Genomic DNA, 72,089 nt, shown 5'->3' on the forward strand with positions numbered 1-72,089 from the left:
GTAAATTGAAGTTCTTATTTAACATACACTCTCAATTTTCTATGTTAAACAAAATTACATTCTACAAATATAGGTGCACACTGAATCACACCTGTCTTCACTCTATATTTGTTTACCAAATATTTTACAGCTATATTCTGTTTAACATTTATGCTGTTTTAGGTTTTACGATTTTTTTTTTTTTGTTTATGTAGTTTAATTGATGGTTTTAAAGCAGCAAATGATGCAGTTGATATTTTTAATCAAGTAAAATATCCTGTGTATCCAATTGTTTTCCCCTACAATCTTTATCTGATTGTGTATGGTATGTCTGGCATTGTAGATGAACTTATTGCACCAACTTAAATCTCCCCATAGTTTTATCTGTTCACTATCCCTTTGTTTCAGCTGAGTGCACATTGATATTTATTGCCCTGCTAGCCCCTCCCTACCCAGGTTCAACTGATATCCCAAATTCCTTGTTACTCCCATCAGTCCATCCATATTCAGGGCCCAAAGCACTTCTATTTAAACAACAGGCAAGGTCACATGCCCAGATTTCAAGTGTCAAATTATAAGTGTGATGGGAATTAATCCAGGAAATTGAAGCAGGAATTGGAACAGAATAGGACATTCAATTACACTCTGCAACTCCCATCTCTTGCATTTAAACTGATTCATCCACCTGGACTCCAACACACCTCTGCTGTTGCCATTCCGAACTGCTATCTCACCAAGCCATCCCTGTGACTGACTCGTCCTATCCCACTCGTGGAACTCAACAAGTTTATAAGCCTCACTGTAACCCATATTACAGGACCGGCTCTCATGGACTGTTTGCCACATTGTTTATTGTACTCATATGGTTCTCAATTATCTGTTAAAATGTATTATTCACCCGGAACTCTCTTTGCTGGCTCTTTTCCCTCTCCTCCCCAGTATGATAACTCATTGTCTCCTTCACTGCTCCTTTACTCTCCTGCTTTCTCTGTCTGTGCTCCTGCACCTTTTTATGGAATGCCAGATATGTTGGCAATAAATTAACCTCTAAACGCAACCTTCTCCTTTCTAAATCCCTGAACTTCCTGGCTCTCACTGAAACTTGGCTTTCCTCCTCAGACTTTGCCCCTCCTGCTGCTCTCTCCTATGGAGGCCTGCACTTTACACATACCCCTAGACCTGGCAACAGAGTAATGGATGGTGTGGGTTCTCTCAGCTAATTGTACATACAGAGTCCTTTTTTACCTTGCCCTCTCTCCTTTTCACCTCTTTTGATGTCCACTTCGTCCGTCTTTTCTGCCCCCTACCCCTCATAGTTGCTGTTGTCTACCCCCCAGTATCACAATTTTGGGATAACTTTTGCCTCTTGGCTCCCACACATTCTTTCCCATGACCTGCGCATCCTCATCCTTGGTGATTTTAATGTTGCAATGGATGAGCCCAACCATCCTTCCTCAGCCAAACTGCCCTCCATTACCTCTTTCTTTGGACTCACACAGAACCTAAATGGCCCCAACACACATCGCCGGACACACTTTAGACTTGGTATTTTCCCAACTCTGCAACCTCACCCTCCTAGACTACTTGCCATTTTCCATTTCAGATCACAACCTTATCACCTTCAACCTATCAAATGTTTGCCCCCACATCCCAGACCTGGTCAATGGCAGAGAGATATTCGTAACCTTGACCACAACCTATTCTCAAACTGCCTTACATCCCTAACCCCCTCCCTCTCTAAAATCACATCTCCAGATAAAGCTGCCACTCAGTTCAACCATACTCTTTCTCTGGCTCTGGATAAAGTTGCCCCTGCCACCTTCGGCAACCCCCGTCCTGCTAGCCCCGGACCCTGGCGCAACAATCACACCAAACATCTTCAAAAGACTGTTCGTGCAGCTGAGCTCAAGTGGAGGAAATCTGGCCTCGGCGCTGGCTTCATGGACTACAAAGCCAGACTACAACACTTTAACACTGAACTCACTGTCGCCAAGTAAAATTATTTCTCCATTGTCATTTCCTCTCAAGCTTCCAACCCATGCAGCCTCTTCTCAATAATTGACATCCTCCTAAATCTCACACCTGCTCACCTCACAACTACCTTCTCTGCCTAGGACATTGCCACCTACTTTAGAAATAAAATTGACAAAATCAGACATGATGTCTCTGCTCACCAGGCCACTCCAACCATATTAACCCCTTCCACCTGTAAATCATCACTGGCCTCCCTCAGCCCTGTTACTGTGGACGAAGTCTCTTCCCTTCTCTCATCATCTCTACTACCTATCCGCTTGACCCAATTCCATCTGATCTACTTTGTGCCCATTCCTTCACCCTGGCCCCGTCCTAACCGAACTACTAAACCTCTCCCTTTTTACTGATATCTACCCCTTGGGCTTTCAAACATGCCATTATCCTCCCTATCCTGAGGAAACCCTCACTAGTCCCCTCCCTACCTTCTAGCTACTATCCTATCTCCTTTCTACATATGTTTCCAAACTTCTTGAGCGCCTAATCTCTCCTCTACCCTCTCCAGTCTGGCTTTAAAGCTGCCCATCCCACTGAAACAACCCTTTCTAAAGTGGCCAATGATCACATCAGAGCTATGTCTCAAGCCAACTTTTCCCTCATACTGCTCCTTGATCTTTCCTCTGCTTTTGACACTGTTGATCATCCCCTTCTAATACAAATCATGCACTCCATTGGTATCTGTGACACTGCTCTCTCTTGGTTTGCTTCCTAGCTGTCTGACCGCTCCTTTCAAGTTTCTTTCAATGGTAACTCCTCCTCTCCCACTCTCCTCCCTGTTGGTGTTCCCCAAGGGTCAGTCCTTGGACCTGTTCTCTTTTCTCTTTACACCTCCTCTCTGGGTAGTCTCATATCTTCCTTTGGCTTACAGTACCATCTGTATGCTGATGACACTCAAATCTATCTGTCCACCCCTGACCTGTCTCCTTCAGTCCTGGATAAGGTCTCATGCTGCCTGTCAGTCATCTCATCATGGATGTCTGACCAATTTCTGAAACTCAACCTGGATAAAACAGAACTCATCATCATCCCCCCCTCAAATTCCAAATCCCCCCGACATTTTCCTAACTGATAACAACACTGGTATTGGTCCCTCCCTTCAGACACATTGTCTTGGTGTCACCTTTGATTCTGCCCTCTCATTTACCCCCCCGGAACATTTCTAGGCTCTGTCACATGCTCCCCTAGCTGCTCTCTCCGCTCCTCCAATGACCTACTACTGACTTCCTCACTCATAACCTCATAACACGCACGGCTCCAAGACTTTTTTAGACCTGCCCCAACTCTCTGGAATGGTCATCCTCGTGCTATTCGGCTTGCTCCTACTTTCTGTTCATTTAAAAGAGCACTCAAACTCAACTCATTTTTTTCAAACTTGCCTACCCGTCTTCTTTTGTCTTTTGAAACCATCACTACTTTCTACCAATGAATATCTACCCTCCTATTGTGTGGTACTTCTCCCACCTCCTAGATTGTAAGCTCTGTATTCGTCTGTCATTTGCAACCCCTATTAAAGGTATAGCTTTACATTGGCTGAACTTTGGCAGTGATGAAATGCAGTGTATTTTGTGTTTGAATTAACAGGGAACATTAACATACATCAGTATATTTAAAGTCCTGCCATCATCCTCCGTCATACCCTCTGCATGCCACTTTTTCTGTGCATACTTCCCGCTATCACACCTTTTGTTCTCTTCTGGAAATAATAACTGCTGTCCTACCCCTCAATACTACTTTCCTACATTTACTGACTGCTGTCATACCCTTCTCTCTCCAGTATTGTATGATGAGCCCATGTTGACATGGTGATGCAGCCCCAGCAGTGTGTCTATGATAGCCTTGACCCACAGGAAGCTCAATAATGCTGGATGTCCTGGAGGAGGACCAGAAGCGGTGTGGAGTTTCCATGCTAGACTGCGCTACAGATAAGGTGAGTTTTGCAAGAAATGTATTTTTTGTACTAAAAAAAGATGTGCTTAAAAAAAAAATCTTTAACAAATTGAACTTTCCATTAAAAAAAAAATAATTTTAGTTCTTTCTGACATGAATGTATTTTATCCACACTGTCTGTAATCTCCCTAACCTTACTCATTATGGATTGGGCATATACAAAAAATTTTTTATGTATACAGATTGTGTTGGGGCCCTCGTCATACCATACAAGCAATTTTGTGGAGAAAGTGAATGTGCTAATGTAACAGGTTCTTTATGCTACATACACACATCAAGTAATAGTCACCCAGGACAAACAGTCATGCTCATCTCAGGTGAAGATCTGACATGTGTACAGCGCTCCCCTCAATGTCATTAATCAATCTGCCACAGTGAATTGGTGAACAACCAATCAGGAATGATTTCTGGGCATTTCTATGCAGGGGACCATAGTGGGATGCAGATTGCTCATCCCTTCCCTCCCTTCTCCATTGAACAGAATGGTGCTGCTGTGTACACACTTGTTTGATCATCTGTCACTGGAAAGAAACGCAAAATTTTGTTTCCAGTCAAAATCATCTCACGTCAGTCGGACATCTGTATGAAGCATTAGCCTTGCGGTAAGTTGATAATTCAGTTTATTGGTACTGGACTTGGGAGGAACCAGCCAGGTGGTTTTAATAAATCGTCACCAAAAAAATATTTTAAAGTGGAGCTATCACTACAATCTTTACTTTATTTAGAAGGGTGAATAAACCCTTCCACATAAAGTAAAAATGTGTTTTTATTTTAACAAACGTTTTTTTTTTAAAAAAAGGCATAACGCTGTATCTCCCCTTCTGTCATTACCACCGCAGTGGTGAAGACTGAATGGGAGTGCAGAGCCTCATGAGATATACTCGTCATGAATCCCAGGGGGCTTGGGCTGCTTTTAATGACTTTTCTGTCAAAAAAGAAAGATGCCGATCTCAGCACTTTTATTTTTACACAAATATAGCAGCATATGTAGGCAGAAGAAGGACAATAAAGATGGCGGCGCTCCCTCCATACTGGAACGAAGCAGCAAGAAACCAGGACAACACGTGACCATATGGAAGACCGCTGCAGGGCGATCCATGGATCTGTTATAAGTAAAGGTGTCAGTTTTTTATTTTCACTTTAGTTCCACTTTTAAGGCTACTAAACTTTCAGGTGAAATCATTTAAGTGCACATTTTTAGTTTTAATTTGATATGAAGCAGTCATATTAATATTATCCAGTATTTATATAGTGCTAACATATTATGCAGCCCTGTGCAAAGTCCATAGTCATGTCACTAATTGTCTCTCAATAGGGCTCACAATCTAATGTTCCTACCATAGTCATATGTCATTATTACAGCTCAATTTCAACGGGAAGCTAGTTAACCTAATTGAATGTTTTTGGCATGTGGGAGGAAACCGGAGTACCTTGTGGAAACCTACGCAGATACGGGGAGAACCTGCAAACTCCATGCAGATAGTGCCCTGGCCGAGATTCAAACTTGGAACCTAGTGCTAACCACATAGAAGAGAAAAGCCTGTCCCCTATCAGCGTGCTAGTTTTTTGTGAGGAATCAGTGATCTCTCTGCTGTCATCCTTTTCCACCTCAGTCAGATGAACAGCTCTGCAAACAGTTTAACTTAGATTTCGGAGTGATCAGACAGGTAAGATGCAATATTGCAGTAAATGCATTGCCCGATCACAAAAAAATTAAAGAAGCGTTCTTCTAGATCAATGTTTTTCAACCATGGTTCCTTCAAGGGTTGTTAGGGGTTCTTTGAGCAATGAACAATCTGTGCCACTCAGGTCAGTTTGAAGCGGAGCTATCAACACCTTTCTTACTTTATATAAAGGGTGGCTTATCCTTTTATATAAATATAGATGGGACTATAAATTTGGATGAGACTGTGTAAGACTGAATGGACTAGGATCATAGAGAGATCAACCAAATTTTCTTTTTACTGTTCCACTTTAAAGAGGAACTAAACTAAAACTGCCAATATATATATATATATATATATATATATATATATATTTACTTACAATCAATCCCGCAAGGCAGTCCGATCCATCCGGGGGTGTCTTGCATTGGGTCCCGCATCCTCCCGGCATCTGTCTCTGAGCCAGCGATCTGGACGCCGACACCTTCGTCTCTTCATACAACGTCACCCAACCTAGGCACGAGATCAGGTGACATAAGATGGAAAAAAAATTTGCTGATCTCACTCCGCATGCATGAGATCGGCAAATTTTTTTTGTTCATCCTACGTCACCTGATTTAACGCCTGGGTCGGGTGACATTGGATGAAGAACCTGGAAGAGGAGACGAAGATGTCGGCTTCCAAAGCGCTGGCTCGGAGACAGTTGGAAGGACGCGGGACCAGATGTAAGACACCCCCTGGTTGGATCGGACCTTTTCCCCACGAAGAGGCATCTTCTGCACATGTCCGAGATACTTGGCCATGCGCAGAAGGAGCACCCAAGAGCCTCCCGGGATGCCAGACGTAGGTACCCTGGGAGGCTTTGCGCTCCCATTCATTCTCAATCACCTAGGGGGCGGTGCTGTACCTAAAAAAAAAACAAAAAAAGGGTGTTACCTTACATAAAAGGGTTCTCTACCTTTTTATGTAAAGTGAAATTTCTGAGTTTAGGTACGCTTTAAGTGGCCCCCAACTATAATTTGGCTAATAGGTGACATTCTTCCCACTGGCCGGTGGCAATGTAGGCGACATTGTTCCTACTGACCACCACACTAATGTACTGTGGATATAGTGGTTATAGAAGGGGTTCCCCTATGGTTGTAAAGTTATTTTCACAATATAAATGTCCAGTACCTCTGCTCTAGGTACTGATGAACACTATAATAGAATCCCACACAGTGCAGAACTCGTCACAGCTGCCACGCGCCTCTGAATACAGCATCCTGATTGGTGTAACCTGTGTGCGCGCGCACACGAGCCTGTGCCTACTCCAGGGCTGCGCGCTCCCGTGCATGTGGCGCCACGGGGAACACGGGGAGGAGGAAGAGCGGTCACGTGACGGAGCGTCTGTCTCCACGTCTGGTCCTCCTCAGGTTTAAACTGAAGAAAAAAAAGTGCAGCCGGCGGTCGGGCCTGTGTGTGGGCGAGCAGGTAGGTGACCCCTGGGAGCTCCACCTCTCACGGTTTATCATCTATTTTAACCCTTTCGTCTAGTGCGGGCGGGGGTAGAAAGGGTTAATGACGCGGTGGGTGGCGGACGGCTCCTCACACAGCCCGGCTTTCAGGGCAGGGTATAAGAGGCTTGGTGAGCCCGCCCGGACAGTACAGACTGACGCATTTTATCTGACAGGGGAGGGAAACATGGCGGGTGCTGGAGTAGTGCTGCGGGTTTGTCGGCCTGTGACAGGAAGAAGTAGACCGGGGCCGTATTGTCCTGTATCGGAGGTCCCCGGGACCTCCGGCCATTCACCGCCTCCTTCCATTCCGCCCGGCACCACAAAAGACGCCGCCAGCAATTATCGCCGGACAAAGGGTTCATTTTAGGTTTAGCTGTGACGGTTTTGTTTAGTCACATGACCCCACGCAGCCAATCCGAGACCGCGCTGGGAGAGAAGGGTAGAAATACCAGGCGGACGGGGAACCAGGCGGCCGCCATTGCTAGGTATTTGGGGAAGGTCTGGGCATGGGAAGTGAGTGGTGCTTGTGACCGGTGTCCTGTGATAGCCATCTCTGGGTGTCTTCTAGGCATGATTCCAGGCTGGGGCCCTGCCACAGGGGGTCTCTCACTTTAGATTGCGGCCTAGCTTGGCCTCCAGTGGCCATCCCAGCAGACAGGGTGGGGGAAGGGGTGGCTGCTTGTGTCTGCTATTCTTCATGGATGTTGGTAGCTTTGTATGATGTATTGGGCTGATAATCCATCTCATAAGGGCATCAATGGCTGAGCATGGCTTGATGGGCTGGAGCTTCAATGGCATATCATCCATGCAAGGCCCAGATTCCCCAGTCATTCTCCAGCTGAAGAATAAGGATTCCCCTGTTCTCTGCTCCATAAATTCCCAATCAGGAGTGTGATGGAAGCTTGTAATGGCTTTGGCAGGTGGGCAAACCTGTCACCATTGCAGTTGTAGGCCATGCAGCTGAGGTTTAAATGAGCAAAAAGCACCATACAATGAAAAGGATGGAGGGGGTGCAAGGTGAGCAGACCTGGCGGGAGCTGCTAGTGTTTTACTCCAATGCATTATTAGACATACACAATGCAAGCCCATTGATGGTAAAAACATGCTGATGGGCTGTGCAAACCTGGGAAGAATTTCTAGCCCTCAACACCTATAGAGGTGATGTTGCTTTGCAAGAAACACCTTACAAATCATGGCCATACCACACAAAAAGATGTAGTGCGGCAACAAACTTAGTGTACAGTGCTGTGTAATATGTTGGCGCTATATAAATCCTGTTTAATAATATTAATGGTAACAAACTGCACTGATGTGCAACACATAAGTGGAGACCTCAGACATTGTTGTCATTCCAATGTCTGCTTTCTTCATGCATTGCACCTTGTACATGTTGCTTAAAACCCCAACAGAAATGCATATAATTCCAGCAAGGCTGTAGACCTGCTGAGAATTATGGACATTTTACACCAATTCAGTTTTTTGACTCACCAAGGAATGTCAATCAATGCTAAATCACACAGATAATACGGGGACAGCCAGGGACTAAAATGATCTGGTATTTATATAGCACCAACATATTACTCAGAGCTGTACAAAGTTCATAGTCGTGTCACTAGCTGTCCCATGAAGGGGCTCACAATCTGGCATTGTTAATGGCATTTAAGTGCTATTTTCAATGTATTTATGATTGTTTTATTTTTGTCCTCCCTAGATGAACCCTTTTTACATTTCTTTGAACGTAGATCATGTTTTTCGTTGGATCTTTTTACATCTTTATAAATGGCCAATGTTGGTCAATGAGATATTGATGGTGACTTTGTCATAGTAAGAGTAAATGTTCACCAATGGGGCGTAAAGGCAGATCTTCACACACTGCCACCATTTGTTTTCATTCTTTAAAGATGATGATTTTCTATGTGTCTCTACCTTGTGTCAGGTGGGACGCAGAGATCTCCGTGCCAGGATTTTTGAGATGTTCGGTAGGTGATTCAGTCCGACATCCTCTTAGAGCGGTGACTTTTGGTGCACTGGCCGGTATTGATATGTCCTCCTTTGGTATAATCATGCTTAATACTAGAAGAAATTATTTTCCAATATTTGTCATTTAATCAGATGTCTTCATGTACAGCCTAGTTTTCAAGCAATGACAGACTAGTTCAGGCAGATATCGCATTTGTAGTGTATGTAAACCCTGCAGATAAAAGAAATTTGTAATATTTTAATCTTCAACATGTCCATTATGTGACACGAAGTGTGTAAAATACATTTAAACATTCTGGCACCACATTTCCTGTAGTGTAACAATACTACATTTGCTGATGGACTGTGAAACTGCAGCATTGCCATCCTTGTAGCCACATTCCTGTGGAAAAGTTCAAGGATTGTGTGTCCTGTCTGCTATAAATGACAACGATGTTAGCCCACCTTCAGATTACTTGCTAGCCTCTTTTTATATACAGGCCTTGGGTTTATTTATTTTAAACTTAATCTGCTGTTAGGTATGGCAGGGTGCGGGCCACGGCAGAAAAACTAGAAAATTACAGCGTTTGTGACTTTACTAGTACAGTGACAGAATTCTGGGGGTTGTGTAAGGGCCCATTCACACCTTTTTCATTTAGACTTTATTCACACTAGCCATGTTAGCATTTACCTCTGCTTCAGGGGAAATTCATTCATTCATTGAAAAGGAATATAAGTGCCATTACTTTCAAATGTGCAGATGCTGGTTCTTTAACAACCTGTGCTGCATTGTGACTAGGCCACACAGGCTCACTTGATCCCGAGGTAGGTCTAAATTTACCTTTGTGGGCTAGTCCCATTAGATCGCCACTGTATCACACATTTCAGAACCACATTGGTAATATAACGGGCTGCAACTCACAAGACATGCTTTTGTGTGCTATAAAGCCAATCAATTTTAATGGCCTCTTACATGCACCTTTGCCAACCTTGTGCTTGTAAAATCACAACTTTTCAAAAATGCAGCATGTTGTTTTAATGATAACAGGCCTTTGGTGTATTAGAACGCATTTACACAGCTCTGCCATTGTGTTTAATAGTGTTAGTTCATATCAATGGTCTTTGTCTACAAAAAAAAGTAATGTTTGTTTGTTGCGTCATTTTGTAGGTTGCAATAGCAACACATGAAAAAGCATGTAACCTGTTTTGTAGGATCTCTGGTAAATGGGGAAACTTAAAATGTCAACTTTTTTGGCCAACAAAAGTATTTAAACACTTGAAAATGCACACAAAGTATGTTGTGCAGAAGTAAAGATCTTTATTCTCAGCTGTGGCATTACATTGCATTGCTCTCCATGCAAAAATGTTTTAATTTTTTTTTTTTAATTGTGTTAGAAGATTCACATTCTGAATTGTTACCTGTATGTGTGTGTCCGGCACTATCAGCAACATACTTCTGATTCTAGGTTTAGTGTGAAGTGAACTTCATTTGTCACAACTTTGAGCTCTGGTCATTTAGAATGGAGGCAGAAAGTCAGTTTGACCTTTGAAGCTTCAAAGGTGTTTGCGGATCCTGGAGCTTTTTCAGGTTGTCCTGCACTTGTAGTAGGGATTTCTTCTGACTTCTTTTGGGCAGGCATGGAACTAGGATAATGGTAGAGCAATATTGACTCTCTTTCAATATGATAAGATTTTGCTCACTTACAAATGTTATTCTTTTCTTTTTGTTTTTGTCTATTTTTACATTTCATGATCCTGAATTCCAATTTTTGTAATAAGGATTACAAGCTTCTGTGTGTATCAATATCCCTAATAAAAATTGTGCCTTGCTCTGCCCTTGAATGTCTGTAGTCCGATTTAGTCATTTAAAATTGTGTTTGTACCCAAATTTGCACTTTTAAAATGCCATGATCTGCCAGTCATTATTGCAGCAAGGGACAGGTGAGGTCCTTTTATGCAGTAATTCCTCTTACCTGCCTGACCGTTCTGGGTATCTGTCAAAAAAGCCAAGATGTGCAGCTCAGCTTTTGTTGCCAGGATACCCAGCAATCCCCGCTTTCCCTGCGCATGCCGGGAATGATAGATCTGCGTATGAGTAATGTCATCCCAGTCTGGCCAATCAGATTGACAAAGGATGTCTCCAGGAAGAGAAGAAAGAAGATGGTGGCCAGGGGCAGGTGAATATAGTGTGTTCTGCTTTAAGCTCTATTTGCTCTCCTCAGCTGCGCTTTGTAAAATAAAATATTTGACTTTAACTACAGAATTTGTATTTTACTGATTTGCCACCTTGAGCGATGGCTTATCTGCAAGGCATGCTGGTAAAGTGGCCTATGTTTTGATTGAACTAAAGGTACACCTTAAGGAATCTACAGTTTGACATTGCTGTTAGTGCTTTAAACCTAGACTAGAAAATGTGTGTGAGCTGCAGTTTCTGACTTAAAGCTTGACTTGACACTTAATTTAATAAAGACGTAAGCAATCGTGGTGATTTAGTATACATTCAAAACCCCATTGTGTGTCTGTGCCTGGCTGTAGCAGCTCTCAACAGCGTAGCCATCTTGTATTTTAGTTTCCTGGTAACATATTAATGTCTTACAATTGCTTACTATTTACTTGCGACTAGCAGTGCTGCTTCTCATGTGGAGACATAGTTTTTATTGGCACTTATTGCATTTTTTCTCCTACTTTTAGTGTCACATCTGATTGACCCTCCCACCAGCTGAATTCTGAGATGAGAGGAAATCCAGTATTGCTGTGTGCAAATGACTTTGGCCCAATAAACAGATACTCTGTTTATTGATCCTACTGACATATTTGCTTGCTATGCTCAGTCCAGTATTTTGGGTTGCTAATCTAAAACAAGTATATAGATTTAAAATTCTAACTTTACTGTAAGCATTCTTTTCCCAGGTCAGTGATCTAAAAGTCATTGGAATAGCATGACGACCAAGAAAGCAGCAGTTGCAAGACCAACAATGGCAGCCTGCATATTTCTTTCAGCAAAGGTTTCCACTTATTAAATCACTAATTCAGAACAAGCAGACAATCTATGATTGCAGGAACATGTTGGTGAAGTAATGATTACAAACCAGAGACCAGAGAGACAATGGTAGCTTCCATATTCTGTTTTGCCACATTCTTTTTCAACAAATAACAGGACAAATGATTACATGAAAATGTGATATACAAATATGAACCAAAAAGATTGCAGTGCTCAACCCAGGAATTTTTTTGAGCCCGGTGGGAAGAAATTGTAGGCGGGTGGCATCCCCTGTATTGTGACCCAACTCTTCAGTAGCCACATAAAAACAGCCGGGTGGTTACTGAAAAGTGCAGGGTGGTGCGCCCAGCTAAAAGGGGCAGGGGAGAACACTGGATTGATTTTATGAATAACATCTTTATGGGAATGGGTGTACCATTTTCTTACCATGCTAGTGAGTTTGGCTTTAATATGTTGAGAGAAGTATAGACGTATGTTCTAGGTCAGGTACTTCGAAGTATTAGAGAGAGACTCTACCAATCAACCAGAATTATCAGAAAAAATGCCCTGTAATAGCTGCCTCCTTCACAAGAGCATTACTAGTAGGACAGAAATATTGTGAAAGTAGTGGATTTACATTGCAATATGTTGCAGGGTGTTAAGATATTTAAAGGATGGATAATGGATATGAGTGGGGGCTGCTCGATCACCTCCTGTAAATGCTTGTTTTGTGGATCAGGACCCTGTACATTACACTTACACTGAACTCAAGTCAGCTATTTGATGTGCATAATTGTTTCATCATCAGTATTGAAACTGCTAAATTGGCCTAAAGGTTAGTTATCAAGATTTTTTTGGAAGGAGAGGTTAGCAGTGGCCAAGGTCTTTCATTTTCATATTTTCAGCATCTGAAAATTTTCTTTGCCATTTCATAATGTTGGTCCTGACAATCATCCCTCTTCAAGTCTTCACTACTTTTTTCTTTTTTTTTCTTTCTATTGATCTGGCACAAGTAGGTCTATCTACTTAGAGGTCCTTATTTACTTAGTTCTTATGGGTTTGTAGTGCAGTGTTCTCCCCTAACCATTTAGCACTTTTCAGTAACCACCCAGCCGTTTTTGGATGGTTATTAAAAAGTTTTGTCACAATACACAAGCTGCCCACCCACCCACTGCTTTTTCCTACCCAGCTTAACACAATTCTGGGGAGAATACTTTAGTGTTCAAGCAGTGGGGCCATTTTACCAGAATGAGAACTTGGGAAGGCAGAGGATAGCAAAGGATTTAGATTTCCAGGAAAAATGTGCACCTTTTATACAAATGTGAACATGCTTTTTGAAATGTCATTACTGTCTGTCCATTCTCTTGTACAGCTGAAATACCTCATTACGCTTTTATTTCTTTGAATGGTAAATGTTTAATGGCAGAGCTGTATATGACCATTAAAGTTGACCTTTTATCAGCATGTAGAATAATCCTAATGGTGGAACTGTGAACTGTTTTCCAGTTTCAGCTGAACCCTGCTACTTCTATTACTTGTTCCAGCACTTCATCTCTATGAATTTCACACACTCATAGGACCATGGATGTCTTCCGTAGAAAGTGGTAATAAATTTGGCATCATTAGCAAATATTGCATAGTGACTTTGTTGAGGTAAACTTCAATCGACAACTCTGTGCGTTTAACATGGAAATGCACGTGGGAAATAGCCTGCCTGCCCTTAAGGAGGTTCCATTTATTTCCATCCCCTAGTTCCATATGCATTTGGCATGGCACTACACATGTGATCCATATGAGGGCTTAAAAAATTCAGTCAGAAGCTGGCTAAGGCCCATTGACAGGTTTTACAGTTCTCACCATAGAGAGAACAGTTGAAACTGAACCCTAATCCAATCCTCGCATTCTGCCCATTGCTCTCCTTACTTTGCATCTTTGCATACAAACCACTGCAAAGAAAAAGTAAATTCTTGCCTGTTTGTAGCCTTCGAAGACTAAAATTGCCCAACCAAAACTGGGAAAAAGTAAATCGTTAGTTTTTTTATCTGCTTTAAAGATGGGGATTTATTATGCAGGTGATGAGCCTGAGGGCTAAGATTACTTATTTGTGTTGCAGTATTGCGTACACTACTGCAGCGCACATATCATGCCGTGTAATGTGGTGCTTAAATATTCTGAATTGTGCAGCCCAATGAACCTTCTTCAGTAATCGGGGTTTGCAGAGCACAAAATAAAGTTCTGTAGACTTGAATAGTACATCATTCCTTCAGTATGGCCATGTCCCATGGACACCTGCACGGCCGACCATTGTGATGCCAACCACATTCATTACATTGCATGGGGCATTACACTTTCACAGAAATGTATACAGCAATGTGTTTTATCAACACATACTGCAATGCATATAGTGAAATTGTCAGACATTGCTTTGTATGCAGTATGTGATGTTCCTGTGTATAAAGAATGGACACTATGTGATCAGCAGTGTATTGTACCGCATATTGCGTGAATGAAAGGGGCTTGTAGACACGGGCAGATTAGATTGGATCTATATGAAAACCAGCAGGCAAAAAAAATCAGTGAAAGAGATGCAAGTTGTACTGTGTACATAATTATTATAGTGCAGCCAAGGTTCTACTTTTAGGTTTGCATGCTCATAGAGGTCATTATTGCATAAAGGAACAGGTGATGTCCTTTCTGCGATAATGCAACCTGCTGCCAACCCGATAAGAATGATGACGTGTATCTCATACACATATGTGCTGTATGTTGGGATTTTCTACTGATTGGAATATGAAATGGGTTGGTCGAGAGGAAAAGTGGCAGCAGATTTGCTTGTGTGCACTAGGCCCTAGGTTTACATTTTTGAGGCATCCAAAGTAACCCTTCTACTAAACGTTTATCAACAAAGCAATAATTCTATAACATTCTTGTGTTTCTATGGCAACTATATTATCCAAACAAGATTCACATTATGTTGCATGCATGCCTGTTATGTAGCAATACAAAGCTGACTTACACAGTGAGTACATCTTACACTCCATTTTCCACCATTTGCTTGTTTCTATTTCAGCAGTATACTGACCTTAAATGACTTGTACATACTAAATGGCCTCCTTTTTTCCTGCTGTATTGAAATTCAGGTCCTACAAATAATGTATTATAGGAAACGTCAGATTTTTAAATCTCTAGTTACTGCAAAATGATTGATTGTTCTGTTTTTGTAGTGAACTCAACCTCCAGAATGTATTGGGGTATATACCATTTAATATGCAGCAATACATTGCTTACAAGTAATGTATCTATAATAATAAATGAGAATAGATTTTAGTCCAGTGAAGATCTGTATGAACAACTTGGGGTCTATGTATAAAGCAGCCAGTCTGACATTCTCCAAATATTATCAGGTGGTGAATTTTTCAGGTCCATGTGTTTTAATGGGACTAATTGAGAATGTTAGGTGAATGTCAGATTCCCTGCTTTATAAATCAACCCCCTAGAGTTATCTGTATTTATCTATTTAAAGGAAAACTAAACCTGCTTTACTCACTTGTACCCATTCCCTCACAGGATGCCGCCATCGCCTTTCTTTGCTTTCTACTTTCAATCTTCTTTCATCTGGGCATCCACAGAGGAAGCCAGGAATGCCAGGTACCCTGGCAATCAAAGCTGATGCTGCATGTGCACAGAAACCCAGAGTGATCAGGGAGGTTGGAGGAATGATTGCAGAAGGGACATCGCCTGTCCTTTTCTGCATTTATGACCTGCCTGATCATATGTTCTTAAAAAAGTACAGCTTTAGTTCTGCTGTAAATTCTATGTGTACAACATGGCCTGACACAACAAACTAAGGATTTTCACAATTTAGGACACTGTGTTATCGTTGCAAACAGAAAGTTAGAAATATACTATATTTTGGCACATCAATATTTGATTTTTTTGTATAAATTATGTTAAGGAATGTGTTGCAGAGATGTATTGTTTTTTGTCTTGACATGCTTTTAAAGTTCATTTAACCCAGAAACTAAATGTCTCTAATTTTTTACCAATAAAAGCTTTTGTTTGTGTAACAAGTTAAAAAAAATACTTGTTGATCTTATCAAAATTTCAGAGCTATCCTTTGTCTTGTTCACATTGCTGTGGTATCTCAAGGTTCCCCTCTATGTGGTGGAGATGAGAGAATGGGATGGTCATAGCAAAAGAAAATGGGGCAGCCTTTCTGCTCTAATAGCTAGCATACAGATGGATATGTATCCCAAAGACTTAAACTTGTTCAGCACACAAGGAAACATTTCATTAATAATTCTTGCCATTTTAAAGCCCGATGAAGGGGCAACCCACAAAACACTTTGCCATTTTTTTCTGTGAACATTTTTTTTTGTGTGACAATAAAGACTAAAAACTGGACTTTCTCTGAATAATTGATGTGCTCTCTTCCTTCAATTGTTTTGCAGCTAAACTCTGAAGGTCTTTTTTGATGTCTTACCAAGGAATAGGTAGCTGTTTGATCTGGACCTTCATGCCCAAATTCTGCTAGGGCGAGCAGTTTAAATTATGTGAAAAGATATCCTGATTAGCCCAAATCTCACAAGAGTACAAAAATATAGAAGCCAAAAGTAAACAAGCATGTCTTGTACTCTACTTTGTCCCCAAATAGGGTAAAGTAAATAATGTGACCCCATACCAGGAGCACATGCTCCCCGCTATTTGGTTTAGTTGCTGAGAGTGACCAAAGAAAGCCTTGTTCAGGTAGTGGGTCTTACTGGGAGGGGGCAAGACACAGATTTGCTTTAATGAAATGACTTTTGACACCAAAAACTTTACACCACATTCCTTCACCCTTCCAGTCAAAATTTTAAAACTAGTACAGATGTAAATGTAGATAATGAAAGCCTAATTTTGTAACATGTACACATTCATATCAGTGTTCTCCCCAGAATTTTTTTTTCAGCTGGGTGGGGGTAAACTGTAGCTGGGTGGTAAAAAGTGCGTGGGGCTAGACATGGCAAACCTCCCAGACTTCCATCTCCATGGCATCAATACATAAAGTCTGTAGAGTTTTTTATGTTCTAATGATGCCGTTGTGATAAAACTTTAGGGGGTGTTATCCACAGACGTTCAACACACATTTTCAGTTTCCTACACCTCCCCATTCCAGAGAAATTGAGGTTCCAGTGTTGGAAGTGGGCAGTAAGGTGTAACAAGGCAGTGCGTTTTCCATAGTAATGAAATTTTAGTGTGGAGGGGTTATCAAAACAAAAACAAAAACTTTTCAAAAGACTTGGCACAGCTATGAGAGGTGGGAGGGACAGCCTGTGTCCCGATCTCTTCATAGGTGTGCTGCGCTCTTCTCACTCCGCTTGGCTGTAATCGGCAATCAGCTCTTATCAGCGGAGAACAGAGTGAGCAGAGCAGCCTCTCCGGTGTCCGTTCAGAGCTGCTGAAAATGTGCCGGGCGGAATAATCACATCAGGTGGGCGGCCCGCCCCCCAAAAACGGGCTGGGGAGAATTATGCATAATGCTTTTTCTGACATTGCATACATCTGATAGATGCTCTTTTTGACATGTACAAAATAGGCATAGAGGGCTCCAGGGCGATATAAACATTGCCTAGGCAGGGGTAACTGGACAATTATAACTTTCATTGTTTAAAAAAAAAAAAAAAAAACGGGTAGCAGGGTGAATAGAAGCTTGGATTAGGTCACTGTCTTTGTCATCTGTCCTGTGGAAAAAATAAGAAAGCACATGACCTTTTTTCCACTTTTACAAAAATCAAAACAAAAAAAGCTTCTGGTTCAGGTTTAGGCTTACAACAAATATAGTTACATAGTAAGCTAGGTTGAAAAAAGTTCAACTACTAGGGAATAAACATATCCCAGATATAAAACCCTATGAATATAGTTAATGCAGAGGAGGGCCCAAAAACAACCAGGTACAGTTTGCTCCAAGGGAAATAATAATTCCTTCCTGATTTCATGAGGCAATTGGATGTTCCCTGGATTAGCAGTCTCTGTTATCTTTACTTTAAAGCCTTAATACCCAGTTATATTCTTTATCACAAGAAACAGTAAATACAATATTCTTATTAATATTCTGGCAAACCCAAGGTGTGTATATTGTTTCTCTGTGCATAGTTTTCATGATCCTTGATGTAATGACCATTTAAACCTGGACACAGCTGGAATGTAAAAATTATATCAACTTTTTCATCTGCCAAAGAATCTGTAATTCTGATAAATCAGTCAGAGGATTCATGCAACCATTAGGCAAGCACAAGATATATATTTGGTTGTTGTCCGCAGGTATAGTCCAAAGAGGAGTATGAAAAGGCAGCAGCATACTGCCGAAACAATCACCTTCCTCTGTCAGGCTGTCCTGTTGGGCAGAGAGTTATATTATTCTGACTATCTGAGAATACCTTCCTCAGAAATGGGACACAAAGCATATCCTGTGATAATACAGCTCCTACTTCACTTTCCTAAATCTTGCAAATACAGCTTATAGCAGACAAAATTAAAACAGCATTAAAAGCAAAGGTCCCTGGCAACTTTTTTCCCAATGTATCTGAAAATGCATTGTCCACCTCCACTCACATTTTTTCCTACACTCTGTTCATATTTTAGAGCAAAGTGATAAACCTGCCACTGCTAGGTAAAAGGGCCCATGTAATACTCCTCTTTCTACAAGCCAGCTCTAGATGTCTGAGCAGTACTTGCCAGGCCAGAGGATCACTTCAGTAACAAAATGAGAAAAATTGCTACCTGCTGTTGGTACATTGGTTGCCAACTGACCTTCACACATGGATATTTAGCTAATGCCTGACACATCCCAGTACTTGTATGAAGTGTTTGCAGGCCAGAAGGAAAACTGGGCCCTGGTAAAGGACTTTAATGTAGTACTATTGGAACATGAATGAAGAAGTGGGTCACTGGGACTCCCTGGGTTCTGCAGTGGTACTGGGTGGATGAATCACTTTGGTCTGTGGTAAAGGTGGTGCTGGGGGGGAGGGTTTACAAACTGGCCTGACCCTAAAGCTTGTATACAAGGTGGGTGACAGTCCATACCTAGAGGTGCTCAGAACTCAAAGCATGTTCCTTTTCATTGATAGGGACAATGATGGCTGACAATGATGGCTTTTAAGCCATCATTCTTAAACACATGGCTTGCACCCCACAATCGGCTTGCTATACTTTACCTAGACATTGAGGTGTGAGCTTAGAATAAAGCCCATAGCAGACTTAGGTTGACCACAGCATTGCACCATATTCTCAACTGTCCTCCCAACCATACAGGGGCTCAGTAGTTAGGACTCTGGACTTTGAAGTGCTGGCTCCCAGGTTCGAATCTCGACCAGGACACTGTGCATGCAGTTCGCATCGGTTTCCTCCCACAATCCAAAGACATGCAGTTAGGTTAAACGGCTTCCCCCCAAAATTGACCTTAGACTGTGTTAATGACATATGTCTTTGGTTAAAGACATTAGATTGTGATCCCCTTTGAGAGACAGCTTGTGACATGACTATAGACTTTGTACAGCTCTGCTTAATATGTTGACGCTATATAAATACTGTGTAATAATAATAATAACCACTCCCATTCAGCCTAATGGGAATGGTTGGAAAACATTTTGCAGCAGAGTTCCTGGAAGTGACATGTTCCTTTTGGCTGAGCTTTTGCTTTTCTTTCTCTGGAAGAACTGCACTGCAAATACAAAGGCAGTGCGCATTGTTCAGCTGCATTAAAACTACAGTGCACTTCGTTGCTCCTGGGTGCATAGCACTAGTTGGCTATGGGCCTGGGAGCAGCTTCCTGCAATGCTTTTAACCACTAGTGTGGGAGGGTCCTTTATTTTTACACTGAAAATATTTATAAAAATGTAAAAAGTTTTGCTTTTCTTTTTTGCATTTTTGTAGGTTTTGTAGATTTTACATATTTTTAAAGAGGGCTAAGGTCATAAAGTTTTATTAAGTAGTCCTGGCTTTTCTGGACTTGTTGCTCCCCTGTCTTGTGCTACCTAATATGGTTGGGCTGCGATTTCTTTATATCAACAACTTTGAAATCAGAGACTTTGCAGTGTGCAGACACTTCTCATTGTATGCAGTGTGAAGTGTGTGGTAGTAAAGCTACTTTATTTCTTCTAACTTTCATACCTAATGAAATGGTAGAACTAAGAATATATACTTTGCTGAATGACTGTGTGTGTGTAGAGATATATATAGTTTTATATTGTGTGTATATTATGTACATTGTAGTGGGGGCAAGAAATATCAAGTATATGAGATGTAGGTGGCTTGGTTTGTGAATGGCCAGGTCCCCTCTAATTATTATGGATATTGTTGGTGTAGTTATAACAGACTTGGAATTATACACTGACCAACCTCTGTATTAGGTACACCTACCTACGAACAGATATGCTCTTGTGCATACCTCCGTTTTAATGAGTGGTATATTGAGTTTCTGTTGCTTTTCTATTAGCTCAAACCAGTCTGGCCATTCTCCTCTGGCATTATCAATGTATTTTCTTTGGACCATTGTGAGAGAAGGTTGTGAAAGTCCCAGCAGATCAGAAATTTCTGAAATACTCAGACCAATCCACCGGACACTTCTCCTAAATCACCTTTTCTTGATCTTGATTCTCAGGTTGAATTTTAGTATGTTGTTTTGACAATCTCAATGCACCATGTTGTAGCCCTGTGATAGCTGATTAGACATTTCCTTTAATAAGCAGTTGAACAGCAATACCTAGTAAAGTGGCCAGTGAGTATAGAAGGTTTACCATAAAACTTTGTGTAGACATAGCCCAATCTGTGGTTGAAGTTCAGATGTAATATTCTGCACAAAAATATAAATGTATGGCCATGTAATTAGGATATTTCAATTGTTAGGCTTTTTATTTAAAAATAATATTCATATCACAGGTATGTTTGGCCATGGGACTTCAAGGGCGTAACAGAAGGTATGTTACAGGACTGTGGAGCTTGTTCATAAAACTCTTGACAACGACTCCTATATTTATGGTACCTATAAGTCTTTTATTTTAACTAATATACTAATTATGCTTTTTCTGTATTGATTGCAAACAGGCAACATATAGCACATTGATCACAGCTAATGTTGATGACCTATGTTTAATGGCCTTTGCTGCAATTTTGCATCTACATGAAAGCGTTGTCAGCTTTTATGCAGTGCAACTTTCTCTATCCCTAAGGGGTAAAATTGTCTTCCATTCCTGTAGACACAACATGGTGATCTCTGTAATGTGAGAAAGTCAGTTGTCAGCTGAACACAGTTGTCATCAGATCAAGTCCCTCCATTTGAAGGTTTTCCTTCTAAGCCTGTTTTCATTGACAAGCTGAGATTTTTCCTTACTTTTAGTCCCAGAGACAACAGTGTAGATTTTGGGACACCAAGTATGACTTTAGTAATAACCTAAAGTTTGGTTGTAAAGTAACTTTCAGGTACAGCACTTAAAGTGGAACTTTCATGAAAAAAAAAAATCACCTTTTACAATTAAAAACCCCTCGATCCATGCACAAACTGCACACATTGAGTCCCTCACTTTCTCAGCTTCATTTTTCTTGGCTCGCCGTTCTGTCCAATGCCGACCTTTTCTTTCTTCCAGGTTCTTCCTGATGTCCTCTGATCTTACTTCCTAGGTGGAAGATTAGGTGACATTTCTTTCTCCAAACGTATAATAAAAAGAGTGCCAATCTCACTGTGCTAAGCTTTCTGCAGGAACAGCCCACAACCTCCAAGGCTGCGGGTTACCCATTCAATCTTTACTGCTGTGGCGGTAAAGACAAAATGGGAGAGGACCTCTTCAAGAAAGTTTTTAAAAAAACCTTTTACATAATGTTGAAAATGTGATAATTCTGGTTTATTATTACTTGTCAGAAATGTGTAGGATCAATGTTAAGCAGCTTAGAAGAGTGTGTGGAGTTGTCTTTTAGTTGGTGTCCCTCACTGGGACGAAGTTTCGCACCGTTACCAATAACGTAGGTGTTACCAGTACAGATAGACTCTGACAATATTAAAATCCTCAGATGTTCTATTGCTGATTGCTGCATATTTTAAAGATTGCAAGAATTGTTAAAGGTAACCATTTTCTTGTTCTTATTTGTATTTTTTCAGGTTCTGTAAAGGTCTTCCTGCATTTTCCCTGTTTTTTTTAGAGAACAAACTTGTAAGTAAAACATCTTTATTAACCTGGTATCTGTAATGTAAATTGTGCAGAAGTACAACATTCACCTTGTCTGTGTTTTGCCAGTTCTATGGTTCTATCATATATACTGCCTCTTAAAAGGGGTATCTAGTGGTGTGGCTTTAGTTTAGTTTAGTACTGTTAGAGTACTGACAGGTTTACTTGTAAGAAATATAGAAACTTCCATTTCTGACCTTTCTGGAAATGCTAGTTTCCTGGCTGTTATGCTGACAATTGACTTTAGTCCTATTATTAAACTGTAAGTGTGAAAAATAAATCATTACGGCCCTTTTCTGCATTCTTAGTCAACCCAGTGACTCATAGAATTGATACTTGAAGGGTTAGCATGACAGCCAAGAAACTACCATTTTGAACAGATTAGTAGTGGCTTATTTTTTTCACATTTTATGTAAGAAATGGCCTAATCATTGCCTCCATATCAAGACAAGTAGTTATGATTAGATGATTTCTGAAATCTTATTAGGCTATACAGTAATTTTGCTTCCACTTGTGATACAAGAAGCAAGTAAACTGATCTCTAGTGACCTCCAGTGGTGTACATGAATGCTGCACTTGTGTTTGCCATCAAGGTAAATACAGGCTGCAATTGAAGGAAGCTGGCATAAAGTGGTGTGACAAATATTCATACTTTTGTAGCATTTTGAATAAGCATTGCAGTGGGATGAATTTTAACTGAAAAAAAATTTAAATCCTATTTTTTACAAGGAACGTCAAATAATTTTTGGTGAAAACATGTAAAGCTACCACCAACAATTTCTCTATGGCTAATTTGATCCTTTACTTGGGGAGTTAGATTTCTGCTTCTGTGGCTGTGCATCCTATTGTGTTATTCTTTTGACGTTTTTCTGATTTACCAAGCCCTAGGTGAATGGACCAGGTCATATTGGGCTGCCAGTTATTGCACAGCACACTTTCATGGATCCCCATGATAAAAATCTGGAGAAACACTGATATAGTCTTTAGCCTTTACAGGGTTTAGTTACCGGTGGTTAATTACCAAAATGCTTCAGCTTGAGCTAAAATAATAATGCAATACAGTGTCATCAGTGTTTGGTGCAACTACATTTATTAAACTTAGGAAGCATATCTTTATTACCTCTGTAAATCAGTTTTTGCTATTTTTCTGGAAGTAATACAGAAAGGTTCCATGTAGGTTTATGGGTGTCTGGATACCATTCAGCTGCCAAATAGTAGCAGTAGGAATTTTTCATAAAAAACCTTTAAGAATTAATAAAGAAAGAAAACACATTTGTCTTTGGCAGGTTATCATAAAACTATTTTTATATTTATTAAACAGAAGTTATGTATTGAACTCACATTTGGTAGGATAATGCAGCTCTTTTATGCAACCTCGGCTTACATAGATAGCAGAATTCAGGTCCTTTCCAGAAACAGCCTGGATAGTGAGTGAACCTGTGTCTGCAAACTGGTGTGATCCAAGCTGGAGCTCTGTCCAGGTCTCTAGTTTTAGGATACTGTGGCGGATTGATGCACTTTTTGATGGAACTGCCCCCCTCTACCCTCAGTATGCTGGGTGCCAGACGAGGAAGCAAACAATACCATTGGCTGTGACCCACCTTGGGAACAAACCAAAAAACTCTAACCCAGAAATGGGCACCCTTAGAGAGGTGGGAATCCATTCCTATTACACTGAGATCTACTATATAAATGTTTAATATCAGATTTTAAACTCTGCATATACTTGTTATTAAACATTATTTATATAGCGCCAACTTATTAGGCAGAGCTGTACATTAAATAGGGGTTGCAAATGACAGACACAGATAGTGACACAGGAGGAGGAGAAGACCCTGCCCAGAAGAGCTTACAATCTAGGGGTGTTTTTTTTATTGCAACAACAAAGTGATCATGTGTCTGTGTACTCCCATCCATTTCTGATGGTCTTAAGGCAAATATTGAATATTTCAATACAAACATACATGATTGTTTTTTCCCATCACTTCTATTCAGGAGCCTTCACATGTATGCTTTAAAGTACGTTTGTGTCATGTGCATTGCTTAGGCTGGGAATTTAAACCCACACTATTACATTGTGTTTTTTTTTTTTTTTTTAAAGTACAGCAAACTTTTTAAAACTTAAAACATGAAAACATTAATGTTATATTGTTTGTTTATCCAATAAGCTATAAAGTAACGGTAAACAAAAGAGAAACTATAGAAGAAAATTGTTACATCTTTGCAAGTTCAAAGTACATCCCTTTGATCCTGGATTAAAGTTATGATTGAACAAAATGCATAAGAGTTTAACTGCATTATATTCTATTAAAACTACAACAGATTCACTCTGCTAGTAAACAGCGTAAAATAAAAAGCGTTTCTATTAGCTGGTGGTTGTCAGGGCTAGTTCCCGCTGTTTACCATAACAACAAGCTTACTGCTTTTGATTACATTGCTTACTAAAGGAGACAAATCTGTTATGTATATAGCTGGCTCACAGTTGAAACTTGAGCAACCCTCTTTATAATAAAGAATAGCGTAATTTGGTAGTAATCGAAATGTACACTATACGGATGTATCTCCACTGGTAAATGTAACTTTAAATTTGAGCAGTAATAAGCAGAAACTTGTTAGCAGATTTAATGAGCGTTGAATCACAGCTAGAGGAAACTGCTAGTCATTTGCAACTGCAAAAATGTATTGATTTGGTAAGATAGTTGTGATAAAAAAAAATGCATACTAATGTTTTGGCTTCAGTACAAATGTTCGTTTTTCAAAACCTTTTTTTCCTGCGAAAATACCATGGATAGTTTATAATTTTATGATGTATTTTAGGCTATAAAGGAACACTACATATTTGTATTACTTAAAATGTAAAATTACATTATGTATTTTTTAAGATGAATTGATAGTGATGAGGGCTTGGCATATCTGGATCCAAGACCAGGACCTGCCATCCCCTGTCCAATAAAAGAACCCTGTTGGCAACTACCACACATTGGATGGTGAAAGGGAGCAGATGAAACTATGCCTTAGGCTGGGTACACACATTCAATAATTGTCATTGGAAAGGATCTTTCAAGATCCTTTCCAACGACAAAAGACTGCACAATGCATGAATGAGCGCTGTACATAAAGTGCTGTTCTGCTCTGTGTAACAGGGAGAACGACGGAGTAGCACCCCGCTGTTCTCTCTCCCCTTTACTTACATTATAATCTTACCTCATTCAATGTCCATAGATCTGCCAGAACGGACAGCGAGCCCTGTACACATGCCAGATTCCCATCAGAAAAATAAGATGATTCACCAGAGAATCATCTGACATGTGTATACTTAGCCTTATTCCTAAAGTTCAGAGAAGTCAAACTTTGATGGATAACATAATGCATTTATACTTTTTAGGATTGCAGTTCTGCTCATTATGTAGCATGTGCATTTTCAGTACTCCACAATTCTATTATTTACTGCTTGCTTTACCAGAAGTCTGAGGCATCTGACTCACTAAAAACAATTCGCTCCCTTGCATGCAGATTGGCTTTGTTCAATTTACCAAGGTGTGCACCTTAAAGCAAAGGATTTCATACCCACAATAGTTTCTATCCCTACAAGTTTACACTAACATTGCTTGTACTGTATGGATGACAACCTGTTAGTGTTGTAAATTTCTGCTGAGGCATAAATATATCTGGTGTTAGTAAATATCTAGTTTTTGCAGCCTTCAGTAAAGTGGACACTCCTCTTAAGAGGTTAAGCTAATGCTGAAGTGGTCCTAACTGCTTCCTTTAAAAGAATTATAGAATAATTATGCTAATATGCAATTATCACCTTGTTTCTTTTGTGGTAACCTCATGATAGAGAGTACAGGGGTGTTATATCAAGTGCTGATAGTTTGCAAAAATACTGATTTAGAAAATCTTGTGCAGTAGCATTGCTTGGGGCGATAAGTAATTTGTCACATTTTAGGAAGCGTTTGACCTTTGTTGTTTTGACCTTTTTGTTGCTTTTTCTAAATACTTAATTTTTGCGTTTAAGATGTAGATAAACTGCATACTTCATTCTAGCATTATCTTAGCAGGAAACCCTTGCAAATACGGGGAGAACATACAAACTCCTTGCAAGTGGTGTCCTGGCTGAGATTCAAACCTGGGACCTAGCCCATGAGGGTCCTGTGTGCTTTCAGACTTCTTCCCTGTGCCTTCTATGCAAGTACTTTTCCAGATCCCAAGCCACAGTCCATGTATGTCTGTCATCGCTGCCTTCTCCCTGGTGTCTCCCATTTGCTAAGGGTAAGCTGGTGCAACCAATAAATCTTTCCCTATCTGGGGTCTTTTAAAAGGAGCACACATGGAAAAGTCTGTCATTGGGAAAATACTTCTTTAGAAAACAGCTGTTTGTGACTCCTGGTTCCTGTGCTGTTAAAGGGGGGCTGAGTCACTGGAAGCTTTCCTACCTGTGATATCTTTGGCACCCATCCCAGACTTGCACTTTGGTTGGTAGTTGTGGCTGCTTCCTCTTTCTTTTGAAGCTCCGTTTCCTTGCAGGCTACAAGTGACTTGTTTAAAGCTTCTCTAGTTTGCCAACAGACACAGGATGTTTGTCTAGGAAACTGGTTGATTAGTTCTAGATTTTTTAGTTCTAGAGATTCTAGATTAGTTTTAGATTTTAGGGTTTCTCCTTTTAGAAATGCTGGTAAACTGAGCTTTCACTCAGTTTGCACTGACCATACAAGTGCCATACAAGTGTCAATTCAAGTGAATAAATTTAGATTTTTCATCAAAATTGCAAAGCAGTGAATGGTGTAGAATAATTTCTATTTGGTGCAAGGAGATTGTAATATTTCCCTGTGTGAACTCATGAGCAAAATCTGATTTTCTTTAGACAATATTGCTGTAGTTTCTTCTCCATTTCTTTATTTTAACTCTTAGTCTTAACTGTACTGAAGCTGTCAGTTGCAATAATAATCTTTAAAACTAATAATTCAGACTGTAAATATCTAGAATCTTGCATGTTTTTGGAAAGCTATTCTGTTTGAAACGTGATTAGATCATGGTTGAGGAAAGGTTATTGAGGAAAAATATAAAAATAATCTTTATCCACGTATTTACAAAATTCTTCCAAAGAAAGACTGTACTGACAAACCATATTGTTAACAGCATCACAAAAAAAATCAAACCAGCTCTTCTATCATAAACCTGAGTAATTTGAGGGAAAATACTAGTAATTGTAACATATTTAGGCTTTACAGCAAAAATAATCCTAAATATATTGTTATCAGTAGCTATGCAGAATTGTGTTTTCCAAGATAACTCAGTATTACTATAGTTTGTCACCCTGCTGTTCGGGGGCCCCAGTAAACTTGTTTTAAATGGGGAGCGTCTGTTCTTTGGTGAAACCTCTAACACTAGAGCAGATGGATGAAGCATGTAAGGTTTTACCTCTGAGGTGGTAACAGTGAAGCCACTCATTAACACTGAATTTACCACTTCGTTAGCAACATTGCTTCCTGTTGAGAAACGCTAATATATAATCTCAAATGGAGTGAGTATACATTTGTCTACCTCTGGTTTGTAATCAGTGGCAACATAGACTTGATAGTTTCATTTTACAGAATTTGCAATTTTTCTTTTCTGTTTTTGCCCAAAGAACTTACTTTCCTGTAACCCTTTTTACCTTTGCTGTCCTAAACTTTATTCTAATGTGAACCCTTCTCTGTCAGCCTCTGCTAGATACTTGTTTAGCACCATTTTGGGGTGTTAAAACTTTACCTTTTTCTTGCATTGTGCAAATATGCTCTAGTAAATGGAAGTCTCAGAATTTTTAGGGTGACTTTTCGGATGTATGCCGAGTATGTTTCAGTACGGCTAGAATAAACCTATTCCCTGAATGTTTTTATTGACATTTTTACTACAAATTACTCTTGAAAATATTTAGGCCCGTTGCAGAAAACCTAATGTAAATGGGATGAGCCAACGGTTTGCGTTGGCTAGATCTGTTATTTTAAAATGTATTTTGATCTAACTGATACCATATTAGGATGCATGTTTTTATTTCATTTTGTTTAAAAGTTACCTATTAGCTTGGAAAAAAATGTCAAGTTTTTATTGCTTTCTGTGTCCCCGCTGAGGAGTTTCCCCCCCTTTACATGTCCTGGTGACCACTGTCACTAACAATGAAGAAAATCCACAATTATGAGTTGTCATTTGATCGTTAGGTTATGGAAAATCCTCCAGTGGGAAAACATGTTCCAGGGACAACTCTCTAGGATGAAATTTTGTTCACATTGAAGATTTTTTGTAGTAGCTTTAGGACAGGAAATTAAGGGAAATCTGGTGCGTGTTAACCCTTTATTTACCAGCTCTCCGTCTGGTAGTTCCCAGATCCGCAGTACAATCCAACTAACAACTTCAGGACCTCAATATGTGGTTTCATGATGCTGGCATGACATAATGTGTGTCCTGTGCTATCACCTACCCCAACAATTCTCTATAGCTGCAGACACTACGAAACAATTTACAAATTCCAGTGAGTCATTTCAGGGTGAATCTTTGTCTTCTGCTCTCGTCCCTCTTTTTGTGCATTTGTAGTACAGAACTATTTACAGATGAAAAAAAAATGAAAATAGGATGAATTGCTCCATGGTGCCTGCAGGTTGGAGGTCAATGTGAGTTTTTTTTTTTTCTTTCACTTTGTGCAAGATCCACTTTGTAAGTACTCTGTACCCCACCCCTAACTGAAATGCAGCATACACGGGGGGTCCTTCAGTTTCTGTTGTATATGAAGTGATAACATCCTTCTGCCGATGACATACTGTGAAATGGTAAGTGATCCAAATCTCCTGATAAATTGCTGCATCACAATGCTAGGTGCAGTAGCAGCAATTGAAGTACTCTACATTCAGACCTCACTGGAACAATAACATTTATTTCCAATTCTGGTCATTGGGGGAGAAAGCCTGTGGAAAAGGTAAGTAAACTAACTTTTCCTCAACAGAGTTTTTTATTTTTTTTTATTCTAAATGTACCCAAAACATGGAGCTTTCATTTATGCTGCAAGCTCAGTGTTCTCTCTGACCCCTTTTAGCCGGGCGCACACATTTCAGTAACCTCTCGGCTGTTACCGGATGGTTACAGAAAAGTCACAATACAAGGTCCAGCACCTGCCCACAGCTTTTTCCCACTCAGCTTAAACACATTTCTTGGGGTAATACTGAAGCTGGTTGCAGGTAGACTGATCATTTAGACCAGGTTTGTTTTCAAAATTTTTGTCATGTTGAATATAATGTTTTGTAGATAAGCCACTAGAGGGGGCACTGGTACAATTTGAATCACTCTGCTCCTCTTCAGTTGAAGTATGATATTGGCCACACACTGAGCGCATTGTTACAAAATTGTCCACCAATAAATAGTTGGACATTTATCAAGCAAATTACAGGCACAGTTAATCAATTAAGACTGCTTCTGTTTTAGTAAAGTCTTTTTGACATATTTACAGTACATTTGAGATCACTACTCCTGGAATCCTGGGCATCTATGTGGGGTAGTTTCAAAGCTCTGAGACTGATTTATCACTAAAGATAACACAGATTTCACACTAAACAGATACTTAAAAACAATAAAACCTGTCCCTGACAACTTCCTAATTAGGTGCGCAGATTAGCTAAGGGAGGAATTCATGACTCAAATATATTGTTGTAATAAACTTGTTGCAAATTGTGTCATTTCTTAGTCCAGCTCTCTCTTGATCATTGGAAAAGAATGATGGTTAACCAGCATTTCCCAAAGATCAGCAGTTGCAGATCTTCTGTGTTTCTGAATAAGGTGTTTCATTTGCCATGCAGATGTGTGGTAAAATACCAAAAACAATGCAAAACTGATCCATTAGCTAAATGGCAAGTTGCACACCCCAGATTCAACCTTCCTAGTTTTCCCCTTTACCTACATTTTAATAACATGTATGCATGTACTCATTATTATACATCCTTTAATACATACCTAACCTGTGATTTAGGAGAGGTTGTGTTCTATCTCCTGCTGCTCTGCTCATTGCTATAACACAGCTCATTGCTAAATTAGTAAATAGCTACTAATACCTACTTTTTTCATACGTTTTAGTATTTAATTACTTTAGTAGGGCAAAGAGAATATCTGTCATTGTGCTGGGAGGGTTTGTAATAAAGGAGGTAATGGAAATTTTTTCCAACAGGGTCACACTGGATGTATCGGAGGAAAAGGTTACATGCTCTGCCATACCTGAACCTACTGGGTATTTTATGGTGGCCAAGATAGAGAAAGGGGCTGCAGGGGAATCCTGTGATTTGTACTTATATCTCTTAGTTGGGAGTGGACTTTTAAGAGAACCAGTCACATTTCCCTACATGGGCACCTAAATAAGCTTGTAGGATGAATGTAAAAACACACCTAAACAGCATGAGTATTCTTCATTGCTCAATTAGCATAGGGGGTTTACACAACTTTTTTTCTAAAAAACAAAAAAGCCTTTACCTGCCCAGTGTTATCATGCATGGTCACCACAGATTCTGCTTCAACTGAAGGTCTGTCATCAATAGCAAAGAGGTAAGCAGAAGTAAAAGGGTGTGTAGTACTAGACAGACTTCATTTTATAGATCTCTTCTCTAGCACCCAAAGCACTTGGTGGGTCTTTCAACTGACCTCCGCATTACTACAAAACAATGTGGAATGAAACACAACACGCTGCGTGGGGTGCAAAATAAAAGAGGAAATACTTTTATTTGTGTTCGTGGGCCCGGCAGGAGAGAAAGCACACACTTTTTACAGTGACTTCATCTGTTAAAGGATGCTTGTAGTAGTACATCTTATGGCAAACCCCATGTTATTTGTGGAGGGAGGCCAATGGCTAAAGAAACCAGATGGGGGTTATAATAATTATTTTTATTATTTTTGTGTATTTCTATAGCGATAACATAATAAACCGCACCTTGAAAAGTTTATAGTTATGTCACTAACTGCCCCTCAGTGAACCTCACAATCTAACGTTCTAGCAATTTACTATTCTTTCCAGAACAAAATAGGGTTTTATTGTAGTTGGGCTTTAATGAATTATTAGTATTAGTAGTTTTCTACCTTTCTGGAAAATCAGTTTATGGTGCTATAGGTAAATAGTTTATGAAAACAGTTTTAAGTTGACTTGCTTACATGTCCTGGCTCCTTACAGCATTGATTATCCTTAGTGCCTGTTTGCACTGAATCCATTAAATAGGTATAATCTACTGTGAGTCCTATTGAGAGCTCAGAATCAGATTTGACACCTGACTTGCACTATGCTGTTGCCAGAACTGATACACGCATAGGGGACATTGTTTTTAAATACTGAAAAGGGTGATTGCAAGTTTCTTAGTTAACAATTTTTGCTTTATCACTATTATTGCAAATATGTTTTGGCTTGGTTTGTTTTGAGATATTAAATATACTTCAGCCTTTTCTCTCTATTTTAGAGATTGTTTAATGGGAAGAAAACAGTATGGAGGAGTCCCAAATAAGTGCTGAAAGTACTGATGCTAATGAACACCTCAAAGAGGACACCAATTTCAACTCTCTTGAGGAAAATGTATATACGAAAGTACAAGCCTGTGAATCCCCTGTTAAGAAAATTAGTTCATTGACTGTGCCTGAAGAACTATCAAGGGACAGGTCCGAGAAAGCCTTAAGCAAAGTTCAGGGTTCTCAATTAGTACAAGAAGGTGCTACTACTGTCTCTAGTGAAAATCCGGTCTTGCCTAAAGAAACAATTAATGGGCCAGTTTCATACACCTCAAATAAAACTTCCATCCTGAATACAGACAGTATTTCCTTTTCCACAGACCACCCTGTAGATCTGCAAACAAATTTGTGTTCATCTTCAAAGGTGGTTTATGATCTTCAACCTACAAAGAACTCTGTACAGATGTCAAGTCAGCAAGTTTTATTCTTGCTACCTGATGTAGCACATGCCAAGAAAGAAACCCATTCCAACCTTAAACATCCTACCTCCTCTTTAATTGGTTGTGAAACATCTAATGGGGATAGCGTAACATCAGATAGCACATTAGTAGGGCTGATAGATGAATATGGAGATATGAAAACTTTTTCTGTGAATGAGATGCAAAATCAGATGCAAAGTTGCTCTAGTGGCGTTGATTCTGTGGAAGCAAACAATGCTAATTTCAATACCGACAGGGACTCGGTAAATAATGAAAAAACAGAGGAGACGGAAAAGAACTGTGTTGTAAGGGTACAGAAAAAGCGTAAGCGAAAAATGGATGGTAGTAAAATAACTCGTTGCTATTCGGAAGATGCTTATAGTGATGTAAATATGTCGAAGAAGTCAAAGCTATTAAACATACATATAATGGAAAACAGTGATGAAGAGCAAGTGATAGCTCCGCACAAGTATGAATTAATAAAGATCAAGTCTGAATCTTCTCTTGATGACACAGAAGAACATCTTCCAAAAGAAGCTATAGAGGCATTCAATCATTATGTGTATAGCCCTGTTTGTGACTATTCCGGGGAGACTTCACCAGTTCATGTAGATCCATTTTTTTCCAGTGACATACAAAGTTGTGAGTCACAGTCACCACCAACATGCACTAGTGATCAAGAGCCATCCTTTTACCCTTGCACAAAGTGCAATGTGAATTTTAGGGAGAAGAAACACCTTCATAGACACATGATGTATCACTTAGATGGGAATAATCACTTTCGACACCTTAATGTTCCACGGCCATATGCTTGTAGGGAGTGTGGGAGAACTTTTAGAGACCGAAATTCACTTCTTAAACATATGATTATTCATCAGGAACGACGGCAGAAACTGATGGAGGAGATTCGTGAACTGAAAGAGCTCCAAGATGAAGGCAGAAGTGCCCGTCTGCAGTGCCCACAGTGTGTGTTTGGAACCAACTGCCCAAAGACTTTTGTGCAGCATGCCAAAACCCATGAGAAAGACAAGCGATATTACTGCTGTGAGGAGTGCAACTTTATGGCTGTTACTGAAAATGAATTGGAGTGTCATAGAGGTATTGCTCATGGAGCTGTGGTAAAATGTTCCGTTTTAACTTCTGATCTACCCCAAAGGAAGTATCAGAAAAAGACCTTAAAAAATTCATATTTTCTTTCTTCTAAAAAGCCCACACCTTTTAACTGTAAGATATGTCCATTTACTGCACCAACCCGCTATATTTTAAAAAAGCACATGGAATATGTACATCCATCATCTTCCTTGGACCAGTTTAATGGTCCCATTGTTATTAAACAAGAACCATTTTCAGATAATGAACTTGAATCTGAGAATAAAGAGTTTGCAAACCCCCCTTCTTTTCCAAAGAATTCTGTCTTAAAGCAGGATGCGAAGAGACCGTATGGGTCCATTGGTCAAAGTAACAGTTTTACAAAGTTGTATAGAAAACACAAGATACAGAAAGCTCGAAAAAGTGCTGCTCAGTCTGTTGTCAGTGGTCCTTCAATATCCCCAAATAAATCTCTGCTTTTCACTAGCAATGACCAAAAAAAGAGGTACTATAAAACTAAAAAGCATTCAAGGATGAATCATACCTATATATACAATCAAAAGTGGGATGGCTACAAACCCTTAAAAAAATCACACATTTTCCCACTGAACTTAAAGAAGGAAGAGGGTAATTCTTCACATCAGCTTTCCAGTTCACCTGATCTTCAGGAAGAATGCTTAATTATGGATCCTCATAACCGACACCCAGGTAGACTAGTTGGCTTCAAAGACAGGGTAGCAGTTAAAAGGGTGCGGAGATCAGACCTTGAAACGCCAGTCACGGAAGAAGATATGGATAGTTACCCTGACTTCCTTCAAAAAATGACTTATGTTGTACTAAAAAAACTTGACTCGTCTGATAAAAAGGACGACTATGATTCATGGGACAATAATGAGCTTTGCAGTTACAACACAGAATCACCAGAGGATGCATATAATAGTCCAACAAAAAAAGCAGTTTACCCAATTTTTAAAGACCAAACAACAGAACATCAGCTCAGTGAAGACAATGGTTTACATTACAGTAATAGTGATGGGTTTTACTTTGAGTATTACGAAGATGGTGAGGGAGATGGTTACATGCATGAAATATGTGATGCCGACATGGAGAATGCAGAATCTGCATTACCAGGGCATAGTTCTTTATTCCACTGGAGTGATTTAGCTCTTGAAAAAAAGTCTTGCCCATACTGTCCTGCTACTTTTGAAACAGGTGTTGGATTATCGAATCATGTTCGTGGACATTTACACAGAGCCGGATTAACTTACGAAGCTCGCCATGTGGTGTCCCCAGAGCAGATTGCCACAAGTGATAAAATGCAGCACTTTAGGAGGACAGGAACGCCTACTAAGCGTGTAAGGAAAGGTGGGTTCCCTTTTTTTTTTAATATATTTTTAATATCTTTTTTTTTTTTTTTTATAGATATTTTATATCTTTTCATAAAGTTTAATTAGAGCATAACTATGTAAAAGTTGACTAATACATTTGAGAAGCATTTACACAGGTCTAAAAAGGATTTAAGGGCTTGAACCTGCTATTATGTATTTATTCCTATTGTTGTGCTCATTGGACTTTTAACTAATTTTTAGGTAATATTGTGATATTGCCCCAGGTGTGCCCTATTTATTATAAATAAGAAGAAGTATATGAATATGATGTGCTAAAATAAAACTCCACCCATGCAGAAGATGTCTTCAATAAAACGTAGGCTATGTACACACGTCAGATGATTCTCAGCTGATATGAGCCGCAGGGCTCGTTTCAGACGAGAATCTGACGTTTACAGAGGCCATCTGACATCGTTCATGAATCCGTCCTGGCTGATCTATGAATGTCAGAAGACGAATGACGTCACTGTAAGTGAAGGTAGAAAAGAGCAGCAGGGCGCTGTCCACTCGTTCTATCCTACTGAGCAGAATGGCGCTTTTATTTTTATTTTATTTAGGTATCTCATATTTGTCTTGTTAGCTCACACTTTTAATTTTTTTTTTTTTTTGATTATGATTTTTTTATTGGAGTAAAGCTTGCTTTTGGCATTAAATGTTGACTAGACTCTAGGAAGTTTTCTGACCTCAAAATGTCTCTGCCATGTCACAGGTATTTATACATTCTCATCACTAGTGAGGTTTCCAATTTTTTATTATCTAAATGTGAAATTTAGGCAATACTTCACCCCGCCCGTCTGCCCCCTCAGGATCCACTCACTATACCTGCAATGTTTCACCCATAAACAAGAGGCCTCACTGCATTCTAGTTAACATTCCTTCATTTAGTCTTGAAAAGGAAGTAAACCCAAAAAAATACACTTACCTTCAATCTTGCAGAGCAGTCGATCAGTCCGAGATTTTTTCCATCGGGTCCCGTGTTGTCCCAATATCCGTCTTTGGGCCGGCGCGCTAGGCGCCACGATTTTCTTTCTGTTCTTCTGGGTTCTTTTTCCTGCGTCACCCGGCGCAGGCGCGAGATCGGTTTAAGTAGATGGAGAAAAAAAAACTTGCCAATCTCACTGCACATCCTTTTGGCGAAAGGAGCAGCCAAGAGCTTCCTGTGATGCGTGATGTAGGTACCCGGGGAGGCTTTACGCTTCCATTCACTCTTGATGCTACACCCCCCCCCCCCCTTTTTTTTTGCCATTAAAAAAACACAACCAAAATTTTACCTTACATAAAAGGGGTTTTCTACCCTTTTATGTAAAGTGAAATATCAGAGTTTAGGTACGCTTTAAGGAGAATTGTGCAGGGGGTGGAAGTTCAGGCTTCAGCTGACAGACTGTAAACTCTACCCAGTTTTGGACAGTCTATGCCAGTGAAAATGTGAAGCTAATTTTTATGGTTTCAGATTTGATCGGGGATTGAACTTGGAGTCTAACTGCAGGATCTGCCAAAACATTTTTTGGGACTCACACTACACATGTGGTTTATATACTCATTTATAAGTAGACATTTGTTAAGAGAATGATTACTTCCGCCCTCTCCATGCAATCGTTACTCCAAACCATCCTCCATGAAAATCCAGTAATACTTCCCTTACAATGCAGAAACAATAGCCCTACATAGACGATGCTGACAGCCTTCCCTCAGTCTGGAAACAGATGTAAGTAGCACTGAGAAAACAAGAGGTAAGATAGGTAAATGTGCCCTTTACATCCCCTAGACATAAACCATCATTTTTCTCTTGCAGTGCTGGGGTAGCCCCACTGAAAGGAACTTTTTTTTGGCAGATCCTGGAGTTCATCTTTAACCATTTTTTGTCAGTATTGTATAAAGATAAGTGCTCAAAATCTGACATTTTTCTCTTTATGCCAATAGTAATCGAGAAGTCGGAGAGCCCTTCTGAGCACACGTGTGCACTGTGTGGAGGCTGGTTTGATACGAAAATTGGATTATCAAACCATGTTCGAGGTCACCTGAAAAGACTTGGAAAAAATAAATGGGATGCACACAAATCACCCATATGTGTTCTGAATGAAATGCTGCAATGTGAAGAAAAGTATGAACAACTCCTAAAGATTCTTAACAATAGGCGCCCATTTCAAAGACCAGCTCACAGAACCTTCTCAGCACACAGGCCTTCCAGAAATGACTCCTCTAAAACCAATGCTGCATCTACCGAAGAACACTGCAATGGCTTACAAAATGATGCTGGATCTGAGCAGGTATTTGAGGAAGGGCTGTGCCCAAATGAATGTGATGAAACTTGTCAACCTGGGGATAAAACATTTTTGTTCCCTGAATTTGTTAAAGTAAAAAAATCAGGTGAAAATAAAAACTCAGAATCTTCTCAAAAGGTCAATCAAACTGCAAGAAAGAGGATGACACAAAAATGCCTTCATTCTTTAAATGAAGATTGTTCATTGATGTGCAGTTCGCAGAAGAACTTTGATTTTGCCTTGCATCCAGGTAAGAAGACTTTATTATTTTACCAAGATCTAGAATACCCATTTAAATCATTTACTACTTGTACAATATATGTACATCATAATGACCCTGAGCTTATATGATGTTGTAGCTAAAGTAATAAAATCAGCATTTAGGGAGTTTAGGGTTGATTAAAACCCTTTAAGACAGAAAGTCAAATGTTGTGTGAACCATAACTTGAAATATAACTAATATTACATTAAATTATTATCCTTTATGACTATTGCAGCGATTTTCTCTCATCTTTTATTTCCCCCAAGACATAGAATGACATAAATCTGTCTAGCAGTGGTATACCATTTTAACAATCCAAATGAGAAAATATGAAAATGTTCTCTGACCTAATACAGTTGTCAGCAGTGTCAACAGAATGTGAGAATACTAGTAGTGAATAAAAGGCAGATATGCTGCTCAACATAAAAGAAAAAGCAAATGTAGTAAATTCAAAAACAATTTTTAAAATCAAATGCTAAAATACGCTCCCTGTGGAGCATAAAGGTCTGGATAGTAAGCCAACAAACATCACCTATACTCTTTCTGCCTTGGCCACTAGCAGGAACAAGCAGGAACACCCATCAGCGGTGGATACCCAATTGGAATTGATAAAACGAGAAGTATCTCACTCTTCAAAGGCCCAACTTTTTTCTGCATACAATTTCAAGGTTACAGAAGTTTGTTTTGAGGAAATCTAGTTCATTAAAATAATTGAACCTTGATGGAAAAGTTATCAAATGTATGGTATGGGCAATACATTTGAAGGGGGACAGAGAGGAACCAGATCATCCAGTACTACAGTTATCAAAATAGAAATGTGATTGCCAGCCCCTTAGTATTAGTATAAAGGAAAGGGAAAAAAGAAAGAGCAGAAGGGTTTTTTGGGCATATTTGTATTGATAAATAGTGTCAGCATCATTGCAGCCAGAGTGATGCTGACACTCTGAATGCCTTCTTCAAATCCTTAAGCAAGAATCCAAATGGCATGACCAACAATGTACTGGCATATACTTCAGCACCAAGTCAACTAATATGAACATTTCCCACGGGTCAGAATTTAAAACTGTCCTCAAATAGTCGTTAAGTACTCTTGATACCTTTTCCACCTTGTCATCTACTCCTTACCGCTTATTCCTTATAAGTTGCTCAATAGATCGCAATATCCCCTGAAGAAGCGGAGTAGGGCGAAACATGTTGGGCTCTGAGACTCGATATTTCTCCTCAAACGCTGTCCAGTATGGTATTCCTTATGGTTATATGGACTATTATATCCCTTATACTACTAAGTATCAAGTAAGCTCCACAGAGTTTGTCCTGGAGCTGAGACTTATATCTTATGTACTCTCAATGGTATTGTGCTTCTTTATGTTTGATGTATATTCAGTATTTATCAATACAAAATTTGCCCAAAAATCACTTTTGCTCTTTCTTTTTTCCTTTTCTTTATGTTATGGGTAAACTGCCTTTTTTACTGTAATGCAGAGGTCAGTTAGAGAGGTTTCCCTTCACTCTCTCGCCTGCTTACGAAGGTTCCACCAGATGGGAAGTGAGGGAAAATCTGCATCAGTACAGATATCTCCTTACCCTGATATGGAAAAAAAACAGCAGAAAGGAAGTAAAGGGGCATATTTAATGGTGTATTGGACAATAGTAAAAAAAAAAAAAAAAAACCCAACCAGGGTTTTCTTTGTTGCCTTTAAACCTAGGAGAAAAACAATTGGCTGAACATACCCTTTGACCAGAAATCAGTGGTTTTGTGAAAGATAAAATTGGTTGCAAAAACCTCAGTGCTGTAGATTAGCGTAGCTTTCTTTTGTGACACACTGAATCTGGTTTGTTGATCATTTGCTTAGCACAAAGAATTTTGCAAGAAACTTCAAATCATTAACTTTCATTATTGGTTTCGCATTCAGAGTAATAAACATAAGGCACTGAATAAAATGTTTTGTCTAACAGCTGTTTGGTTGTGTGTTTTACCACCTTTTCTCCCAGCCCTCATCAGTAAACTAATTTAGTACTGTGCCTTTTTACAGTCTTGTGGGTAAAACATTTTAATTACCACTTTGTCAACCGGAATCTAATTCTGTACTGAACGCTTACATTCTTTCTTTTCCTTCCATTGAAAGACACAGGAAGTCTTTCACCTTCTGGTTATACTACCGCATACAAGTAAATTGGATACTGGGGAAAGAAAAACTATGGGCCATCTTGGAAAAGACTTCCAATTACCATCATGTATTTATTTATTTGCTAGTACACTGGAAAGACTTTTCTGCAGCTTCATTATTCAAAAGATTTGCCTTTTTTAATTTTTCCTTTTTTCAATTTTAAATTAATAAGAAAATTAGAAATCCTACAGAGGTGTCAGTTCCTCTGAACTGGGTGCTTCTAGCTCACACTCTCCTAAGGACTCCAGGACTGCCTGCAGTATGCCTTTTGATTGTGTTGGTATGTGCAGCCTGGGATGTTCTCTGATATTAGAGTATGTGTTGTCCTCCTAGGCTCCGTCAGCTATTTCCTCTGCTCTCAGTGTATTTTTGCAATCTCCTTTTAGTGGTTTAGATCATCCCTTTAATTAAGGATTCTGACAATTCCTCATCTGGAGTATCTGGAGCTACGGTAGTTTTAGACACAGCTCAGGCAAGATAGGTTCTTTAGGAGAACACGTCAATGTCAGGATTCTAGTCAAGGCATGAAAGTCCAGGGTTTGATGGTGGACTATTTTACAACAGTCCAATGTGCACAGTGTTACTCCAGACTTTTGCAACACAATATTCTGACATCATGACAAGTAGAGTCTCTGGACAGACTAATACATTAGGTTCCCAAGAACCAAGTTAGTCCTTTATTCATGTTTTTCAGAAAATCCTTATGACAGATGCCAGGCTTAGCGCCCAGGATGGGGTCCTGTGCACCCTGTCATTGCAGGGAACCTGCAGTCAGTCAGCACTGGGGACTTGGTCATTGTGGAAATCTTGTCTCCCGATCAACATCTCAGAACTTCAGATGATTTGGCTGTTCTCTCAGTCCTAGGCAATCCATCTGGAAGGTTGTCCAATCTTAATTTTGTCAGTTAGAGAAACTCTATAAATATCATGTGGAAGGCAAACTTCATTTGGTGCTAGTCCCAGGATTTCACTTTGGGATTGGACCAGTGTTTAGCTCTCGGTATTATCAAAGGCCAGATCTCTGCTCTTGCTATGTTATTTCAGAGACCTCAAGCTCCTTTAAAAGACCTTTGTTCAAAGGGATTTTCTTGTAGCTCCCTGTTTGTTCCTCTGACCTTTATCCAGTTCTCTCTGCGATTCAGGAATTCCCCTTTAAAATTCTTTGTATTCCTTCTTGCCATCACTTCTACAAAGAGAGTATCTGAACTGGGAAATGGTAAAGGGCCCTCTTTGTATTAAATAAGGACAAGGTTGTGCTGATGCCAAGGGCTTCCTTCTTACCTAGTAAAATAGTTTCTACCTTTTACCTCATCCAGGGTATAGTCCTTCCACACCTCTGTCTTCAGTTAAGCACAAAGATATCTCCCCTCTGCTGCCTGGATGTGGTTCAGGCTGAGAGAAATCTCCTGGGTGTAACTTGTAAGAGTTGCTTCAGCCTTTATCTAGTTCAGGCAGAGCATCATTTTAGCTTATGGGCTTAAATTGAATGTGTCAAAGCACAATTTACCAATTGTGCCTTTTTTCTGCGTTTTTTTGGCACTGTCCATTTGTTTGCCAGATTGTAAAGCTGCCTGGTCTTTTATGTGAATCTTCTGCCAGGGGACTGATGCATCCTCTGCTGATGCCAGCTTCAGACATAAGGACATTAGGTGGCTCTTTGAGCTGTTCCCAGTTCTCTGTTTTCTTGAGCCAGGTAGGGGTTGTTGTCTATGTTGCCCTCCTCTCAGTTGGACTGCTTTGGAATATCCTAAAGATGGAAGTTCATTGGATTCATCAATTCATTAAAACAAAGAAGATGGGAATTCAGAACTCACTGTAAACTCAATTTTTAAAATTCACTGAATGACAATGAATGACACTAAGGAAGTGGAGTTGGAGTTCATTTAGGAATGGATGCACCACCTCTCTGAGTTTATAATCATACTGTCAAAACTAATTTGTTACAAAACAGAGACATGCTGGTAGCAAGATGGATTATCCTGGGCGTGGTCTGTATATTTGGTTTGCCAGTGTACAACCTTCTTGTAAGCTGCAGAAAAACCTGAAGCTGAAGGGCTTCGAAACTGTGTCCATTCTTGTACTTCGATTTTATGAGTGCAAAAAATCCATTTTAGCATTCTCATTCACTGCAGTATATCTTTAGAGAAACAATATTGTAACCCTAGTGACATGAACTATCAATGCTTCTCTTTATAATCTCTATTACATGGAGGAGCAGTTAAGTTCACAGTAAGTTGTGGGCACACAATATTTACTAGGACTGACCGGTATTTTTACAGAAAATATACTTGGATGTAAACTAATCTAAAGCTGATCACTACATATAGACCTGAGTTGAAAATGTTACATTGTGGAAATATGTATATATTAACAGGTAATAAATCTAAAAGGCTATTATAGATGTTTTGGGGGTTAGATTTGTGTTTTAAATTATTATGTATATTTGTAAACTTTAGGTATGTCAGCAAAGATCAAAACCTGTATAAACTGCAATACGACCTTTACAAGTGCAGTTAGTCTATCTAACCATATGCGTGCATATTCCCGGAAGAAGAGTGCTGGTCTCCTAACTGGAACAGGTATGCCAGGTATTTGGCAATTTTTTCTTCATATTTTTATTATCTTCTGACATAGATGGAAATTTGCAACTAATAACCTCTGCTAATTGTAAGACAGCAGTGCTGCCTGCAAAGATCTGGTTTTCCAATGTACCAGGAAGAAGATTAGTAAATAATATGCGTTTAAAAATTCTCATACCCAAACAACATATGTCCATGTGTTTCAATGGTAGTAATTGATATCCTCGTAGGAATGGATGGGGGAATTTCACATTGCCTTTCTTTATAACAAAGTGAATCTAAAGCTAACGATTTTTGTTTTGTTTTGGCTAGGATGGTAAAGGGTATAAAACCCATATTAGGATGAGCCACATCTAGTTCATGTAACCATTGTTACCCAGACTAAAAGTAAGGGAAAATCCACAATTTTTACTTCTTGCAACATATATTGAGGAGTCTCCCAAAGGGGAAAATATTTTCCCATAATATGAGGTTATTTCACATATTTTCAGTTGTTACACCTTCCTGCCTTAGCTGGAAAGGGAAAAATTGTCTTTCACTTTTGGGAGAGTTTAGGCATGGGGGACTGTTTCTAGTCCTCTGGTAAAGAGGATTGAATACCAGGTTCCCTATTTATAAACAAGCAGGGATTTCTAAGACAGCCGTGACTACCAATTACTGTAGGGTACTCCAGGAAAGTGTAGTCCTGAACACAGTGCCATAACTAAGGAGTATGACTGTATTATTCCACAGAGTTACAGCAGAGCTTTGATATCTTCTATCAAGTAATTTGCAATAATATCCCCTTCAAAGTGGCTTTTATGCTGGTTAATTTCCAAATGTTAACACACAAAATAGCATTAAAAGAGGTATTATTGAGAAGATAAGAACTGGCATTAAATACTAAACGTGTTTAACTGTTCTTGCTACCACAGAAGTGGAGCCAATTGTTGATAGAAATCAACTTGGAAGGAAGATAGATTTTAACACCTAAATTAGAATGTAAACAGCTATGCAGAATGATACAGATTGTAAACCTGTATGATCATTAGCTCACCTTAATGTTTATTATAATGTATATATATATTTATGTGGGTTTGATAATATTGTGGAGAATTGTTCTCATTCTGAATGTTGCATTTTGTTTATTAGTTGTGGACTGCAGGCAAAAGAAGTCAAGATCACGGTCTGGAAGCAAGAAGAAAATGCTCTCTTTGCCACACAGTGCAGATGAAGTTTATGTTTTGAGATGCAGGTATGTAAAGATCTGTACAGTATTCCTAGGTTGCTTAGTTTGTCCTGATGGAGAAAATAGATCTTATCAGTGGAGACAGGCAATACCCGTTGACAATATTCTTGCCTGATGTAACCAAAACTAACAAAATATCTTGCCTGGAGCAAAGCTTTAGGCTTTGGATCGCACAATTATAATGTAAAGGACTTAAAGCACACAATATATTTTGTTTTATACAGGTTCTGTGGGCTAGTCTTTCGTGGACCTCTATCTGTACAAGAAGATTGGATAAAGCATCTGCAACGCCACATTGTCAATGCAAACCTTCCACGGACTGGAGCTGGAATGGTTGAAGTGGAACCGCTTTTAAAGAAACCCCCTTCAATTACTGAAACAAATGTCCCTTCTTTATTAATAGCTGAAGCTGCCACATAAAACCAATTATACAAGACAATGCAGTTACCATGGATGTATATTAGGACTTTTTTTTTCCCTTTTCTACAGTTGTTTATAGGACAAAGAGATACTGATGTGCCGCATCCTCAAACCGAACTATTACAGACCTAACAGTCCACACTTCTCTTCCTACATCATGCTGTAAGCTAAACACCACCCTTGAATTCAAAGCCTTTTCAAATAGTTTCAACCCATTGTCAAATTCTAAGTAGCCTCCAACCATGGAAACCCACCTGCTTTAAATTTAAAAAAAAAATAAAAAATTCTAATTGTGTTTATACAATATATTTTCTATAAGATCACAGTCAGTACCTGAAACTTGGTTTGTATAGGGCATTAGGTATTACCATATACTTCAGAGTTCAAGACTGTTCATTTGACTATGGCAATCAGTGCTATTCTGTACATATACCTGTGTTGAATTTTTTTTATTATTATTACACAAGGCTTTTGTACTAAAAAGTGGAGGGTGGATTGTTTAACCTATTTCTGAAAAAAAATGTAAATAGTACTGGAATTTATTTGTTGTAAGAAAATACACTCTATTTCAGTTGTATTTCTCACTAACTTACTGGTGCATCCATGCTACCTCCTACTTTGTCAACAAAGATGTATTTACCCGTGACATTTCTTCTTTTATGTAGGTTTTGAGCAAGCTTATTTTGCTTTGCAAGAAATTCACCTGTTTTGTTACTTGTTTTTCTTTTTAATGAATGTTCTTAGGCATTTTGTCTACTTAGTATTTTATTAAACCCCATTTCTGTACTAGTAGATTTTGTTCACCACACAGTTTTTCGGTTTCGCTCCACTCTTGAGCATTTTAGCAAAACGTTTAATATTTCAACATATGAGAATGTTTACAATTGCAATTTTAGAACTCTTTTGGATGTGATTGTGTATGACAATTGTGTAACACTATGCTCGTGCTAAGGGCCTACTTACAGAACTATTGAAATAAATGTGTTGTGAGGATGGAATTTTGTCATTCTAATGCCTTGCTGGGTAAGAAGTCATTCTTGGATTTAAGCTTTCATATTTTTTTCAGTTTTGCAGTAAAAATTGTACATTATACTTCACCGACAACCTTACTCATTTGTTTTCATTTCAGTGGCATATTTTCTTTGTTGATATAACATGATCTACCTAATAGATAATGAACTGCTTAGAAATAGGCTTCTCTTGAGTGGTGGGTTTCTTTTCAGAAGTCTTCCTAACATCTTTAGGTGTCCCCCACACATAATAATATTGCAGCTCCCTGAAATCCTGTTTTACCTGTATTATATACATACACACACTGTACTGTGCAGCAGTTTAGGAGGCGATTCACACTCATGCAGCTTTTTTGAGGTAATGCTGTACATTCATTTGAGCCTACCTAACACATGATTGGCACCACACCAAAAAACTTGACAGGTCAGCCAACTGCTACTTTTTCCAAAGGTAAAAAGGTTTGCCACACAGTTGCCAATGATCGATTACACAGGTCAAAATGTTATTTTCATCAGATATCAGTTTTTCTCTAGCACGTCTACTTTTTGTGATGGAGCTAAATATATATTGTGTGAAATTCGGTATCAATAGCATTAACATATTACACCATTCAACAACAGTTTTCTTTTTTTTAAGGTTAGAGACCGCATTAACTGGGATTGATTTCTGATTTTGATTGATTAACTGCAAATTTAGCCATATATTGGTAGAGCCACTTATTCCAAAATGCTTCCAGCTGTTTCAGGCTCATTAGCTCAGTTTATGTGAGCATGGATCAACAAGACAGTATAACCATACAGGTTATGTTTTTAATGCCTACTTCCCCTACCTTCCCAACCTGTATAATTTTACTGTCTCATTGGTACCAACCCCTACCTCTTGATTTTTATACACCATACTGGTGATGGCCAAAACATCTGTATGCATTTTGGTATACATGTTTTTTTAATATCACTCTCTGCTTATGCAATTTGCTTATGGAGAAAAAAAAGCTTCACCCATTATCCAGTAAATACCTTCTGTTTTTGAAAAGGCTTTAATATTCTTTGCACTGATTCAGTTACTTAGTTTTTAATTGCTTCTTAACATAACTTCTCCAGTTAAGTAGAACAACAAATAACTTCGGAAGAGGTTGGTAAGTAGTGGTAGTTATCCTAATCTTGAATCTTCCTTTTTCTCTCCCCTTTTCTCTTTTTCTAAGTACTCATTCGTTCCCTTGTACTACCGTCTCTTGCCCCTCTCTGTCTGATCCTCTCCAATACCTCTGTCAGTTTTCCTTCTCTGTCATTATCATTGTGCCCTTTTAGTTATATCTTCCACTCCTTTTTAGTAACAAAATGCTTGTGCAGGTAGTCCCCGAGTTAAGGACATCCGACATACGGACAACTCCTAGATACAAAGGGGATTCCCTGCTTGCTTGTGTGCAGGATGGAGGCTGGATATGGGGGCAGTTTGCATGACTTGCAGAATAAATCATTTGCTAAACACAGCTGAGGTTGTGGGTGATTTTAAGAGCCGAGCTGATCTGAAGCATCTTGTAACTCTTTAATGACCAAGACAAACTGCAGCTGTTTCATTTTGCATTTCAAAGCACAGCTTGCTCCAGATGTCTAGGTTCCATAAAACTTTTTTTTCTTTGTTAGCTCACAGTGAGGATTTTATACAGTAACTGACACCACACTGCCTTATAATATGTTGAGACAAACATCTGTCCTAATTGCATTTATTAAAATAATAATGTACCTGTTCTGACTTGCATACAAATTCACCTTAAGAACAAACCTACAGTCCTTATCTTTTATGTAACCCGGGGACTACCTGTACTTCTAATATGCATCAATGATTTTTCAGCCAAAAAAATGTACAGTCTTGAATTACAGAAAAGGTTTGTGGAAAGTATTTATATCAGAATCCTCTTGTTACTTTTCCTGTTAGTATTTTAGAAGCCTGCAGAGAGTTTTAGGTAAAAACATGCCAGCTTTTATAATGTCCCTAAAGCAGAAATTATTGTAAAAAATAGAAAACTGACCAAGCAGGGCCCTTGTTTAAACGGTGTCGATGTCCCTTTTGCAATCACAAAAAACATACCTACATGAGTAATAATTTTTTTTTTTACACTAACGAGTCCTCACCCCGTTGTGGGTGCCATCATTTTCCTCCCCTCCTTTTCCAGGTGTCAGATCTTTAGCCATCTTGATTGGCCATCCTAGGATGATATACCAGTCCTGCTTGTACAGAAAGGAAGATTGAAAACTGTCAGGTAAGTATGTTTTTTGCAGAAGGGATATCACCTATACTGTTTGCAATAAAAAGCCTGCCTGCTTGCAATTTTGGAATGCAGATGTCCTAAACTGTAAATGCTATCTACAGCTTTGGAGACTGAATAATGGAAACTTCTGTTTAGCACTCACATTGAAAGCAGTGGCTCATTATTTCTTGCTAGGATTACCCAAAAGTATTTTACATAATATACAATCATGATCTGATGTCTGACCACCTAAGGCTGCATTCTATTTAAGGGAATGGGAAAGACTATGGAGTGAAGTAAACACTGTATTGGTTCTAGGCAAGGTGTCAGGACACGCACACACACAATTAACATTATGGACTGCAATAGGTACAGAGAAGCTGCATCATTTGGCTTTCTCCTACTTGCATTACCAACCTTATTAAATCCTATGTACATCTTTTTTTGTGACTAGCAGTGGCAAGACTTTTGCCAGTGGTACCATTTCCTGATTTGTTGCAAAAGCATAAAGGTTCAAGCTGGGGCCCCTGAACATCCACTGGTTCTGGGTTCTTCCCAAGGCTCCTTTGTGGATTATTCTGCCCTGCAACAGTGTCAGAGTTTGCATTTTTGGTAATTTATGATAGGTCATCTCTTGAGGCCCTAAGGTTCTGTGACCAAATCATCTGTGTCAGGGAATATGGGCACTTTATTATAACATTTTTAAAACAATGACCAAAAAATGTTCACTGCAAGAATCTCCTATCCTATTCCTGTAATACGCTTATCATAGGAGTCTTCAGAAAATAGGAATAGTAAAAAAAAATTCTGTAAAACACTTTCTGGCTTGGGACAAATGTCGCCAATAGTCCTGAATTGTAGCTTTTTAGATACCTTATGTCATTCTGATGATGGTGAAGGAAATAGGAGGGGAGAATCTGCAAACTGGAGGGCACTGCACAGCACCATAAATTACGTCTGGCAGCCTCCGTGTCTTCTATACCTCCGCTCATGTCAGTGTTGTCATCACGAATCCTTGTCCTTGCAATAGGACTTGTAAGGCTTTGCTATTATGAATTGAAATTTGAGCATTTCAACATTGAAGTAAAAACAGCCATGAAATAAAACATGAAACTGGAAATAGAATAATATGTCATTTTATTGTAAACAGCTTGGGAAGTTTCCTATTTTTTATTTTAGCAAAAAAATGTGTGCATGGACCAGTACATACAGTATTATACAGCAGGGATTAAATAACCATCTTTTTCCCTTGTGAGAAACCCCTAAAAGTGGAGCTGAACTAAAAAAGTGAAGGCTTGCTTTGTAAATACCATATTATTTTCTTTTATATTTGAACAGGCACTTAAAATAGATTTTGTACCACTATAAAATGGTAACATTCTGTAACCAGGTTGTCTGTCTTAATGTCTGCAATATTGCATACAACCATAAGGAAAAGAAAGTGCACCTACTTTTAATTTTAGGGTTTGTGTATCAGGTCATATTAAAGAAACTGGTCCTTAGCAGGTCTTCAAATTAGGTAACTACAACCTCAGATGAACAACACATAGCATATTACATTATGTATTTATTTGTTCAACAAGAAATAAGTTTAAATGCAGAAGCTGTACATGAAAAATTAAATTTCCATGATTAACCGGTCATCAGCAAATTTGAACACCTCTGTAGAAGCAGAGGTTTGGAGAATTTCCTGGTCTGGAGTAATCAGGTGTTTTCACAATGCCAAGGAGAAAAGACATCAGCAATGATCTTAGAGAAGAAATTGTTGCTACCCATCCATCTGGGAACGGTTATGAGGCCATTTTCAAACAATTTGAAATCCATAATTCCACAGTGAGAAAGATTTATTCCCAGAAAACATTCAAGACAATTGCCTTTCTTTCCAGGAGTCAGACCATGCAGTGTTTAGAGAATTATCAAAAAACCCAACAGCTACATCTGTACCCTGCAGGCCTGCAGCATGTTAAATTTAAAGTTCATGACAGTACAATTAGACAAAGTAGAGATATCACAAATCTGCCTGTTTTCAGGTAATTTGTGTTGGTGCTGCACATCCTCCAGTCATCCAATGCCTGGGTAAGACTTGGAAATAAGAACTAATATTTCAGCAACTACCAAGTTCATACTATAAGCCAGGAAATATTAGCGCATCAGGTGTCTAATGCAGAAGTCTGCCATATAGTTGGGCCCTTTGTTACTCATGAGTTTGGTTGGAATTTAGGGTCAGCCACAAGTTACCTTGGGCATCCACCGGGCATCAGCAACCCTTGTCCTGCATGACCTAGGCAGAGTAGGTTAAATGCAACATCTTTTTTGTTTTCTTAGGCAGTGCAGTAGCCTCTGTGGGCCATATTAGATTCAGGAGATGCTGTCACTGACTTAGTACACATAAGATGGCAGGTTTGACCACCAGTCTATGGCCCTGATTTTCTCCAAGGCTGGAGAGAATACACTTTCATCAGTGAAGCTGGGTGATCCAGCAAACCTGGGATATATCTGGTCCAGGATTGAAAACATTTGCTAACAAATAGCTAATGAATCCATTCCAGGTTTGCTGGATTACCCAGCTTCACTGATGAAAGTGTATTCTCTCCAGCCTCCGAGACCTTTAGTAAATCCGGGTCTATATGGCAGCAATGTCAGTACCAGAAGTGCAATACTTAGTTGAGGTGATAGGTGGGGGTTTGGGTCACTCAGGCCAGCAGCTGCTGGATGGAATACTGGCTGCTTTACCAGAACAGTAAAATCTGGAGTGGAATTCAATGTTGAAGAGGTAACGACATTTCTACTTCAAGCCTCTGCTTGCTGCTTTTGGCTTAGCCACTGCACCCTTCATCACTCCTGGAGGAAAATAATGTGCAGTAGAGGAGAAAGAATCAGCAGCAGTGGCTGGAACAGCTGGACAGCCAGTTGATGTTTTACTTAGCCTTTCATGGAACCTGGGTGGTTCATCTCCATACTGTTAATTATGCAGGAAGTACCAAAGCTGTTAGCGTTCTTACACTGTAAGATAGTATTACTATTATTTTTTAATACAGAAAGAGAACAAGTTGTGGTATGCATTGATTCACTGATTTACGATAGAAAACAGTAATCCTAACATTACAAAAATGTAGTACTTACTGCTTTAGGATTAGGTCTGAATTAGCAGAATTTGCTGGATCTTCAGGGAATTACATGGATTTCTCCCACATGGTCCTCGTAAATAATACTTCAGAGAATCTGTTGAGGTTATGAATGAAATACAAACATACAATCCATGGATGGATGGAGTGGATTGACTCCTATTGGTCTTATGGACTCTTGTCCAGACGGAGGCATATTGGTGAAACATTTGATGACTAATAAAATCTCAGTGTGGGCATTCACACACTATTCACAACTGCAGAACAATTATGGTGTACCTGGAAGTCCAAAAGGCTTTTACTACATCACCCAGGTTTAATGGCTGTATTTGAAATGACCATTCTAGGAATTCCAATAACATTGTACTTATTCCAGTACTGTGCTTCTATAGTGCCCTGGGAATTCCCAACAGCATATAATTTATAAACTAAAAAAACTCTATAAAACCCAAAACTAGGGAACACTTTTTGAGTTGTGTTCAATGTGGTTAAGATACAATAACCTAAATAGAATTATAACCACTAATGAAAACTACAAAAATCACTGGTTACAAAAGGAAAAAAATCTAGAGGCTGTATAGAATTAAAACAAAGACACCAAAATATCATAAAAATATTAATAAAATGTAACTGTCGAATAAATACATTTTAAAATATAAACTTTGCATTTCAGATCCACATTGCCTTTCACAATGAGTAGAGATACTTACATTCTCAGCATTTAAAATAAGTAGTATTTCAATATAAAATATACTATAAAACAAAAGAATGTCTTAGAGAATTATATTTCTGCCATGCAGTTAGAATCTGTAACAGGCACAGGCTTGTTATAACAAGGCTCTTGTCTTGTCATGTGTGTGTCCGATTAGTGTAATGTAGTTTGTAAAAAAAAAAAAAAATGTTATTTTTTGCATTTAAGTAAAGTTACATATTCAATAGTTGTCAGCCCCCACGACTCAAGAATGCCCTTATTTCTAGCACTGTAAAGGAATATAAATTGAATTTAGCAATCAGAAAGATTATTTATGTGATCAATCACAGGACATAAAACAGAATTTTGGACATTATATGCATGAGTTGGAGCTATGGTCCCAAAAGGGATTAAATTCACCTACTAATTCTAGCATATCCTACCACTGGTTGTAAGCAAGTACATTCATTGTATCCAGAAAAAAATCACATGGGGGTATATGAATAAAAGAAAGCTTAATGTGATTTAAATACCATGGCAGAGTTATATTGACAGCCCAGACAGAAAATAGAGTGCAACATCATCTTGAATAGAGATGTATTTCAGCAGAAGATTCTACATCAACCATCTGGCTTCTCTGCTCCGAGCGCTATTCACATTGCCCAGTGGGAAATACTTCTTTCTTATATTACCACCTCCTCTCACAAGTACAACTTCAATGTGCTCTTACATTAGACCAAGAGGAAGCAATGCTGAAAACTTACACAGCAAAATGCAATTTTTAGCTGTAAAAATAAAATCACTCCAGCATAGCTCTGCCTGGTAAATGGTTATATTAATGTGTGTGTTTAAAAATATAACTACATGGCTTCTGGTTGCTGAAAGAGAATGTTTTGACCTTCAATTGTTTTGGATATACATACAAATAAAACATTTAATGTATATAACGTAATCAATTTATTTTAATATTTTGAAATACTTTTTTTGTTTATAGTTAGTATTGATTTTGTTCCTCACATTTTTATGCAATCTTTTCATGCAATTCTTTTGTTCAACCCACTGAATTAAAGCTGAAGGTCTGCAGTTCAACTGCATCTGAGTTGATTCATTTAAAATTAATTGTGGTAATGTACAGAACCAAAATTAGGAAAAAAAATTGTCTCTGTCCAAATATTTATGGACCTAACTGTATATACAAGTGTATATACATATAAATATATATATATATATATATATATATATATATATATATATACTCACAATACATGTATCATGTTTGCTCATTAGACAAACTGAATCTTCTTTGAAATGGTTAATATGTATTAGAAATTTATTTTCTGTTTTGTACATATTTACTTGGTATGGTTAGAACTAAATACAATTCTGACTCCAGAGATTTTACCCCATTTTTATCAGTGGCTCAGGTATTATGCATAGAGTATTATTAGCTAGTAGGAAAATCTTCTAAACCTTTTCTATTACACTGTTTTGTTGAAATCAGTGTCAGGTATTTATAAAATATTTAATACTAATATTATGCAATCATCTATGCAGCCAGAAGGTGGAGCACTAGTCGCCTTTTACCATGATTTGCCTATTATTTGGAATTAGCCTGGTGATTGGAGATCCCTGCTTCCCAACAATAAGCAAGGTACCACACTGTAGCAGTTGGCAGGGTACACAATATTTTCTTTTTTTTTTAAGAAAATAAACTATAAAGCTGTGCACACCTCCTGTTTCAATAAACTTGAAATGTATGTAGCTAATTTTAACACAAGGTTTTATTGGGCTTTATTTTTGTTCCATTCTCTAATTTCTATACTGTAGGAAGTGACGTCTCCGGCCTTTCATAAAGATCGCAGGAGAAACTAATCCAAATCTTGCTAAAAAAATTCTTGCACTGTTCTGCAGCTGCTGTGGATAGAATGTGCCGGTGAAGTAAGTTTAACCTTTCTTTATTTCACAGTTTTTTTCTTTCTTGCAGCATTTTGACATGGGGAAGACTGCCCTTGGTAAATAAGTCAGCCTTAGATTTTAATTGAAAATCAGAAGAATCTCCATTTTATGTTCCTTCTAACAATACATGTCTGATAAAAATGCATTTCTGTCTGGTTCAGCAATGAAAAGATGAAGATGTGTGTATAAATGGTAATAATGTAAACCTATCAACCTATCTATCAATTATGAATATAGTGTTGTTTATTTACTTTATTTTATTTCTGCCTTATATTATAAGTATGCACTTTCTTTTACCTTTGTGTTGGTTTTTTAACAATTATCCCATAGCTAGGAAAGTAGAATGGAATAATGTTAGCTCTGGTAACTATATGAGATTCAGAAATCATGTCAGGTCAAGAGCCAGAGGCCAGAGTTAGATGTAAAATGTTCCCTTAAGCTGCTACAGACAGAACTGCTTTCTTCTTTTTGTCTCCAGGGAAAGGCCAATTTTCTGTTTTAGAAAGGAAGACATAATAATGACCCATCAGTTTAGCAATGTGAGCTCCAAGTAAAGGAGAGTCCTCAAAGGACACCGAATGGTCACCTAATGCTATAATAACTCATTGAAGGGCAACTCTTGAGCACACATACAAATCTATGCATTCATTATAGCCAGCTCCAGCCAAAACATTTTTGCAAAGTGTTAGAAATATTCCAACATGCAGAAAAATGATGTCATGCTGAATATTGTTGCTGAAGGTAGGTATTATATAAAAAAAAAGAAATGGATTTCTTTCTAACAGGGAACCCTATCTACTGGCACTCACCTTCATCTCCACCACGCCATTCATCTGCAGGAGCACTGAGAAAAATCTACTACTTATGGGTACAGGTGAGCATGTGACCTTCTCCCCTTCGTTCCATTTAGTTATCATCATGTGTGGAAGAAAATAAATTATTTAAATATGACTAACAGAGCAAAAAAAAAGGAAGGTATCAGTGGGTGTGAGGTGTCCTTTATCAAGATCTACTATCATATACTATATACTATACATATAATAATACTAATAATATCTAAAAGTATCTGACATGTGGCAACATCTCTTCTTCTATAGGAAAAGGTCTTTTCTGTAACATACATTTTGTGTAAGAGAATGGTAAAGTTGTCTTTACTACACATTCACTTACTACACGGGCACTCAACATGGCTGCCCTGTCATGTGTACCCTTGTACCAACCAGTGTAGCCATGACCCTACCAAGCAGACAGGTACAGGCTCCAGGGGAAGAAGTTATGACCCGATGGTTTGAAGTTCTGCTTGTTGTTGCAAGACGGCCTAGGGGAAAAAGTGTGTAAATCCGGCCCTGTGTCAAATATGCCCCTCTCCCCAGAGCCAATCCCCAGTTTTCAATGTAAAGAATTTGACATCCAACACTCCTAGTGCTGAAATTGGGTAATATTGACGTTTCAGAACCATGGAGAGTTATTGCTGCAGCAAATCTTTTCTTCCCTGATACTGTGCATGTGAAAACAGTGAAAACAATGAAACAACTGCCTGGTGCATCTTTAACCTTTTGTGAATACAGTAAATGCAACTTTGGAATCCATGACAAATCAAACATCAGTACCTAATATTTCCAGGACAAAGTACCCAGTAAATGATTGCTCTTGAATTGTAAGCTCTTCTGGACAGGGTCCTCTCCTCCTCCTATGTCATTGTTTTTATCTGTTCTATAATAGCAACCCCTATGTAATGTACAGTGCTAAGTAATATGTTGGTTCTAAATAAAGTTTAATGTTAATAATAAATACACACCTATATTTGTTTTATTTACTTGTATTTATATAGTGGCGACATATTACGCAGCACTTTACAAAGGTTTGTATATGTTAGATACTTTCTTGTCTCGGTCTCCCCTCAGCACATGGCTGGTCTTGCTATGCATACCAATGATATTTTTCCAAATGGTTATTTTATGTAATGGTGTATTTATATTTGGCTACTTTAGAAATACAAGCGATGAGCCTGAATTTGACGATTGTATATCATATTCTGTTTGCAGTTGATCAGCAAACAACATCAAACTTCATATGCATTAGTTCCTTCTAGCAAGTCACATGTAAAATTCTACGTTTACATAGTGGAGTGAGCTTTAACAAGAATAGAATTGTAAACTAGCTAGGTCAAAGAGTTTTAATCTTCAAAAATTCTGCATCTTTTAGCCAGGGGCCTCCATAATGTAGACATTTGTAGCACTATTTAAAATAGGAGATAGATTACAACCTGGGAATTGTATACCAGTAAAGCTTAACATTCATAGCAGGAATGTTTTTTTCGAAGTGTTGCTAAGAAATGTCTGACAATCTGATCATAAGTTTTGTAGGGTCTCATGCAAAGTAAGACTTAGCCTCCTGGCTTTATCTGACCTTGAGGTGGACACAGCAAGTTGTGCTTAAAATCAGGAAAACATGTATTTGATATATGGTGTATGAATCCTTCGTAAAAAGATAAACAATGAATGTTTGCAAACCATTGAGGCATGGATGTGGTAGGGCAGACAAGTCCTCAATGGCCAATCTGGAGATAAGTAGACAAGGTCAGCACCTGGGTGTTCACCATAGCACAGAATTGCAACTAGAATGGAAGGATTTGATTTGGGTGAAGACATATGAATTATAGTCATACATACCTTCTTCCCATCACCCCCTGCCTACACTTATATCCCACTGACAATAGTCATTGGAACAAATAGTGGGGTCACATACAACAACTTGGCAGGTATTTCAACACTTTCCTTCTCCATTCAATAGAAAAAAATACTTAGGTATACTTTAACCATACATTGATTGTATGGGCAGAAAATCTATTTGGTGATATGGTATTTTTTGTGATAAAGATACTTTTTTGGATGTGACAAAAGAACTCATTACTTTGTTACCAAGTATCGCCCTCTTGTATTTCCTGTACATCAGAGCCTAGCATGAGAGAAAAGGAAACAGCACAAGGAGCCAGTCAGTTTATGTGCTGCCAAAAAGCATGCCGGTAGGATGAAAAAAGCAATGTAATGAAGGGGAGGGTGAGGGGCATAATAATTTACTTTGTTTTTATTTTTCAGTCACAGGCAGGGCTTTGTGTTGAAGAATCATGGCCTACTACTACACAATTCATCCAGATGTGGATGCATTATTATATCCTGTGAGGACACCCCCATCATCATCCCATGCAGGTGAAGACCACATAATATGTGTTAATTAATTGCAGTGACATTCATTTTGCATGGCACACCAATGTACTTTTCCTAACTCCTCTTCACTCTGTTACCATGTGTTATGGTGCTCTGCACACTTAAATATAGTGCACACAATTTTTGTGTGCTTTGGCTTGTAAGAAAAGAAATTTGTTAATGCTTAAAAGCACCATAGAGATGTAAATAAGCATTATACCTTCCTTCCGTTGTGGGGGCGACCTATAGTTTCACCATTTTTTTTTTTACCAGATTGGGTTATAACTTTCATGGGTGACAACCTTTTTGGTTTAAAATTTAGTGATCAACCCTACAAAATGTACTAACCACTAATATTATAGTTGGAACCATATTAAAACTTCTAATAGGTATTTTAGCCCAGGTACTGTATGCACATTCTTAATGTGTATGGTAAGATTTTTTTTTTTTAAGTAGAAAGACAGAGAAACTATAGGACTAGGTTCAGACCCATGGAGGTAAGAAGTGTTTACTTGCCAACCATTCAGTTCCCCACATCACAATCAATAGGTGGAGGTGAGTGAAACTGAACCGCCATTCCTAATAATTCTCTATTTTCCTATCTCTTTTCAGTTTCAGTTATTTTAGTGGTATGTTTTTTACATCCAGTGTCCAAGAACAGTGCAGGTAATTCAATAAAACAAAGTCTACTAGTACTTAAAATGACAAAAACCAAAGGTCTATCGTAGTAAATGAGGGCAATACAAAGACGTGATAATAACAAAGCAACTTTCAAACTAGATGATGTGGGCAAACAACTAGAAAGTATTCTAGGAATGATGATTGTATAAGGAACAAAGGACCTGACTTAATAAACTTATTTAATGTATTAGTTATTATTATTATGTGTAAGCTCTCCAAGGCTGAGGACATACACTTTCATCAGTGAAGCTGGTTGACGGATTGGATGCAATGGATTTCTTCAAAGTAATTTTCTAGCTGCTAGCAGATGTTTTCAATCCTGGACCAGATCCATTCCGAGTTTGCTGGATCACCCAGCTTCACTGATGAAAGTGTATCCTCTCCAGTCTTGGAGAGCTTTAATAAATCAGTTCTATGTTCTATATACAATCATCATCCCATTCCATAGTGAGAAATAGGAAAAAAAAGGGTGAAAAGAGATAAATAGAAAAAGATGAGTGGGAGGGAAGGATGAGACTGGGTGGGTCTGATCTCAAAAATAAGTCTAAGAAGCAGTCAGAGATAATAGTCAAATTAAAAGGCAGAAAATGTTTGCCCCACAAATTCCAAATTTTACTGAATAGCAGATGTTTATCTTATGTTCGGTTTTGGTATCCTATGTAGTTACTAAGCAAAATAATAATAGAATCTATTTTTTTATACATTATCAAAAATCAGGGGAAATTGTTTGTTTTCCTTTTTCATACACATTAACACAAAGAGATCGATGCACTGAACGTCTTTCAAATCTGTTTGCATCTACCCTGATATTAAATGAAGGAAGGATTAACATCTCAAAGACTAAGAAAATCTCCATCATATCTATTCTGTCTTCACTGAAAAAAGTGGATAATCCCTCTGTCTCCCAAATCAAGGAGCCATTGTCCAGCCCAAATACTTCCAATCAGCATCACACTGAGGAATACACAGCAGCTGTCTCACCAGACCAGTGCAAACAGAAAAAATTCAGAATAATTTGTGTATAACAGAAGGTCAACCTTTCTGTTAATAATTGAGATAACACTGCATTCCAGGTCCCATGAGTATGTTAGTAAGTGGATTAATGTAGAGGTTGAATAAAAACCAGGTCTACTCTACAACCTTGGTGAACCCTGTGGGTCTACATATCAGACCTGTCAATTAACTGATCCCATCACACCTGCTGTAATGCTTTTACATACATCTCACAGTGAAAATCAAACACTAGATCACAAGGACGGTTAATGGCTTAGAACCATCCTCAGACTGCTTACAATATCAATTATTCAGGGCTGTACATATACTTCATACATGAAAAGAATTAATAATTGTTTACTCTCAGAGCACATACATTGTGGCATGGCATTTACATGTCCTGGCCTTGGCTTTGCATTGAACATATATTACAATGAAGTCTTGGAGAAAGCATTGACACTGCCATGAAACATGTATATATGTAATCCCTTAGTACTCCAGCACACAGGTGTTTGTTCATTCTCTTTTAAATATATATTTTCTATTTTTATTACATGCCTTTAAAATGTAGATATTGCAGCATTCATCCCAGAAAATGGTTTTCTTGCATATTTATTATGTATTTCATAAACTTAGCTTACATTTAGAGTATGATACCACAATGCAACTCAACTTTCTTCATTGTTTCTTTCTTTCTTACTTCATTGAAATATAATAAAAAAAGCAGACAGTTTTATTAACACACAGCCATATTTCTATGCTCTGAGGATAGCCACAGAGGATAGCCACAGCACCAAACACAAGGCCAATGTTTGCATGCAATAAACCAACTGTTCATGGACAGGGGTAGCCAGAATCCCTAATATAGATAGGCAAGAGGAGACGTGAAAAGGGAGAACAAAATCCCTAAAATCCATTGGCTGTGTGCTATCATCCTAACCAAAAAGTGAAAATCTGCTAAAGACCTGACTTAAAAATGTTAGCGCATTAGGTGAGCCCAGGGAAGTCCTGCTAAGTAATAAGGTTTCTTGTTGGCTATAGATGATTCCCCTTACAAACAGAAGGTCCTTGAATTATACTTGTTTTATGCCCCATGTTCATTTATCTTAAGCTGTTTTGGCTTCAGAGGCTTTATTCCCATACAGAATGAAAAAATGTGCAGATCTTAGTCGGATTCTAATATTTTGAAGAATGTTTGTCTCTGCCACTCCATGTCTCCAGTGTCTGTCTTGACACTTCCATAGAACCATGCTATGCCTTCATAACTTGCTAAGTCCTAAGGACCTCCCTATGAGGCAATAAATTATTGAGAATCTAGAGGGCCTTCTGTTACCCATCCATATTACAGGAAGAAGGGAGGGAAGAAAATTAGTCTGCAGCCATAGATTGATTATATATGATGTAATAAGGTAAACTTTCAATTTAATCATGAGTAAGGATGTTAGGGGGCCTCACACAACGTAGCCTTAGGAAGAAGAAGGGGGTTAGGGAAAAGGTTAGTAAAAGAGTTTTTTAGCTGTTCATCTAGATCAGTGTTTTGTAAAACCTTTTAACATGAAGGAACCCTTGAAATAACTTTCAGGTCTTCAAGGAACCACTACTATAATTTTTTTTGAAACCCTAAGAGCATGATCCTGAAAACAAAAACCCTAGCGCTGGTGCAAAAATAACACACAAAAAACATGAAGGGCCACACGTTAGCTGACCTCCCGAGACAAAACGCTCCTGACGCTTAAAATGGAAAGCTTTCGATCAAAAGGCCATTGAACTCCCCTAACGTCGGCCCATAAGGCAACCAGCACTCTTCATCAAACACAGTGACAACCACAAAGCAAAGTTCTCCAAGGCTGGACAGAATACATTTTCATCAGTGAAGCTGGGTGATCCAGCAAACCTGGAAAGGATGTTATAAAAGTAATTAAAGTGAAATTGTATTCTCTCCAGCCTTGGAAAACTTTCAGGGATTTTAAGTCTGTTTTAAATCAGGGATCATTTTAAATTGAGTCTATTTTAAATCATTTGATTTTAAGTTAGGTATTTTAAGTCTATCTTCTTTTCCATTAGTAATTATCATTATAAACTTACATATTATCTTTTTAGCAAAGGAAACAGGCAGTAAAACAGTCCAGTGTAAAAATAAACAATGCATGTAGTTTGCTAAAGTTTTTTGAATTCCCTTATCTGAATGTACTACAACTATGGGACAAATGGTTTTGTGAGCAAGGCATTTGTAAGCATTATGGGGTATTAGATTACAGTACTTCAAAAGGTGGAGAGCATTGTTGTCAAGATGTAATGGCGTAGCCATTGTTGTAGAAAGCATTGATATCTCTATTGTTTAGTGATTACTGAAATTCTGCAGAGACAAACATCAAATAAAAGGGTGTGTAATCAGATGATCTCTTGTCACTTTTCTACATAAAGGATCTAACAGACTTGAATAATGCCTTTGTTATGTATACATCTCAGCAGCTATTGTTTGGTACACTGTTGTTGAATTGCCTTGTATAGAGCATTTAAGGGTAAGATAGGATTTGTCTCTTGAGCTGTTTTCTGTGAGTTGTTTTGTCAGCAGTAATAACAGATCATTTAAAGGTGATTTTATTGTCACATGCCTCATATTTTTAGCTATTCTACTAAACACTGGGGCTCCATATCCAGCTTTTGGGATTTGTGTTCTTAAGAGCTGTGAAATTGTCCTCCTATTGCTGATATCCTCGTCAATTGTTACTTAACACCTTTTCTAGTAGAATGAATTGCAGGGGGAATAATCCTCTGAATGTCTGTGGAATTGGTATTGATGGGGTTAAATAAGGAACAAGGGGACAAGATTTACAGTAACAGATGATAGAACTTTCAGCCAAATGGACCTAAGCTGTGAGAAGGTTCCGGTAGCCTGGCAAACTAATAAAATGTTGATTAAAATAACATTTCTTTGAAAAATAATGTGTATTTATATTCAGAAAAAGTACTGTTGTTTTTTTTATTTTGTTGGCTGCTCATGTCACATATGCTAGAAACCAAGGTACTTACATTTACTTGAAAACACATATAAACTTTTTTTGATTCAAGTATAAACCTAGGGCACAAAATATGGATTTCATTGTTGACTTTTAAAACAGTAATCAATAAAAATGCCTATAAAATGAATGTGAATAATTATATCCATGGTGTGTCATTTATAAAATATTTCTTTAAAGGAAAAACATTGTATCTATATATAAGTATTGTGTATTTAAATGAACTTTTGAGCATTACTGTTTGCCACCAGTAGATTGCATTATGTGTAAAGTGTATAACAAACACTTTATTATCAAATGGCAAGTATCTATAAACGCCTTAATCGCCTCTCACTGAGTATTTAACACGTCTCGACTGTTTAAAGGTGTACAGTTCTTCTAAAGCCATTTTTGGGTTACAAAAGCTCAGATTATACTGAAATATATAGGGTAAATATGATCATTCTTTTAAGAAAACAGGCTACTTTAAAGTGTATTTAGGTGCAAGAACAATATGTAAAAATTTGAAGTGTATTATTACTTAGATGTGGTGGCTGCATTTGTTTTCTTTTACAGATTTACTTTACTTCAGTTGCACATTTTCTTGTCCTAGGCCATTGAACGTGCTGTATCTTTGGCGTTATCACCCTTGTTCTGGACTACAGAACACTCCCCCCAGCACAGGAAATTATCTGTTCACAAGACATCTGGCAGATATAACAAAACACATTCAATTGTATATTTAACAGACCAAATTGGAGCAAATAAGAGAAATAATTGTTAGGGTTTACAATCACGTTAATGTAGTGGCAGTCATACCCAAGAGTGGGCCCTTTTTGACTTTGGATTCCCCTGTTGAACCTACTTGGGGCCCCTATTGGCTGAGGAGTGTCTGGGGCCATTGTGCAACATCACACTTTGCACCTCTGTAAGTCTGCCCCTGCTTTACACCACTGCACGCTCGTCTTGTTCTGCAGGAGTCCCTGCACCATCTGCACTTGGACACATTGGTAGGTAAACTTACGTCATACTAGCAAATCCTAATGTATTTATATAACACAATATTTTTTTTATATTTTCTAATAATTTGCTTAATATTATTTTTTTTAAATATGTTTCTAGGAATGCAAACCAAAGCATCGTTCTGTGAATATATATATTGTGGAACACATAATAAAAGGTGTCATGACAATGTGTTCAAACTGAGATCCAGCAATTCAATTCCAGAGCCGATTTACTATTTTTCTCATGTAGACACAATTGTATCATGATTCCTAAAATAGCAAAAGCGGCTGATATCACGTTCCTGCCTGGGGATCAGTTAGAACAATGATGATAAATAAGTGTTAGAAAATACTCTGTAGACTTTGACAGCTTTTTTTTTTTTCTTAACAAAGATGTACAAATGCAGAAATGCCATAGTATTACATCTCATTATAATTACATTACTTTGAACTGATTAGCTCTGCTTTTTACCAATTGCCTCCATTGTTATTTCTTAGAATATATGACTGGAGGAGAACTACTTTATTATACTTCAAAGTGGAATGGATTTTAAAGGCATTAATCTGCTAACTGGATTTGAAACTGCAAGTGGTCTTTCTGTTCATGAACTGGACTAGAAATCTGCTTCCTTTCAATAACCCTACAGTGAAGCAGTCAAGCAGAATATCCTATACACCAGCTGAACATATAGGAGCTCAGTTATAAGAAGTGCAACACCGGAAAATAGTGCTGTTACTCACAACAAACTGTAAGGTGATTGCTGACGACAGCTAAAACCTGGCAGGGGTTATAAGCCATACCTTATTTGTCCCTCTGTCCCATTTTCTATTAAAAGTGAACTTCAGCCACATATTAAAGACACAGATCAATTCAGATTTGTAGTAGTAGTGTAGTATCTTGTTATCAGCCTCTTGCAGCTCCACATACAGCAGAACTTGAATTGAGAGTGGGAGAAGCAGCATAAAGAGCCAATTAGATGTGATGCAGTGCTCCTGTGTTAAGGAGAAACATGCTAATAGAAGAAGACGGTAGAGTGATAAGGAGCTGAGCTGCTACTTCTCTGTTCACAAATTTGTGTTGTTTAAAGTGTACCTAAACTCAGAATTTTTAAAAGGGTAGACAACACTTTTATTTAAAGTAAAAAGGTGTGTTTGTTTTTCTTTTAAAAAAAGGGTGCAGCACTGCCCCCTTAATACTTGATCGCTTATATACCTACGTCATCCCGGGAGGCTCTTGGCTGCTCCTTCTGCACATGCCCGAGCATCTTGAGCAGAAGGAGCCCTTTCATTAATAGGGAAAAAATTGCTGATCTCACACATGCGCAGTGGGTTCTGCAGGTTTTTTCCCAATCTACGTCACACAATCTCTCGCCTGCACAGAGATGAAATTGGGTGATGTAGGAATAAAGAATGAAAGATAAAAAAAATGAGAGAAGAAAATGTCTGCGTCTGGCGCTCCCTCTGCGCCGGGCCAAAGACGGATACCAGAACGACAAGGGCCCGATGGAAGAAACCTTTCGATAGACTGATCTGCGGGATTGAAGGTAAGTGTGATTTTGTTTGTTTTGGGTTTACTTCTGCTTTAAATAAATAGGGGAAGAATCCGTTCTCCTACCCTGCCAGACAGAACCAGAACTAAATCTCAGAACTAAATGGACAGAAATACAAATGCAAATCCACTGACAGGTAAAACAGCTCACATAAATGTATTCCATGTGTGTAGTTAGCTTGTTGCCTTGAGACTAGCATAATAATTCTCATTAATTAATATATACAATATATACAATACTTTTCCTATGATCATTGAGCATCTCTTTTTTAGGTATTTACTGATAGGTAAATCCAATTACTACTACATGGCTTAATGGTGTGACTTTTGAGGAAATTCTAACTATAGTAAATCTATGCTACTTTAGCCCCAGGTCGCCTGAAAAGAGAGATAGTATGATGACAGTGTGGCCTATATGGACACAATGGGGTTGATTAACTAAAGAAATATAGGTTGTTCACATAGCAAACATGCGATTTCCCCTTGCAAGGTGTAATTCACTTAGCTTACCAAGTGAGATGAAGTTTTAAGCAAGAACCTTATAGAACTATGGATGCCACACCAGGACACTAAAGTCATACTTGTATTTGAGGTTGCTTAGTGGTATCTTTCATTTCCTACTCCTTTATTCTGCACCATCTCCTTTTCTTTCACTTTCCCTCTCATTTTTTTTTCAGGCATCCTTTACCTAAAAAAGGAAAATTGTCTTGTGCATTACATGTTTCTATTTTTACATTAATTGGTTCTCTCAAAAAAAAGTTTATGCATCTTGTCTTTACACTATTTTCTGCAATCTACTAATAATTGTCCTTATACAATATATTACAGGCCTCATCAAATTTTAATTCAAAGGGGGCACCCCATAAAATTCCTGTAATCTCCTAAAAGGTCTTCAGCAAAAGGCCAATTATGCTAGCAAATGAATAAATAATAATAAAAAAACACTTATTAGTTATAATAGTATAATGGTATATATATATATATATATATATATATATATATATATATATATATATATATATATATATAACCTGGTTGGCTTCCTTTATTTAGGGCAGAAGTAGGAGCAAAGTCTAATGAATATTAGAAATTAAACATGAAAGCCATAAGGGACTGGAAAGATGCTAGATGAAGATTACTGATATACATAAATATATTTATATTTAAATCAAATATATAAAAATTATTTATATATTTCTTAGATAATTGAATACTAATCATCTGTGTATTAAGAAAGTTAAAAAAAAAAAAATAGGTTACATTATTACAATTTGATAAAAAAATTAAGAAAATTGAGTAATAATAACTAGTAATATTAACTTATGTAGTAGAGAATCTGTACATATTAACTAATTTCAGATTTCTGAATATCATTGCCAGGAATTCAAGAAGGAGTAAATGGATTTGAGGAAGAATTTGCAATACAGATTCAGTATTAGATTTGAAAGTGTTATATGGTTATTGTAAGGTAGGGAAGTACATTTGTTTCATCTTCATTACACCCTTCCATTGGCAGTCGTGGCATGTACGTACATGTATGTGCTTCAACACATTCAGACAAGAAATATCAGATGTGCATTTTTCTACAGGTTATACTTTAAAGGTATCTCAGCTCTAGCTGGAAGAACTCCAAATTTTTGGAAACAGACCTGCTTGCTTTGAGAGACCATTGAAATTTTGATGTGCTGTGGATGTCATGAATCTAAACAATTGATATCAATACATTTGGTTTGTTACAGAACATCCATGCCCGCAAAAATCAATAGGTTTCTATTATCAGGTCCAGCTGGGTCACTGTTCTGTCAATGAGCTGTTGTAATTGCTGTACAAGGGTGAATCTGACCAGTCAATTGCTGCTGACAAGAGGGAAGCATGCCGTCAGGCATGAGAACAAGTCAGAGCACAGAACTGAGCTTATAGTGTCCCACCCCGTGTGATCCTGAACAAGGCCATTTGCGACAAGTAGGGCTCACTACAGGAGGGTACCAAAGGCCTTGCTTCATTTACTGGGTGTGATCCACACTCTCCAGTAACCACAGAGACATCTTCAAACAAAAAAGGTGGTTGTTCTATTGTGCCAGTAATAAAACTACATTACAGTGTCAGTTTCATTGACTTTGCCTTCATATTTAAAGCTGGGTTTACAAAGAGGGACTTTCTACTCATCTAAAAAAAAAATCCCAAACAACAGATTATTTTTATATTTATGGACAACAGATTATTAAAAAAAGTAATGTTGTTCAACCAAACTCCATAGTATTAGTAAAATATACCTTCATATACAATTATCTAAGAATAGTTAGTCATACAGAATTGTAACTATATACTCACTGGCCTACAAAAGTCCCCAAGCCTATGGGGCAGTCCTATTATCTGGGGTGTTATGTAGGTCAGCTGACTACAAAATTATGTTGGATGACCAGGTTTTTTGATCAATGGATTTTTTCTTCCCTGATGGTACGGGCATATTCCACTGTGACATTTCCAGGATTCATTGGGTTTAGATTGTGAAAGAGTCGTTCAGGTAGCATGAGACATCATTTGTGCACATGTGTTGGCCACCACATAGTTTAGACCTTAACCTAATTAGGAATTTTTAGGATTTGCTAGACAAGACAAAATTGTCTGACTCGCCCATTGTCAGTAAAGGATCCTGGTGAAACATTAATGCATACTTTTACCATTTTACATTCTCAGTGACTTCTGATCTGGCTTGTTCTTCAACTCATCAGCTATTCTACTCATTTGTTTATGTAATGACCTTGGCTTTTTCATAGTTTGCAAGTTACTGAATTTGTCTCTGCCAGCTTACGTGGCTCGGCACTGCCCACCTGTCGCTGACCTTGTCGCTGACTACATCTCCTCATCACTACAAACACTTTAATGACCCAGCTCTAAAAATTCCTGTGGTACCAACATTTTGACAGCATAGGAACTGCCAATCCTTTGCTTCTACACTTTTTGTCTCCATAGTAAGATTGGAATGGGGCAGTAAACAATGCTGCCCTTATCATCTTGGGCCCCCTAAACAATGAGAGTTGGAATAAAAGGGCATTGCAGAGGTATAGGAACAGGTATACCCAATATAAATATATGTTATGTCATGGAGAACTGGTAATGATTTTATAAGTAGTATCTTGGCAGGTTTTGGGTGGACTTGTCCTTTAACTTCTGTTTGTACACAGCTAGCACAACGGTACTTGGTCTCCTTTACAATAATATTTACATACCCTTTATATAACTAAATTATTTTTTTTTTCATCAAAAACATTTTTCTTGGTATAATGACACGTTATATTTATGACTCGGGTAATTCCCACATCTCATAAGCAACATGAGGACTTGCCGAAGCAAATTAATACGTAAATAAAAATACACAGTCACCAGAAGTCAGAAAGAAAACTGAAAGCTCTTTTTGCCGACAAAAGCAAATACTCATAGGCTCCTAATTAGATGAAACAGTCTGGTGACTCCGAGCACTTGATGTGTCAATTCTTTTATAGCATTAATTAAAAGGCATGTATTTTTTCTCTTTAATAAATTACTGCATGTTTTAGCCTCTGCAGCTCTACCAAATGTGATTCCATGCGCTGATTGGAATTCAGGTTAATATGTTGACACACTTACAATGTAGGGTCATGTAGCACTGTACGCTTGGCTGGTTTGGTAGAGTACACCCCCTGACAGGTCCTAATCATCCATTGCCCTGAAGGCAGAAGCAAAGGCAGCATTTTAATTACACAACTAGACAAGAGTTTGCCAGCATTAAATTGAGACATAATTAGGCTTCCAAATTTTAATAATTGTCTTAGCTAATTGGGTAGACATGTACGTTATACACTGTGTCATGATTAGATAATTAGTAATGCAAAATGACAAAATTATGCTCTTGATTACAAATTATAGATGTAAGGTGGGGGGAGAAAGGAGCATCTCTCTCCAAGCTTGTAAGGAGTTTAGTAATGTTGATAATTTGAAATCCATTAGGAACGATAGTTCAGCCTGCTAACCCATAGATGACTGTTTTCTGCCTATAGCTGCTTTTGTTCTGCAATATTGTGATTTTTAGTTTAATGCTTTTTACTCTAATTGTTTACAATTACCCTTTAAAATTATATTTTACATACATTAACTTACCACTTTCCAGGGAACGCCTTGACTGTATGTTGCTTTTTTCTTGTATGGTGTTTATAATCCTTGTCTTTTTACCATGATTATTACCTAATTACATAGTGCTAAATGGCATGCAAAGTGGAGGAGAAATAATGGTAACTGTGTTTCCACAACGTTTATTTTTGTTGTGATGTATAATTGGTTTATATTATGGTAAGAAAGTAGGTGGTGTTTTATGTAATGGTGATATTGTTCCCATCCCGATGTAGATCTGCACTCATGGCCTAGAAAGAGAAAAGATGGTTTCTCTCTTTAATCCCACACCTCAATGGAGTCTTTCTTTTCTTTTATGTCTGGGTAAGCCTTATGTCTGATCAGCCATCTTTAAACAGAGCAGATGGACAAGGCTTGAGGCAAAACTTTATAGTATGTATATGAATTCAGCCATCTTTATTCAGACCACAAAAAGGACCAGGAAAAAAAGTGTAAGAATACGTTATTTGTGTCTGAATATTTAGGTTATAACATGTAATAAAATGATTGTAGTTTTACCTTTATAACTTATAGTATATAAATAATATCATGCTAAATGAGATGTTTATAGATGTAAAATAAATGGAGTAAAAAACTGCCTTTACATGTGATTGAAACCCATGTTAAATATAAATGTATTCCTTAGTCAAACAGTTTTAATAAAACTCCTATGTAGGGGTGGTTATCAGGCTGGACTCACAAAAGAATGATGGAGAGAACAGTAGCCACATCACTACGTGGTGACCATGGTTCCCTGACATATCAGTATTAGTTTATAAAAGGCTACTGATGGAGAAGAAGAGGAATACAGAAGGACCCATTGGGCCTGATTTATCAAAGCTCTCCAGGAGAAGATAGACTATAATGGGTGAACCCAGATGATCCAGCAAACCTGGAATTAACTTCTTAAGATCATTTGCTATTATTTGGCAAATGCTTTTTTTTAGGTTTGCTGGATCAACCAGATTCTTCCATGATAGTCTATCTAGTTTTTGAGAGCTTTGATTAACCAGGCCCAATGTGTCACATGACCTGCCAGAAGACACCTGGAAAAATGTATGGGTGCTAAATATAAAAAAATGTAAGGAAGAAGGAGGAACAGGTCAGAAATGGAGTTAGGTTGTGTTTTAAAATGTCCATCATATTGTGATATATTTACTTATAATGGTATGTTTTCAATTAAAAAACCTGACATAGTTATCATTTTTTGTCATATTCACAAGTGATCATGTATGGAGAACTACAGAAAATAAAGAGAATTGGCCGTGTCACATGGCTGGTCGGTGGACACCAGGAATAGTATTTGTACTTTTCCAGTTTGAATTTGGGTATCATAGACTGGAAGTTGGTGAGGAGTCCAAGAGTTGTGTTTAAAGATGTTTAAAACTTTGTGATATAAGTATTTTTATTGTATGCTTTAAATAAAAGAACAGAGCAATGACATCCACAGACTCAAACCATGTATTTTTAATCAAGGAAAAATAAGCTCTGGGTTCTTTGATTTTTCTTTGTATTCTTGGTTGTTTTTTGTTTAAAACAACAACACAACCCCTCCAATCTATGGTTGATTCAGATGAAAGTGAAAAAGGTTTTAAAAAACACCCCATTTGCACAACAAAAACTAAACCATCCCAATCCCTAAAGTTAATAAGAAAAGACTCCCAGACATACCATACTACAATCTTAGTAGATTTATTAATCATTTATGTTTTGCCCACTATATCCACCCCTTTTTATAAAAAAATCTACTGAACCAAGTAGAAATGGTTCCTGTGGGATGTTATTTTACATTTTCTCAGCTTTTACAATAACATTTCTTTTGTAAACTCTTTTGAAAGGTTGAACCATCTTTTGCAGTTGCAAAGAATGGCCGTGTAAGATCTTGGAGTAGTGATGAGGAAAAGTATGAACCTTGCATTGTCTATGAACTCTAGGAGTTAAATCTTCCATAAGGTATACGTTTGATGTTCATAGGTGCACAATATGGCAAGAACTCTAAAGACGGCACACAGATACAGTTCAACTTTGAAGTGGACAACTTCTCACCTATTTTACTTTATGGGAATGTTTTTTTTTATCAAGGTGACCATACTCCTTCTTAGAGGCAGAATAATTAAAATTAAATAAATCTATTTTTTATCATTTAGGACCTCCATGGCTATAATTTGGAAGACAATCAATTTATTGCTTATCACGGCATCTATAAGTTCTACAAAATGCTTTTTGTGATCTGGTACCCAAAACTGAACTTTTTTCAGTTGCTATCCTTAATTACTTTTTTTGCATAGTTTTTTTGCCTTTTCCTAAACAAATCTTGTAAAGGAGCCCACTATTTGGAATTTCATAAGAATTAAAAATTGTTTCTGTCTTTCTTTAGGCCTATAGTACCGGTATGTTGTGTTCACTTAATACTTTTTTTCACAGTCTGCCTTTATTGTTATTGCAGTTACATGTTCCACTAATTTGTTAATATTTATATTTTAAAAGCTTTCTTTTCATCAAACTCGATAAAAGACTGTTTATTGTTATTCATTTCACATATTTTACTAATTGCCATATTCCTTAGTTGTATGGTAAATTGTCATCTTAGTTGTCTATGGTAAAAATCTCATGTAGTGCCAGCCTCCCTAAGTCCTTTGCTGGCAGACAAGGGGACAGAGTTGGTGTCATGTACATCTAAGTTGTGGTGTTGAAGTGCTATTTGAAATAATCAAAATGCTAATTATGTCCCGGTCAGCTTGTAATGTGCTTGAGACTGGTGTTGCTCCTCCAGCAATGCCATTATTTAGTAATAATTACTCACTTAAGAATGCCAAGAAAAGAAGTTAGGTGTGACAGAGAGCTGGTCAGCAAACAGCTGCCCCATCTTGCCTTTGCACCCCCAGGGCCCTGTCTGACCTCCTTTTCCTCCTGCTCATTCTCCTTTTGTTCCGCACTCAATGTTATCCGGTATTTGACCATCTCATCACCTCCTTTCTTCCAATTCAAATGTCATTTCAATTTTCTCCCCATATCTGCTGCCTTTTTAGTCTATCACTTTAACTATGCATATGGATTTTATGGAACTGTGCTAATTCGAAATAGAATGACAGGTTACAGTATGGACAGGGTAAAATGTCTTTGTCAGCACAGAAAGACTTCCGCTACTACAATATTACTTTTACTAAAACTGTATGAAAGAGAAACTTCTTGTTGAATAATATTATTATCTTGTATTTATATAGCGCTGACATATTACATAGTATTTTACATAGTTCATGGTCACTAGATGATTCTAGAAGAGCTTACAATCTAATGCCTCTATCATGGTCATATGTCATTAACACATTATAAGGCCAATTAACCTAAATGTGTTTTTGGGATGTGGGATGAAGCCCAGACAAACATGGGGAGAATATGCAGATAGTGTCCTGGCCAACCTGGGACCCTAATGTTATAAAGACATGCATACTAGCCACTGAGCCAAACATGCCGGCCTTGCTCCTAGTGGCCAATTAGATTGGATCTCTAGATTTACAAACCTTACTCAAAGTTACATCTGCTTTATGATGTTTTATAGGCAGGCAAGACACTTTTTTTGTCAGCTAGTTTCACATTTATAAAGTAAGATTTGGTGTAAAATGCTCTTTTCCACTCTTTGCTACAGATTATTTGATTCTTTTCAACATCCAAAGAATTCTGAAGTTGTAGTACAGCCTGATAGCAACAAATATCCTGCTCTGTTGGTCATGTTCTGCTGGATGTCAGCAATCTCTTTCCTTCCACGGTGCTGCACAGTCCTATCTGTATCTATACCAAAAACTTTTTTTTAAGACTGGGATATGGTTAATACCCCTATTGGATTTTACTGCTATCCAGAGCTACTTTCTGATCTGGAGTACCTTTTACCAACATAAACTAAGCGGAAATCTGTACAGCAAAAAAGCATTTGCCCTATTTAGGGCATCTTCTCTCTGTGTTGTTGAATTGATTTTCCCTTATTTCCTGTTCTGGAGACAATCATTTTATCAGATAGGAAGTGAACAAATTTCTTTAATGAAGTCTACAACTGCAAAAAAACCTTTGGAAAATTTTGAGCTTTACCCAACATAGACATTTAGGTTTGCGTAGCTTTAGCACACATTGTGCAGACACGATCAACTTTTTCCACCATCAGGAAACTTGTCCTAATGCCATATTTCATAGTGGAGTGCATGCATATAGACAGGAAGCAGCAGCATGGAGGCTGCTAATGGTTGGCAGCACTAACATACAACTAAATCGAAAAAGGTGAAAAAAGTATGTTATTAAAAATGCCAATTATTTATGATAACACTTCAGAAAAGCTCATTCAGTTAGGCCTGACGTGTCCAACCTTAGACCACAGAAGTCACGATTCACACGTATTTCTTTGTATTACTCTAGGCAGTTGTATATTTAAGAAGGTATGGTTTGCAAAAGACCGTATTTAATAAGACTGTCCAAGGCTGGAGAAGATAAACTATCACGGGGGAACCTGGGTAATCCAGCAAACCTGGAATGGATCTGGTCCAGGACTGGAAACTTTTGCCAACTAATAGCTCATAATGTTTAAATCCATTCTAGGCTTGTTGGATCACCCAGGTTCTCCTATGATAGTCTATCTTTTAAAATCTTGGGGAACTTTGATAAATCAGGCCCAAAGAGTCAGAAAATGAGTCTGTTCATATAAAAATACTGGCCCATATGTGGCCCTCAAGGACAGGAGTTGATGGAAATCCAAATTTTAAGTTAGGTTTTACATCAATTTTTAAATCACATACACCTTGGCAGCATAATGTATACACAAGCGCGCCGTCTTCTACAACGTTGTAAAACTTCCTATATACTTCTGTTGTACAATTATTATTTTATAGTTTAATTGCCTAACATAGAAAAGTCTTTTTTTGCGCAAA

At 38.2% G+C, this 72,089-nt stretch overlaps 1 protein-coding gene across 7 annotated transcripts; it reads left to right on the forward strand.

Moving 5' to 3' along the window:
• The first annotated feature begins 6,957 nt into the window (after positions 1–6,957).
• ZNF644 (zinc finger protein 644) lies at positions 6,958–44,565 on the forward strand. 7 transcript variants are annotated; one of them, XM_072419899.1, is made up of 7 exons: positions 6,958–7,091; positions 22,186–22,237; positions 26,308–34,626; positions 36,570–37,160; positions 41,797–41,928; positions 43,051–43,153; positions 43,372–44,565. In XM_072419899.1, the coding sequence occupies exons 3-7, from the start codon at positions 31,734–31,736 to the stop codon at positions 43,565–43,567; spliced, it is 3,915 nt and encodes a 1,304-aa protein (XP_072276000.1). In that variant the 5' UTR covers positions 6,958–7,091; positions 22,186–22,237; positions 26,308–31,733; the 3' UTR covers positions 43,568–44,565. The 7 variants fall into 7 exon arrangements, with proteins under 7 accessions (XP_072276000.1, XP_072276001.1, XP_072276003.1 ...); XM_072419900.1 differs by having other exon boundaries at positions 26,311–34,626; XM_072419902.1 differs by having other exon boundaries at positions 31,708–34,626.
• The last annotated feature ends 27,524 nt before the right edge of the window (positions 44,566–72,089 follow it).

This window comes from Pyxicephalus adspersus, chromosome 8, assembly GCF_032062135.1.
Source record: "Pyxicephalus adspersus chromosome 8, UCB_Pads_2.0, whole genome shotgun sequence".
NCBI lineage: Eukaryota > Metazoa > Chordata > Amphibia > Anura > Pyxicephalidae > Pyxicephalus > Pyxicephalus adspersus.

Bases quoted from the DNA above. Each gene is read 5' to 3' on its own strand.
- ZNF644 (XM_072419899.1), top strand. From the start codon at position 31,734: ATGGAGGAGTCCCAAATAAGTGCTGAAAGTACTGATGCTAATGAACAC. The intron at 34,627-36,569 runs GTGGGTTCCCTT...TTATGCCAATAG, and splicing joins TACTAAGCGTGTAAGGAAAG to TAATCGAGAAGTCGGAGAGC. The intron at 43,154-43,371 runs GTATGTAAAGAT...TGTTTTATACAG, and splicing joins GTTTATGTTTTGAGATGCAG to GTTCTGTGGGCTAGTCTTTC.